Here is a 72,089-nt window from a genome sequence, read left to right as displayed (position 1 = left end):
ACGGCAGACAATTTGATATTGAGATATGTAACAATATATCAAGAGTATTTTGGTATGCACGTAATGACATATAATATACACTTATTATTACATATGGTGAAAAGTGTACGACAGTTAGGGCCTTTGCGACATCATAATACATTCATTTTCGAAAATGAAAATCATTTTCTAATGAAATTGCAAAAGAGTCCTAATAATATTATTATTCAGATCGCCAGGCGTTATTTGTTTCAAAAAGCATTATCACCATTAAAAAATAAAATTCATACAAGTGAAGAGTTTTTACAATTCTGTGAAAAAAATTTGACAGGGCGCTTGAAAAATACTTTTGAAGTCGATGGCTGTGTACTAGTCGGAAAGGGTAAAGAATATTATTTGAATGACAATGAGCGAAAACTTTTGAACAGAATAGATAAATGTAAATCTTTTAATAGATTTATCCTCGACAGCAAAAGATATACATCAAAAAGTTATCGCTCTTGTGAAAAAATAGATGACTCCGTAATATTATTAAAAAATGGTCAGATTGGCGTAATAAAAAACATTTGTTACTTCAATTTACATGAAAATGAGAAAAATATATACATTTTTTATGAAGAAGTAATAAGATTGAGGAGATATTTTCATTCTTCAAGAAATGTAACTGTTCATAATATTGAAGAATGCTTGATCAAAAAAAATTTACAATTTTGTGAAGCGAAAATGATATTACAACCGTGTATGTTAACTACTATAGGGAATAAGCAGTATGGGATTTTTATACCAACAGGATGCTATGGCGATTAAAGGATAAAATGTATGAGTTTATTGGCAAGTTTAAATTCTCCAAATTATCATTAACAGACCTGTTTTAGTAATTATTTATTGTAATTTTTAAAATGTTTTTTGTTATGCTTGAAATTTTAGAATTTTTAAATGGAAAAAATTAAAATTTTTGAATCTAAAAAACAAATTTGGTGTTCTACAAAAAAGGTCAGATTACAAATTTATGTCAGTCAAGTCGTTTCTATAGTAGCATGACTTAAACCTTGATCTATTCTGCATACTTTGTCAAATGTTTCTCAAACATTTCGTATAAATTTGACTTTAACCTTACATCATTACATAGAGTACATTCATCAAAAAATATCGAGATAAATTCATTACAGGAAATTTTAATTCCTTCAAAAATATTGATTTTTCATTTCAAAATATTATTTCCTTCAAAAATATTTATTTTTCATTTCAAAATATTGTTTCCTTCAGTAATTACTACTTTAAAATTATGGAGTTCAGGAGGTTCCCCTGTGTGAGGGTCTGTTTTACAAGCGTTTTTTGGGAATTTTTTTCGATGACCAGTGGAAAGATAGAATTTTTAGTTTTTTTATCATTTATTTATTAATATTTCGAGAGTATGTAATACAAATTTCGAATTGAAACCTTCATTACAACGTTAATTTTACCGCTTTAAAGACTCCTGCCTCGAAAAAAGCACGCTCCTTTCCTCTAAGATTCCGGCTCATTACCTTATCTGAAAAAAAAAAAAAACAACAGGGTTTGAATCTGTAAGCCTAAATGCATTGAGTGAACTAAAATCGTTTGCAAATATTAAAAATTCGATTTTATAGCGGACTTTTGAAAAATAAGTTTTAAACTTCGTGATAATTTTGTTATTTTTCCGTTAAGAAAAGAACAGTAATACTGTGAATTTTTGCATGATTCTACTTCACTCGATGCATCTAGGCTAACAGATTAAAACGACGTTTTTTTTTTTCACATAAGCTGATGAGCCGGAATCGTGGAAGAAGTGAATGTACTTTTTTTCGAGGCGGGTATCTACACAGCGGTACCATTTACGTTGTAATTAAGATTTTTATAGGAAATCTGTTTAATATACTCTAGAAATATTAATAAACAAATGATAAAAAGCACTCAAAGTTCTGTCTTCTCATTGGTTGTTGAAAAAAATTTCACAAGAAACGCTCAAAAAACAGACCCTCACAAGGAGGAACCCCCTTAAACAATAAAAATTACATGAATTTTTAAGTCATGACATGGGAACGACTAGACAATGTTGTGCAAAGTTAAATAATGTCCTTTTACAATCGAAAATTTACATATAAGTCTTTTAAAAGATACTTATCATGATTCCAACTCTTTGCCTAATTAAATATCAGAAACCAAATTGGTTACTAATATAATATTAATCATATGTAAAAAATTATTCTTAGTAAAATGTTAATTAACTGTATATTTAAAATGTATAAAAGAAGATATTTTAAGTTAAATTTAAAAAGTTATTCTTATAAGTAAAAAAATTCAAATGATTCATGAGAAATAGAATCAGGCAATATATAAATATGTAGCAATTAAAAATTATTGTCTTAGGGACATTCTCAGACAGTGGCCCCCACTTTTTAAAAATATGCAATGATTTTCAACTGTCAAAACCATATTAAAATTTGATTAATTAATTAAAAAAAAATTAAAACCTTAATTGAAAAAAGGACAACTTTGTCGTAATTTCGTTGAGATATAAAATTAAAAAAAAATTACTTACAATTAATATCAATTGAGAGTTAAGCGAAATTTGTTGAATAAATTTTAGCCAACAAAATTGAAAAATTCGAATCATAAAATTGACATTACGATTTTAGTGAAATTTATTTGACGAATTTTGTTCAACTCCTAATTGACATCATGTGTAAATAATTGTTTTTTAAATCTATATATCGTCAAAATTACAACTACATTGTTCTTTTTTCAATTAATGCTTTAATTTTTTTTTATTTAATTGATAAAAATTTGATATGCTTAGGACAGTTGAAAGTCTTTGAACATTTTTAAAAAGTGGGGGGGGGGCACTGTCTGAGAATGGCCTTAAATGCTATTAATAGCTGGCAGCTAATTTTTCGTAATTATCAACATTAAGGTTTTGTAATGTGTACTAAACATCATCGTCTTTGTACTTAGAGACTGCAAATATTTTCCATACACAATAAATTCTTTTAAAATTATTAATAATTACTGGAAAAGTACTTGTATAGATCGTATTACGTACGAAAATTTTTTCTCATTATATATTGAAATTGAATATCTACGAAATTATTATATATTTAAATGGAAAACATTTAAGGAGATAATTTAAAACATAAATAAGCAAACAAATTGTATGATGTGACGTTCGATACCATTGATTTGATAGCGATTTATTGTACAGATCTTAATTTCATTGAGACTAATAAGTTCTATAAATGTATATAAATAAAATTTTGAGGTCAAAGTGTTCGGGAGTTCACGTACTAGTAACTTAGAGAGCCTTCCAAGGTTAAAAATGAAGTTGTGATACAATAAACGGTTTCTTTAAGTTAAAAAAAAATAACTTTGTTATAAATGGTATGTTTATCAAGAAATTCCAAGATTATTTTTAAGAAACTTTAACTTCGAAATAACAAAATAAAATTTACCACTTTTTCAAAATTGAAATATTTATTTAGATATTTTTTACCAATTACTCAATCATTATTACTCAATAAGTCTTATAAATCCTTAAAAACTCTTATAAACCCTGTTTTCTTGTTTCCGTTTCATTTTTATAACACTCTGAATAAGTCTTATCAACTCTGAAAAACTCTTATAAACTCTGTCTTCTTGTTTCCATTTTATTTTGATAACACTCTGAATAAGTCTTATCAACTCTGAAAAACTCTTTGAGAAAGTCCGAATTTTCAGGGAATATTTCACTTACTCAGAGTTTTTCAGAGTTATTGAGACTTATTGCTACTTTTCTTCACTTCATCAGGAAAAATAAGGCTTTCAGAAAGACTTATACAGACTTCTGAAGAGTCTTTTCAGTCAAAAATTTCCACAAGGGTGGTCACAGAAATTGAGGGATAGAAAAAAAATCCGAAATTTTTAGGTGATTTTCAACATGCTGTAACTCGGTGAAAAATGGTCGTATAAAAAAAATAAGAAAAGCAAATTGTAGCCTCAAGTTTCTAGTTTTCAGATCTGGACCTCAAAATTTTTTATCATGTACGGTTCCGGAGTAATCATAAGAAAACCAACGAAAAAAAAAATTTCAAAATTTTTGCTGGTCTATCAATACCTCTATGGGCGACAATAAATTTTTTTGAATAATCCGACTGTCTGACTTTTCTCGGAAATTTTATGCCCTTTAATTTGGTGGCCTTAAAAAGTCTCTACGACGATTTGGCGCCGAGTTATCATTGATCAAAGCAAAAAAGTCCATTTTGGCTTTGATAATCAATAACTCCGGATGTATTGGTCGTACAGAGAATGGAAGCAGGGTTTTGAAAACTGGAAAACATTCTCTATAAGGCAAAATTAGTGGCATTTGATAGGAAAATTTTTTTTAAAGCGATATTGTTTGGTAAAAAACAGGTCAAAATTCACAAATTTAAGGATATTCGGAAATCTTGCTATAACTTTGGATATAACGGATAAACAAAGGATATCTTCGACTTTTATTTAACCTCAAAGTGTCCTGAAAAAACCCTGTAAATTTCAAATCGCTGCGATTTTTCTTTCTTAGTGCCCCGAAGCTTTAAATTTATCGATTTTGTCAAAAATCACCATAATTGGTAGTTTCTCGGTTTTTGTTCATTTTTTCGATTTGAAATTTTTTTTTTTACCGATAATCTTCATTTCTTTGATCAAAAAGATCGATTATCGAAGAAAATTGAAAAAAAAAATTTTTCAAAAAATTTTTTTTTTTTTTCAAAATTTTTTTTTTCAAAATTATTTTTTTTCAAAATATTTTTTTTTTGTTGTATCTGCAATGATTGATCATTGTCAAAAAAAATTCCTAAAATTTTTTTTGACCGCCGGCATTAGAGTTACCCAAAGCGTATGTTTGTTAAGTTGACATTTAAAGCAGATGCAGTTACAGCGGTAACAAAAATTTTAGGAATTTTTTTTGACAGTGATAAATCATTGCAGATACAACAAAAAAAAAAAAATTTTGAAAAAAATAAAAAAATTTTTGAAAATTTTTTTTTTTTCAATTTTTTTCGATAATCGATTTTTTTGATCAAAGAAATGAAGATTATCGGTAAAAAAAAAATTTTCAAATCGAAAAAATGAACAAAAACCGAGAAACTACCAATTATGGTGATTTTTGACAAAATCGATAAATTTAAAGCTTCGGGGCACTAAGAAAGAAAAATCGCAGCGATTTGAAATTTTCAGGGTTTTTTCAGGACACTTTGAGGTCGAAAAAAAGTCGAAGATATCCTTTGTTTATCCGTTATATCCAAAGTTATAGCAAGATTTCCGAATATCCTTAAATTTGTGAATTTTGACCTGTTTTTTACCAAACAATATCGCTTTAAAAAAAATTTTTCTATTAAATGCCACTAATTTTGCCTTATAGAGAATGTTTTCCAGTTTTCAAAACCCTGCTTCTATTCTCTGTACGACCAATACATCCGCAGTTATTGATTATCAAAGCCAAAATGGACTTTTTTGCTTTGATCAATGATAACTCGGCGCCAAATCGTCGTAGAGACTTTTTAAGGCTACCAAATTAAAGGGCATAAAATTTCCGAGAAAAGTCAGACAGTCGGATTATTCAAAAAAATTTATTGTCGCCCATAGAGGTATTGAGAGACCAGCAAAAATTTTGAAAATTTTTTTTTCGTTGGTTTTCTTATGATTACTCCGGAACCGTACATGATAAAAAATTTTGAGGTCCAGATCTGAAAACTAGAAACTTGAGGCTACAATTTGCTTCTTTTACTTTTTTTATATGACCATTTTTCACCGAGTTACAGCATGTTGACAATCACCTAAAAATTTCGAATTTTTTTTCTATCCCTTAATTTCTGTGACCAGTGTATATATGTCGGAGATAAAATAATACTTGGGTTTTTCCTGAGACTTGGGAAAGTCCCAACTATATTGAGTTCGTTTTTAGACAATAAAAACTTAGTAAAAATATTTTACAATTTAATCCGCTTAAGATTTTGTTAGTTTTCATATTTACGTTTATGACGGTAGACTTAAGTCGAAGGAGCCCGTCTGGGCATCCAACGTAGACACGATCAAGAGATAACAATATTTTCGGTATAATGAGTTTTCAAACATATGGAAGTAATTGTACAAATTTGTAAAAATTACCTGAGATATAGTTTTGGTCGATTCGGGGACTCAAGAATATTGGGTACAGAGAGTTAGTTCTAATTGAGCAAAGGAACGGACGACATTGCTATCCGACCGATCGTGTATTCGTTTCGATTTTAACGTTACCACCGCGCACATTTCACCACAGTAACTAGAATATTGTCAATAGTTGTTATTCTCTACTATACTAGTTGCTTGTAATAATTTGTGTATTTAATATTGTGTAATATTTGATAGTTTTGTAATCTTTAATATTTTCTTGGATACTTTGATATTGTGTAGTCGTCCGATACTGATATTATTGCTTGTAATCTTATTGTTTAGTGTATACGATATTTGTGAGTAGTAATTACCTGTGTGTGTTCGTTAATTTGTTTAATAAATAAGATGAGTGGCAAAGATAACAACGTAGACCCAAGTCTCATTAGTACCTCAACTGGTAATTCGACCTATATATATATATATATATATATATATATATATATATATATATATATATATATATATATATATATATATATATATATATATATATATATATATATTAGGGTGGTCCGTTTGGAACGACTATTTTTTTTTTTTCGCTCCCACTGAAAAATATTGTTGTAGACATTGAAAAAAAAATTCTCAGAAAGTTTTAGCTCTTAATTTTAATTTTAAGTACTTTACATTTGATTTTGAAATTTTCCCATTTAAAATACATGGAAAAGTTAGGATTTTTTTTTTAATTCTCTATAGCTCAGCGGCGTTTTACGTTACGCTTATGTCCATAGGTGGGATTTGTAGGTATTTAGTTGCTCTTTCAGAGCTTTTAAGAAATTTTACCCCAACTTGTATATTTTGAGGTGGGGTCTCGGTAGAAGTTATTTTTTAAATAAAAATCGCTGTTTTTTGCATTCTATCGAGAAACCGTCAAAGTTACGGCTCAGATTTGATAAGTCACTTTTAGGAAATTTGATGCTCTACAAAAAAAGTCCTGTGATAAAATTTGTTAAAGTCGATAGGTAAAAAGTTATGAGGCTTTTAAAATTAAAAAAAAATAAATATTAACAATTTGGTATATTTAGCGTAAGTTAGACACAAAAATATTTATTTATAGCTCTTTTTTTTCTTTTTTAAGCTAAACACAACGTATAATTTACAACATAATTTAAAAAAAAAAGTAAATAAATTGTATATCATTAATTAATTAATTTGCATCAATTCGTAGGAAATTGAATACTCTTATTTTGATATTTTTAATTTTTTTTTTTTTTTTTTTTATTTTCATTTCTCTGAATATACTCTTTTTTAGTAGGTACTATATTCCTTGACCTTCAATTGGATTTAATTCCAAAACCTACTTTGATTATTATCTGATTATCAAGTTTTTTTTTTTTTCCTATTTCGCGTTTCTCAGAATGCATTCTTTTATAGTCGGTGCACTACTTAGCAACTTTGAACTAGCTTTTTTGATTAACACCACGAGCGCTGTACATGAATTAATATATATCTACTCAATTTTTTCAAAGTTATAACTCTTTTGCTCTCCATTGTAATGAAGACAAGTGTCTGAGTACGTGAAATTTTTTAATTTGTTCTTCATTCGCTCAAGTATTATTTATTAAATCTTACGTAAGATTGTATTTTTTTTCTTTTAAAGTAATTGTTCTGTGTAATTTTATTATTGTTTTTTCGATATCGATTACATTCATGTAATATTTAATTAAACTAAAACACGCAGTGAAATTAATCAAAAGGAAAAAAATGTCAGAAAAAATTGGATCCAAAACATTCAATTATTTAATTGGCTATGAGTGTAATAAAATCAACGAACATATGTTACCTCTATATCGTGATGCAATTAATTTATTTATGTACAAACATCAAGTTTTAAAATTGACGGTTCGGCAAAGTTCAAGTGATGTTATTAAAGAAATAAATAGCATTTGGGATAAATTTTGCATTCCAACAAGTCGATTGCAGCATAATATTACAAAATTAGAAAAGTTTTACGATCAATATAAAAAATTAAAACTCCGTCGAGATATAGAAAAAAAATCGCCAACACAACAAAAGCATGTACAAAATTTTTGTGCTAAGCTTGATCAATTATTCGACATCGTTAAAAATGACGAAATTCAAAATTTACCAGATAATCTTCGAATATATTTAATGGAATGTCGTGCAAAAGGTAATAATAATAAATGTGTGCCATTGATATTAGAAAATCCCCTGAATATCGAAAATCAACAACTTGAAGAGTTGAATAATGATGAAGATAATATTAATATTAATGGTGATGAAAGTGGTAAGTATTGATTTTATTCGAAATAAACAACAGAGATAATAATTAAGAAAAGAAATTATTTTTACCAATAAGAATGTTAGTGAAAAATTAATTTTTTTTTGTCAACCTCAACCAGATTACGCTTTATCAACAGTTTTATCTAAAGAAATACAAATATTTTTAATTTATTAGATTTTGTCAGTAAGATTATTACTAAAGTTATGAATTCAACAAACAGTTAATCAATCATTAGCATAATCTTTTTTAAATTAATTCATCTAGTGATTCAGTTTTATTTCTCTATGATTTATTATTTATTTAGTTTATTTATTTTTATAGATTTAAGTCAAAAATTGTCTCAGGGCTCGGCAATCAGTCAATCATCCAATGACAATGATCTCAAGCGTGCTCATTCCGAATTCGAAATTGAAATCCCTCCGGCAAAAATAAAAAAAGTCAGTATTATGACGCCTGATATTGTGTCAACGTTAGATCGTACGCAAATAAGCGATAGACAGGCAATGTATATTTTTTCTTCAGTACTCCGCAGCCTTGGATTGGATGTAAATAAATTTAATTTGAGCCGTACAACTATACATAATGCTCGTATAAAATTTAGAAAAGAAATTATAGAAACGTTAAAAAATGGTCTTGATATTGCTCAATGTCTGGTTATTCATTGGGACGGAAAATCTCTCCCTACAGGTTTAACAAAAAAAAAAGTAGAGCGACTTCCGATAGTTATTTCAGGTTTAGATACCGAGCAACTCCTTGGTGTCCCAATGCTTGAGAAAGCAACAGGACTTAATCAAGCTGAGATTATTTTCGAAGTGGTGAATGAGTGGAATATTGCTGATAGAATTAAAGCAATGTCTTTTGACACAACCAGTGTCAACACTGGTAAATTTTTCATAAATTACTTTTTTTATAGAAAATAATTCCGTTTGAATTTATTATTGATTCATTCATTTATATAATGAATTATTGTTATAATTACCATAATTGCAGGTTATTTAAATGGCACATGCACTTTGTTAGCTCAAAAATTAAAAAAAGATGTACTATATCTAGCCTGTCGTCACCACATATATGAAATAATTCTACGAAATGTGGTAGAAGTTGCATGGCCAGTAACAACAGGACCAAATGTGCCGATCTTCAAAAGATTTCAAGATTATTGGGATAAAATTGATTTATCTAAATATGACATTGGGATTAATGATAAAAATATAGTACATGTATTAAATGAATCTAGGAGTGAAAAAATCAGTTTTATCGAAAATCAATTAGAGGTAATAATTACAGAATCAGCTGATATTTATTATTTAAATTTTTTAAAATTATATTTGAGCTATTATTTAGTATATCTTAAATATTCAAAGAGTAATTTTTTCATCTATTTTTTAATGTACTAAATGTACTTTTATTGTGCTTGGAAATTTAAATATAATTTATTTGTTAATCTTCTTTTAATTGTCAAGTAAGGAAAAAAGTCAAAGGAACAATATTTCCACTTTGATACATTATTTAATAACTCATAAAATATTATTTTTAACTCAGTTATTTTTATGATTTTGTATTTATAAGCAATTAATTTCAATAAGATATTGTATGATAAATAGTTAAATCCATAATTAATTTTTGACAATTTACTATTATGAATTCTATACTTAGCAACATATTTGTGATATACACTCTAAAACCAAATGTGTTACAAGTGTGTTATTTTAACACACACCGAATGTGTTTCATGTTTAAGGCCATAAACAAAACTCTTTTTTGTAGTCACTTAAAACACATTTCACGGTGTGTTAAATATCTATAGATTGCTTATGGCCTTTCAATGTTATTTGGCAAGTGTGTTAATTCTGACAACACTTAAAAATACCGATTACACCGAAAAATACCGATTAATTAATTTGAGTTGTAATCGAATAGTAATAATATACTTTTTCCTACTAGAATCATCAACCAAGAGATGATTATCGAGAATTCTTGATATTAAGTTATATTTTTTTGGGTGGTATTCCAAAAAATGGCGTCAAGTTCAGAGCTCCCGGTGCGATGCATCATGCAAGATGGCTCGCTAAAGCAATATATTGTTTAAAAATCTATATGTTTAGAAAACAATTCTTAATAAGCGATCATGATGTCAAAGCTTTACGAGAAATCTGCATTTTCCTGGTTTTATTTTATCTAGAAGCGTGGTTTGTTGCTACAGACGCGATAAAAGCTCCTAATTTTGATTTAAAATTGTTTCAAAATTTACTGATTTTTAAAAACATATATCCGAAAATTGGTGAAGCTGCTCTTGTAAAATTGTCTGGGCATCTATGGTATCTGCATGAGCAACTTGCTATTTTGGCACTCTTTGATCCAACAGTATCACGTCAACAAAAAATCAAAATGGCTGCCGCAATTAAAAATGAAAAATCGCAAATGACTAGAGAAGGAAAACGCCTGACGGTAAAAAAAAGTCAATTTCATTTATTGACAAAAAAAGAAATTAGTGATTTTGTAAATATTAGATCTCTTTTTATATTTAAACAATTTAATTTAGCATATGATTTTCTTGAAAAAGACCCTGAGCTTTGGAACTCAGATATTAATTATAAAAAATGTCTTGAAATATTTAAAAGTTTGATGGTCGTGAATGATACCGCAGAAAGAGGAGTCACTCTAATCGAAAAATATAATAATTGTCTAACGCAAGATGAAGAACAGAGGCAATTGATTTGGCAAGTTGTTCAAGATCACCGTAAAAATTACTCATCTTGCGACAAAAAAAATTTCGTCTTATCTACTTTATAAATTGTTTAATTGATGCTGAAGTAATTAATTAATGATATACAATTTATTTATTTTTTTTTTAAATTATGTTGTAAATTATACGTTGTGTTTAGCTTAAAAAAGAAAAAAAAGAGCTATAAATAAATATTTTTGTGTCTAACTTACGCTAAATATACCAAATTGTTAATATTTATTTTTTTTTAATTTTAAAAGCCTCATAACTTTTTACCTATCGACTTTAACAAATTTTATCACAGGACTTTTTTTGTAGAGCATCAAATTTCCTAAAAGTGACTTATCAAATCTGAGCCGTAACTTTGACGGTTTCTCGATAGAATGCAAAAAACAGCGATTTTTATTTAAAAAATAACTTCTACCGAGACCCCACCTCAAAATATACAAGTTAGGGTAAAATTTCTTAAAAGCTCTGAAAGAGCAACTAAATACCTACAAATCCCACCTATGGACATAAGCGTAACGTAAAACGCCGCTGAGCTATAGAGAATTAAAAAAAAAATCCTAACTTTTCCATGTATTTTAAATGGGAAAATTTCAAAATCAAATGTAAAGTACTTAAAATTAAAATTAAGAGCTAAAACTTTCTGAGAATTTTTTTTTAATGTCTACAACAATATTTTTCAGTGGGAGCGAAAAAAAAAAAATAGTCGTTCCAAACGGACCACCCTAATATATATGTATAATAGGGTGATTCAAAAAACAAACAAATTTTCTTTTTTTTCTTCCAAACAGGTTTAAAAGTTTCGTTTAGATAAAAAAAGATGTCTGTGAAAATTAGAGCTCTTAATATTAATATTAACATTGTCCGCATTGCATTTTTTTATTTCCCATAAGAATAACATGAGAAAAATTTTTTTTATGTCTTCTGATTTTTATAAGTAGCTAACGATGCGTCATAGGAATAATTGGCAGGCATATCTTTGTAGGAAATTGAATGCTCTACAAAAAAAGATTCTTATCATTTTTTGCGGAATCTATTTGTTCAAAAGTTATTTGAGGTTGAAGTCGAATTCATATTAAATTTTGAGTTTTTCTTACTTTTCCGGCGAAACTATCAGACCTATTACAAAATATTATGGGACCTTCTTTGTAGACAATTTTATTCCCTAGAAGTTATACTGAATAAAGTTTTTCCGAATTCCGCATTGTTTTCTAGTTATTTTCATTTTAATGTCATGCTCATAAAAAAATAGTCTTCTGATCGATTTTGAGAGCTTGACATTAAAATGAAAATAACTAGAAAACAATGTGGAATTCGAAAAAACTTTATTCGGTATAACTTCTAGGGAATAAAATTGTCTACAAAAAAGGTCTCAAAATATTTTGTAATAGGTCTGATAGTTTCGCCGGAAAAGTAAGAAAAACTCAAAATTTAATATGAATTCGACTTCAACCTCAAATAACTTTTGAACAAATAGATTCCGCAAAAAATGATAAGAATCTTTTTTTGTAGAGCATTCAATTTCCTACAAAAATATGCCTGCTAATTATTCCTATGACGCATCGTTAGCTACTTATAAAAATCAGAAGACATAAAAAAAATTTTTCCCATGTTATTCTTATGGGAAATAAAAAAATGCAACGCGGACAATGTTAATATTAATATTAAGAGCTCTAATTTTCACAGGCATCTTTTTTTATCTAAACGAAACTTTTAAACCTGTTTGGAAGAAAAAAAAAAATTTGTTTGTTTTTTGAATCACCCTAATATATATATATATATATATATATATATATATATATATATATATATATATATATATATATATATAGTACAAAAATTGAATCGTTTTGATTTACTTTGAATCTTTCCAATCGTGTTGAATCGTTTCTTTCAATCGGGGGATCTATGATCTTAATGTACCTGTGAAAAAATTTCCTGATAAGCCCGATATGGCCATGTATGAACCGTTTCGACAAATTTATTTGACTAAATTAACGTTTTTATAAATTTTTCAGATAATTAAGTTTTCACAATAATATCCATATTAGGGTGATTCATTTCCGCAAAAGTTTTTTTTATTTCAAGTCCTCAAGCAAAATCTCAATCTACATTGAAAAAAAAAAAAAAAATAATCACCAAATATGAGCTCTTAATTCCAATGCTAAGTACTTGCCATTTGATTTCAAAGATTTCCCATTTAAAATACACGTAAATTAAATTACTTTTTTTTAACTTTCTAATACTCAGCTGCATTTCATGATATCAAGGCAGTTTTGGTCGCACATTGTAGGGCATTCAGTGTTCTTCAAAAGTGCTCATAGTTACTTAGCTGTAATTCCAGCTGTTTCACTTGTGTCCGTTGTGGAACTCATTTTTCCTATGGAATTGACGTTTATTGGCTTGCAGAACATAAACCGATGAAAATACATCAAAAAGGTTTATTAAAATTTTGTTGGAAATTTGATTCCCTTTGAAAAAAGTCTTATGAGTCAAGTCGCTAAAGTCCATAGTTTCCGAGTTATAATCATTTTAATATTTTGAAAAATATAATATAAAAAAAAAATTATAATTGATATTTTATTTTTCAAATTATTAAAATGGTTATAACTCGGAAACTATGGACTTTAGCGACTCTACTCATAGGACTTTTTTCGAAGAGAATAAAATTTCCTATAAAATTGTACTAATCATTTTTGATGTTTCTTCATCGGTTTATGTTCTGCAAGCCAATAAACGTCAATTCCATAGGAAAAATGAGTTCCACAACGGACACAAGTGAAACAGCTGGAATTACAGCTAAGTAACTATGAGCACTTTTGAAGAACACTAAATGTCCTACAATGTACGATCAAAACTGCCTTGATATCATGAAATGCAGCTGAGTATTAGAAAGTTAAAAAAAAAGTAATTTAATTTACGTGTATTTTAAATGGGAAATCTTTGAAATCAAATGGCAAGTACTTAGCATTGGAATTAAGAGCTCATATTTGGTGAGAATTTTTTATTTTCAATGTAGATTGAGATTTTGCTTGAAAACCTAAAAAAAAAAAATTTTGCGAAAATGAATAACCCTAATCCATATAAGATCACACCAGATCATATTAAACCTTTCTGAAACATATGTCTTGGCAGGTATCTATAATATCTGGCCTGATATGATCGTATATGACTCGATATAACCCGATGTGGTTTGATATGTCTTCATAAGACTTTTTACATTCCAGTAACATAATTTCTGGTGTAGACATATATGAGAAAATCAAGGCACATATGTCCATATCAGGGCATAAATATCTATATTAGAGACCATATTAGAAAATTTTATAAAAATGTATCAAGCCATATCTAGCCAGATATGACCTTATGTAAACCTACATAATGTTTCGATCTACTAGTATGTGGGCATATCAAAAACCATATAACATATTTCTTTTCAGGTATCTATTGTTATATCTGGCCTGATATGACTTGATCTAACCTAATATGGTTCGATATATCCACATATGATTTTGTCAATTACGGTAAAATATTCTCTGACGTAATATAAGCCCATATATGCGTTGACATGGACATTTATGAACATATCGAAAAAGTATACATAAAGTATTTTTTCGTAAAATTGACAAGCATAAATATGATTGAACTAATAAGCGTTAGATGAATCTTTTAACGCCACCGTCCATCTTACGGATTTAAATAATTACATGAATAATGAAAAATCCATTCCGGCTGCCGAATGGCTTTTTTTTTTTTCATAGAAAAATGATTAAAAATAATCCGAAAATGTCAAAATTTCTAATGATTCCGAATACTTTTTAATTATAAAAATATGATTAAAAGTGATCAAGAAGGATAAAAAATCTTTGATCATTTCGAATACTTTTTAATCATAAAAATATTATTAAAGATGATTTGACAGTTTAAAAAATTTTTTTTTGTCATATCAACCGCAAAAGTTGAATTTTCAAGCAACATGCAGAGGGCGCAAACTATACGATTTCTGGCAATCTATAGTTTGGTGAACTTTTATCGAAAAGTAACCTTTCTCTCTATCTGTCTCTACATTCCTACACGACTTGAAACATTTTTGACTGTTTCTCTCTCAAATTCAACTTCCGCCGTTGATTTGACAATAAATTTTGTTGGATCCTTTATGCTCAAAGGTAGGAACCCTGACAGACTTAAAGTGCAGGCACGCGTTTGAGGCTATGAATACATTCTCATCAAGACCTCGTACTTTATCCGGTCGAGCGAAGCGATAACTAACTCGGTCTTGATAAGAAAGCGCCCATAGCCTCAAACTCGTGACGTCACTTTAAGCCATCAGAATCCCTACCGTTCCGCATACGTATCGAAAACAACTAAATAATTTCAAACCATTTTGTTTAATCAGGGAAGTGAATAGACAACAAAGTTTCCCAATTATAATGAAACTCTTTTAGCTTAACAATTGCAATTAATTAAATTATAATAAAAAAAAAAATTTTCAGACTAAAATTCTAATAATGTGAGTAATATAATTAATTTTTAATAATTTTAAAATTATGATTATCTGAGAAAATTTTCAATTAAATGCAGATAACTTACGAAAAAAAAAAAAAATCGAAAATTTTTGTACATATAAGTTATAGAAACTGAAATGTTCTACAATAGTTGTCCTATAATATTTCCCCATAAAGTTGATGGTTGCGTCGAAACATTAGAAAAATGTAAAAGTTTATCATCAATCCAAGTTTTACTTTAAATTACTTTTGAAGAAACAAAAATATCGAAAATCTGTAAGGGACCTTTTTTGTAGAGCGTCAAACTTTCCTAGAGACCAGATCTTGAACATTTAAAAGTTATGACCCCACTGTGAACTATAAAATTCAAAAGCTTAAAAAATTTTTTTTCCATGGTATTAAAACGAGGAATAGAAAATTGCGATGCGGCAGTTGTTAATTTTCATATTAAGAGCTCAATTTCAGAATATATTGCAATATATTCAATGATTTATTTTGTCAAAAAACTCAATTGTAACTAGATATAAGATTAAGCCGATGTATCGAATAAAAAACGTTAAATTTACGATTTAAATTCGACCATTTGTGTTAGCAATTCCCATTAAAATTATCAACAAAAATTCGAGAAATTGTATTTTAGAAAATCGTTTGTCTTATAATCATGAAAGGGTTTTGCAGGAAAGTTTAATCGAGTTTCTAAAGCTGCTTTCAAATTTATCGAAGCGTTAATTAACTAGTTTTGTTATGTTCTAAATCCAGTAAGAATTAGTCAATTTTGAAATTATGAGTTTCTTTTTTTAAATATATATTGCTTCTAATCCCAATTTTTATTTAATATGTATTGCATTGTTTATGTAGGCAATGTTAAGGAAAACTACACATCAGCGACAATCAATGAAACGAAATCACGTCTACGAAAGTAATATGTCAGCCATGATGAGATCAGAGGAGTATGTACCAATTAAGAACTTACTGATAAGCGACAATGGAGTCACTAAGGAAATGAAAAACAGTATGGGTCAACTTATTAGCGGTGAACCTTATGCTCATGCAGAATCATTAGGATACAGTTCGAAGAAAATATTTTCGATACCAGACAAGTATACGACACTTAATCCAATAGAGACTCAATCGGAAACACTAACTCGAAATATGAATGGATATGAACGAATTACTGATAATTTACTTAATAAAAGAGCTGCTTTTAATAGTGAAACAAAAGTCACTCATACAGGACTAAACAGTTTATCTTCGGTTGAACTAGCTCCAGGTGTTACTGTAAAAGGCTACTGTACCGAATTTTGATTTATTTTTTTATCTCATAAATAATACAGGTGGAATAAAAAAGAATTTGCACTAAATAAACAAGTATCTGCTAGACAAATTATAATATTGTTGAAATTCTCAATACACTTATTGACAATCACAAAACAATTGGCTCCTTATTTTTCTTTAGTTTCATTCTTCCATTTTCAAAAAGCACGTTAGTACGTATTATAGTAAAATAAGTTTGCATAATAAATCAATGCCACCCAGTTGCCAGAGATTGAGACAAGTATTTTAAAGTATTTTCATCTTATCAAAAGTGAAGTTTCAGTTACGAAATATCTAAAATTACTACTTTTTTGGGAAGAGTAAAGTAATGGAAGGTTTTTTGAATTTTAGCCTTCAAATTTAATGAGTTCAAATTTCAGAATAATTTTTTCAGATTTTATGAAAACTGTACGAGAAGCGTAAAGCCTCTATCATCGACGAATTTATGATTCTGACGAAATTGTTTACTAAGGATGGCTTTTTACTATTTATCGAGACCTGACAAGACCTGGCTATTTTAAAATAAACTTAGACAACTCACGACCATGAGAAAGTCCATCAAATGAATATTGAGTACTATTAGGGATAGATAGTAAGAATACCCTTTGTAAATAGGATTCGATTTTTATTATATAGGCTATGAAAGAATAGATATGCAATTGATCATTATAATCATATTCGAAACAATCGAGTCAATGTTGGTTATTTGATTGTATAAGCTGAAGTAAGAAGTTCAATTTAAATACGTAGATCAGTATGAAACTGTCCATATGAACTGTGGGTTTAAATCAATTTTTGGCATCAATGTCTTAAGTCTAACAGATTATTCAAAACTGAAAACCAGTAATCGGTTTTTTGCTGTTTGTTATTAAAGTGAGTATTCTTAAATCCATACATTTTGATATTAAGTAATTTTAGCAGATTAGGTGATAGACTCAAATTCACACGAGCCACAATATCCTTACGGACTTTTTCTTGCAATTATTGAATTTCGATATAAGTCTAGAAAACACTTTCTTCGAATGTAACTTTTACCTATTGTGTTACATCAACAAGAACTTTCAACGATAGCATTCGAAGTAGGCACAGTATACAGCTACATTAAACTTAGCAAAGTTATTACAGTTTTTGTGTCCAACAGAATCGCGATCATTGGAAACTTTAGCGTAAAAGTCAACTGAAGTAATACGACTAAACCATTATGTATCCGCTTCATTATTCTAAAAACCGACTTTATCCCCTAACGGTCACACGGGCTAACTAATTACCCCAGGCTTAGAAAAAGTGAAATTAGAAGTCCAAATCATTTGAAAATCATACCAGTAACGACATCTGCTAATAGGAGACAGGTGTGAGATGTGACTCCATTACATAGGAAGCCAAAAAAAGGCGTGGTGGTGCTTTGAACGTTCGCTGTATCAGCGTTAGGTAACCAGTAACCGCATATGGCCGCAATCGTTGCTCAACGTAGTTTTTTTGTAATCGATTTGTTTGTGACATGAACGGACGAAATGAACCCTGGTAGAAACATTTCTCTTGAAGAACTCAGAAAACGATTTGTAATATTTAGAATAAGACTTTTAAAAATCTGATTTTCTGAGAAAATCTCTGAAAGAGTATAAAAAATGCAAATAAATATTCTATAAGTGTTTTAAAGACCAAAAACCGAGTGATATTTAGAGTCTGCCAGAAGCGTTATCAAGAGTTTTTATAAAAAAATTCCAGAGACATAGTAAAAAAAAATATAATGGTTTTTTTGAGATAATCACATATTTGAAAAGATTTTTGTTATGTCTTAAAAATGATTATTCTGACTTTTTTAGAGGTATAAAGCATATTTTAAGTGATTTTTTGGTTTCTCTTTTAATTCATTATTCCGAGTTTCTTCGAGATTTGAAAGATATTTTTCGCGGTTATTGCGTTCTCTTGAAAATAATTTTATCGACTTTTTCAGAGTTTCTTAGCTCATTTCAAGAAACAATAAAACTCGAAGATAGACTTAGTTTGAATTTTTTGGAAATAATAAAATATGGAATAGGAGCATTTAAAAGAAAGAAAAGACAAATATTTATAAGGTATACATTAAATTAATTATTTGAGCACATTTTTTATTTGTTTAATTTATTTAAAAAAATAACAGTAGTTTCAACAAGGCAGAAAATATGAAGTTTATTAAAATATATATTCATTAAAAATATAAATTATAGATAACTAATTTTTCATCGATCATACAATTATATTTATCTTTCTTTTTACTATATTTTTTATTAAATCCATTAGATATTAATAAAGCATAGAAATTATCAAGAAAATTTCAAATTTACTTTATTATAGTCTTCAAATCAATAAATAAATAAATTATGACTATGGAAATCATCCTAGTATGAAATAAGATTAATTTACGTTATAATCTAAAAGAACATCTTAAATATTAGCTTAATAAAGAAAAATAGCACGGTTTTTTCTTTAGTATTTTTTTTCATATTTTTTCTTGCAATCACTCCATTTTGAGATAACGATAGTAGGCGTTTTAGAATTCACATTTATTAATAACAACAAATGTACTAGCCTAGAGAAAATTTCTGATTAAGTGTGTACAAAAAAAAGATTTGTTAACACAAAAGATTTTTACTCGACTCAAGAAAATTTTTCACGTGTCCCAAGAACTATACTTATTATAAATTAAAAACGTGAGGTCAATAGGGTGAGCTATACTGGTGTGGTTATCTTTTTTGTGTGTTCTGTGAATTGGCTTTATAGTTGTGAAAATTAGCCACGTAAAAAGTGGAAAGTGATCTTATTCTATAGTAAAAAATTCTGTCTATTTTTTGTGTTATCATTCACTCTTTTACGCTTAGCAGTACGGCAAATCTAAGCCGATTACGACAGCTACCGCCTACGAGGTTAGGTTTTATCTTTCATGGAAATTAATGAGATAATTGTAGTGATTTCTGGCACCGACTCAACCGAAGTTGCAGCGCCCTTACAAACTCCAACTATAGATAGCACCATCGTGACTGCAAAACCACTCAGCAGTTCACCTACTGAATCTTCTAACTTATACACTCGTACATTTAACGTACGTACTAATCTAAATGCGCTAGCTCACGAATTTGTTCCCTATTTACATGGATTAACCGCAAAAGGAGTAGCACACCAAGACTGTAGTTCTCCAACTTCAGGTAAACGCAAAAGAGGACGTCCAACGAACCTGGCAACGCTGAAAGCAGGCGCTAGTTCCACCAGTCTAATTACTGATTATCTCCGTAAAATCATTCCCACAGCAAATAACCCCGCTAGCTCTGCATCTGTCTCACCAACAGCAACTTCTCCTCCGTCTAAAATCCTCCGCTCATCGTCTCCATCTCCACCCTATTGTCAAAAAATTGCTAATTCTTCAATATCAGACTTAATACACACGCCAGAAATGACGCATACTGCTCCCGTTTGGCTATCAGATGTTCTGGCAACCTTAGAGAGATGGAGATCAGAAGATAACGCAGAACAGGAAAAAAATGAAAGGGGAATTGTTGGTTGAAATCTCTTCGGCACGTACGGAGCATTCCCGTCTTCTAAACGAGCAAACCTCGAAACTTCAAGAAGAGAACGCTGCTCTCAGACATCAAGTGATGGATCTTAATGCCCGAGTCTCAGCACTCGAACTAAGAGACTAATCTAAGATACTTTGTTAATTTCTCCGGAGACGCGCTTTGTATATCAGAAACCTGGGCATCCTCTACCAGTACAATCCTACTCTCTAGCTTTAATACTTGGAACAAAACCTCATCGCCAGCCATTAAGAACAATGCTGTCGGTCGCAGTAGCGGGGGCTTGCTCACTCTTGTATATAGTAGTAACCTAGCAGTTTTAGTAATTACCAATGACTGGATTTTTCAGAAATGCTTACTAAATGGACTCACACTCATTATTGGCTCTATAAACCTTAGACCGGAAATAAAGGACCTTGAAGTGCACTTGCAGCAACTACAACTATCCATAAACAATTTTCTATCGCTTAAATATGATGCTATAGTTATCGGAGGGGACTTTAACGCCAGAATAAGCAACTTGCTACCAGAAGATGATACGCTGTTTGAAGCCACCAATTTAAAACCCGTCAGAGCCATCTGTGACGTCGTTACGAACCGTCAAGGCACCTTAATAATGGACTTCATGAATAGCAATGGATTCATTCTTCTCAACGGTCACACATCAGGCGATTACCCAGGTGAGTTTACCTTCGGAAACGCCTTGGGCAAAAGCACGGTAGACAAAAGCAGGGTCAATTCACTTGGTATCAATCTGGTTAACGACATAAAGATTGAGTACATACTCACCAACTCCGACCATTTACCGGTTTCGGTCAGTTAAACCTCAAATGCATCCAGAACACACTACGAACCAAATGTAATGCCGCCCCCGACCACTCAATTAGCATGGAACTCAGCTCTTACCGATTGCTATCGGGAAAAAACTACGTTGGTCTCCCCTTGTAGCATAAGATTTTGTAATGTCCTCAACTGATTCCTTGTATCGAAACTTTTGTAACGCTGTTACCAGTGCAACCCGGGAGCTAAAAATGGTCAAACGCTTTACCCACAAAACTCCATCCAGTATGTATGTATCCAAACCCTGGTATGACATGGACTGTAAATGCATGAAGAAAGCAACCACTCTACTGCTGCTGCGTTTTAAGGATGAGGGTCTTTCAAGCTGATCTCTCAAATTGTTTCAATAACTCAAGGAAGCCGTCAGATTTTTTGAGAGCAGTCAAGCTGGCAAAGGGTAATCCTGCATTAGTTAACGAGCTGTCCTTGGACACCTGGTACGAGTTCTTTATTAATGTATATCCCCTTAAAAGTATTAGTTGTCTCGACCTACCTCAAGAATACCATTGTACCTTAGACTGTGAACTCACAGTGGCTGAACTGATGAAAAGTATGAATAAATGCAAAAGAGGCAAGTCACCAGGTTTAGATACTGTTAGCAATGATTTCATCAAGGAGCTGCCAGAAAACTGGCTTTGTTATCTTTTGGTTTTATTCAATAAAATACTTGATACAGAGGATTTTCCCGATGATTGGTCGAAAGTTATAATGTTTATGCTCTTCAAGAAAGGTGACAACTCGTCACCAGGCAATTATAGAGGCATTGCCTTAATCAACTCGATAACCAAGATCTTTACCTAAATTCTACATGATCGTCTTAGGCAGTGGGCGGTAAGTCAAAACCTTATCCCGAAAGAGCAAGCCGGGTTCTGTGCAGGCAAAGGGTGCGCAGACAAAGTCTTTTTGCTGCTTTCGCTGTTGTATATGCAGTTACGCTTTCCGAATACCTCAGCTTACGTACTCTTTGTAGATTTTAAGCGAGCTTTTGACACTGTGCCTCACGATAAACTGTGGGCTAAACAAAAGCTCCTGGGAATCAGCAACAAATTTATCCGTTTGTTGAAAAATTTCTACGATAAAACTCTAATGCTCATAAGGAAAGGCGTCTCTTTATCCAAACCTATTAAGGTTACTGAAGGAAAAGGGAAAGGGGAAATTCTCAGCCCTCTTTTATTCATACTGTATATCTCGGACATCATATACTTTTTTAAATCTGGGGACGCAGAGGGCCTCAGTCTGGACGGTTTCCTACAAATCTTGATGTTACTTTTCGCTGATGACATTGCAATACTAGCTCACTCCACGGTCAAACTCAGATTGGTGCTAAAAATACTGGAAGAATATCGCGATTTAAACGGCCTCATCGTCAATATCAATAAAGCTAAAATCTTGGCATGTAGAGCTTCAGGCAGAAAGAAAAAGTGTGACAGAAATTTCTGGTATAAGGGAGAAGATTTCGAGGTGGTTGGCTCTTACACTTACTTAGGTGTACCATTCTCTAGTAACTTGCAAGGCGTGCTGGCATCTACAGAAGCATCGAGAAAAGGCAAACAAGCAGCCAGAACACTTTATTCCATATTTGCGCGCCTAAGCGCGCAATCGTGGGCTGGTAAGGTGAAGCTTTACGACAGTGTGGCAAAATCAACGCTTTTGTACCTTGCTCATCTTTGGGGCTTTAGAATGGAAGCTTATGGAAGCTTAGGCCTACCAATTAGCAAAAAACAAACAGCTGTTTTAGGACGGTAATGCGCAAGCGCCCCTGGTGGAATAAATGTACGTATAATGAATAGATATATCACCATCCATGTTAATTTTACATAGATATATATAGATATAGTTTTACAGCCTTTTTGATTCTTTTATTAATTGTAATTAAACGACACTGAGTTACCTAGTCATTCGCAATAGGGGACCTACAAATCGTTCAAAGAATTTAAAAAAAAAAAAATTTGAGTGAATTACTGGATTTTTTCGCAAGTTATCATGTATACGGGATCCGTACTTGACGGACAGGAAATTTTTTGAAAATATTTTGATGTTTTTTTCTGTTTTTATTGAACTAAATAAATTTTTAAAAAGTATGGAACTAATCTCCATTAAATTATTTTTAAAGTAGTATGCAAAATATCTTTATTCCGTGAACTAACAAGGGTAAAATAACTGAAATAGTCGCCGAAGTGAGGCGATAATAATTTTTCGATCGTAAAGCACGAGTCGTGCAATGAAAAAAAATTCCGTAATAATTTAAATGCTATAATTGGTTTATAATCCGAATAGATGAAATAATAAACTAAACATTACTCATAATTTCACCATTCGAAATGCGAAGTAGAAAATAATTTAGTAATTCGATTAATCGAGGTAAAGGTTGACAAATCGCTGGTAAATTTAATGTCTCGCGGTCAAATGTATTTTAAAAAAAAAATTTTGAATTCTTTACATAAACATTCGTGATTAAAAATAAGTTTTCTTATTATTAATCTACATTTATTTTATTTGCAAATACAAATTTACATCTTGAGCATGGATGTTAATCGATTTATGTATGTATATATAATACAACATTTTGATACCTCATCCAGATGCCGTGTCTTATTTGTTGCTGTCTCGTCATTAACTTCTATATGAGTCTCGACATCATTTAGCTTTGAATTATCTTTACCAATATTATTATTATTATTACTTGCCGAACTTTCAGGTGAAATACTACTCATTTCTTGAAATTCTGTTTCACGTTGTAATTGATAAGTTTTTAATATATCTTCACTCATTAACTTCTTGACCTCGTTTTCGTTAATCTGCGAGCTTTGTAAAAATTGAAATTTCATCAGAAAAATTGGAATTTGATAAGAATATAATATTTCTTTGATCCAATTAGTAATAATTACTTTCCTTTTCTTTTTGGCCGAAAGTAATGGGTCTATCTGCTCGTCTTTTTCACAAGAAGAATCTGCTGACGATGGATTGTAATGGGACGGCGGATCCTTCCCGTACTTTCAGATAGTTCTTTCTCGGTGTCTAAAATTGAATGAACTGATAAAATTACTATCCTGTACGAATTCTTATTTTCTTGCTTCTAATATACGTTCATCAAAGAGTTTTTTCTTGTTGAATGAGATCTAACGATGTTCAATTATTCATTTAATGAGTGCTTTATTTTATTCATTTTATATTTATTTATAGTTTATCAAAATTACTTAGACTATAATACACAAATAAATTGCGTAATAGGTACAATGAGGACATAAAAAAAATTTTTTTTTTTAAGTATGAAAAGTTTTTTTTTGGATTCTGCTTTTAAAAATATTTTTTTATATTTACATAATTGTATTACGTTTGTATTTTAAATATATTGTTCATATATACTTTTGATATCATCATACCGATATTTTTTTATGATTTTCATAATATATGTAAAATATAATTTGTTTATTTTTATGCATGAAATTTTTATTTGTCACGATCGAAGAGAGAATGTGACAGTTAAAAGACGTGGTTTGTACATATGTGAGGTCTTATGGTGATAGTAGAGGAGGAAACCAAAGGGTTGTATGAAAACATAGCAAAAGGGACGAGCTTGTCCCTATCTTCATATTTTTGTCCGTAGTGCTTAATAAATTCAGTAAGAACGATATGACTACTTTCAAGGGAACTGTTAGTTTGCGGATGGTAACCCGAAGTTGTGACTTGTTTTATCTTAAATATTTTTGCGAGATAGTGGAATATCTTACCAAAAAAAGATCGTCCCTGATCACTTAGGATTATTCGCGGTGTTCCGAATTGAATTATTACGTTGCGAGCCAAGGCATTGGTAATTGTTCCTGCTTCAATGTTTGGAATCGGTACTGCTATACAGTTGTTCGAATCTCCCGCGCTTGCGTTTCACGTCGCTACTCTGAGGCTGGTTAATTAGAGTTGCGTCGGCGCGTTATCATGCGCAGGCGGCTCCACCGGTTCCATTCTCATCTCAAGCTCCGCCCACTGATCCAAGTGGGGATGAAGATGAAGGCGAAGCCATCATTGTTGAAAACTCACTGACGCTATAAGCCACGTGTTTTTTTGTGTTAATTTATAATCTTTTGCAATCTCATTTATCATCTCCAATTTAATTTCAATTTAAAGTGAATTCATCTCACCGCGTGGTTGTTGGTTTGCCGCCAACCGCCATCTTTATATCACCTCACCGCGTGTTACCATGTTAAAATACTTTTGTCAGCAGTATACAAACATTACCAGTGCAGTGTAAATAGTGTATATAATTATCATAAATAAGTAATTAATTAATATAATAAAATTAAAATCAGTGTTAAAAAATATTTATTTTAACACCATATCATCAACACCTCAAACCCGCCAATTAAGCATCCCAGCATCTCACCTCCTCACTTAAATTTAATTTTAAATATTTAAGTGAAATAAACAACAGTATTTAGTTAGATTGTCATGTACGGTCAGAATGTGTAAATTTCCGGAAGGGGTTAGTGGTAATGGACCCACCGTATTGATAGAAATTCTATCGAAAGGTTCTGCAGGTGTGTCGGTAATTATCATGGGTTCTCGAGTTTTTATTCTTACCAATTTTTGTTCTTGACAACTTTTACACGTTTTGATGAATTCTATTATTTCGTCTCTCATATTAGGCCAGTGAAAGCGTTCTCGGATACGTCGGTATGTTTTTGTTATGCCCTTGTGTCCGCCGGTCAAGCTATCGTGATATTCCGCGATTATGTCGTTTCTTATTCTCTTTCTGGTATTGTTACGTTGCCATGACAAATAGTCAGTGAACAATCACATTCGCTCAAACTTTCCTTGAGAATATTGGTTATGACTGATTTAAAGTTTGTTTTTTGAAATTCTCAAAGTTTTTGTATTGTATTGCTTGATTGTATTTTTAAATGTAGTCAAAACATTCTTAAGATCTTGTATTGAGAATGTGTCATAACGACTGTTTTTTAATACTGCACTAAGTACTCGGTGCTTACCCTTTTGAGTGATGAGGACTTGCTTGAGTTTCGGCTTCTTTAGTTTTAAATCTTGTAGATCTATTTTATCCGTATCAATCAATAATCGTGAAATCATGGTGGTAAACTCGCAATCAGCGGAAATGAAATGTAGATAGTTGTCTCTAAAATAAGTCAGATTATTATTTGTTGTATGTAGGGTTAGTTTATTTTTCGTGTTTTCGATGCCTGGGTAATATAGATCACATGGTATCGTAGAAGAGAGTGGTTGGAATAGGCTGTCTTGGTGCTTCTTCCACTGGGGCTATTTCATCTTCGGTGTTTTCATCGTCTTCTTGAATTACATCTGGGAAATTAATGTGTCACCTGATGGGTTGTATTATTATGACTTCGCCATTGCAAGTTTCTAAGTCTTCTGACGCAGTGTAAGGAGTTGATCTCCCATTAAGATGTTGAAAAGTGATAGCTGATGATTTCCTTGTTCTTTGCCCTTCGAATTCACTTATCTGAGGTAATTCGTATTCCGGATTTTCTGCACGTTGATCCCAATGATATTCATCTGTGTCAGATGATGGACCTGCGGATATCTCGACAATGTTGGATCTAGGTTTTACGGATGAAATAGCTGGGTGAGGTGAGTCATCTTCAGTACCTGTATTGAATGCAAATTGGAGTGCGTTTGTGCGATTTTTCGGTGTTTTATCGGGCGGTTCTGGATCTTTATTTCTAGGTGAAGTGCGTTTAATAATGAGACTTGGAACAGCGCTTTTTCTTCCACGGGCCACTGGTGGTACTTTTGATGTAATTTGCGTTGATGGTTGGGCCTTAGGTGGGCGTCCTGGTTTTCGTTTTTCTGTAAATTCTGTGGGAACGCTTCGGGATATTGATGGTAATACCTCGGGAATTCGAGTGGCTAATCGACGCATTCTTACTCGTATAACGGTGGGCCCTGGCTACTGCGTGTCCAGATAGCCAAGAACCACAGTTAAATAAATTTCCCGAAAAATTGTAAATTAAATTACTAATTAATTTCTCCTTAAATTTAAGTCGATTGTCGTTACCGCAAACTTCGGGAAACTAGTGTATCTCAGTAATGGGTCGGCTCGTTCTGACCGGACACGCGGCTGAAAATAAACTTAAAACAAAGGACTCTGGTGATGATTGAGATTGAATGCTTGAAATAAATTTAATTTACATATTTTATTTAACCAAATCCCTTGTTATGTACAATTTTCCCCTTAAACTATCTTAACTTTATATATATATAATTTTTACAAATAATTTGGAGAAATTCGTTGACTCGAAACGCGCGGGAATAAAATAATAACGAGTGAGAATAAATGGTAGGTAATATATCGCGTTGAAGAGAGAAAGAAATCGTATGAGTATAATAATATAAATTATATATGGGTGGCGACCAAAAGCATTAAAACTTACAGCCGGTACTGGTCGTCGGTTCATCCTCCTGGTATCCACTGCAAATGTCCTTGGAGTTGATGGAAGACGTGGTTGGTCCTTCAGGTGGCGAAAACAGTTCACGAAACCACAACCCAACACTGGCGTAATTTATTATCGGCTATGAGTTTACTCACTCACTATTTTATCTATATAAACTTGCTCGGAAAAATATTCAACAAATTTAGTAGAGCGGAAAAGAAAACTGATCAGTTCAAGCTCTAGAACTCAAGTGTCGTCCTTTGATGAATCATCTTGGGTCAACACCTCGTGTTGACCCCTCCAAATTATGCACAGTGACCGATTTGCGGTCACCTGCTGCGCTAGAACTGCCGCCAAGACTTAGCCGAACTCGCAAATGAGAAAATTATACGAGAGAGAGAGAGAGAACAAATGGAAGCGAGAGAGCCGCACTCTCACGTCTTAAAATCGCTGCTGCACGGTTACACTCGTTCACCAATTGTATCTGCATTTCTTGCTGTTGTTGTTGGAGTTGTCTTGAGTCTTTTTAAATGTGTAGCGATGGAACTAGCTTGTCTTGCTGTTATATTTGTATTTCTTTTATTTGTAGCTGATGATATTGGTAAAACTACTGGGTTTCGTGATAATGCGTCTGCGTTTACATTAAGTCTCCCTGGTTTATATTGAAACACGTACTCATATTCTCTTAGTCTTGTTCTCCAACGAGTTGGACTCTGTACATAAGGTTTCACTGAATCGATCCACTTTAGCGGTTCATGATCGCAAACGAGAGTGAATCGTCTGCCGTACAAGAATGGTCGAAAATGTAGTATATCATAAATTACGACTAAGCATTCCTTTTCAGTAGTGTTGTAGTTGCGTTCAGCAGGTTTCAATAATCTTGAGAGGTATGTGATAGGTCTATCTTCACCTATTTTACCTTGACTTAAAACTGCACCAATGGCTTGTTCTGAGACGTCTGTTGTAAGTAGAAATGGTTCATCAAAGTTTGGATATTGTAATACGGGAGCAGTACATAAGGCTTTCCTTGGATCATCGAAACTTTCCAGTTGGGCGGTTGTCTTGTTATGGCCCCGAGAAAATTTTCAGTAATTTATTGTGTTTGTATTTTGATTTTTAGAAATCTATAGATTTCTTGGAATAACTTGTTTCGGGAGATTCACGGGGAAACATGGATGTGAAATTTTACAATAATAGATTTTATTTCGTGATTTTAAAAATTATTTAATCACACATACAATTATTAAATACCAAATGAAAATTAACAAATTTAAAATTATTTAAATCCACAAGAAATTACTATTTAAATTTATATTTCAGTTATTTAATATAACTTGTTCACGAATTATGTATAAATATTCTAAATTAACAAATTAATATTATTTGAATAACTATACTATTTTAAATTCAAAATCATTATTTAAATTCGTATTTGTGTTAATATTTTGACAGTTTCTTTAAATTCATATTACAATTAATCTTCTATAGTATAGTATTGTTTCATAATATAAAATAATTTTTAAATTCCCAACTTAAAATTATTTATTTAGATTATTATTTGAATAATATTGATTCATAATTCACAAATTGAATTGTTGTTTAAGTAAATATTTAAATTATTATTAAAAACATTAGTGTTTCACAGATTAAATTATTATTTAGATTATTATTTGAATTTTTATTGTTTTATAATTCACACATTAGAAAGTGTTATTCGAATTCATAATATTTCGTAAAGTACCAATAAATTTATAATTGAAAAGTTATTTGAATCAACATTTAAATTATTGTTGAAACACAAATGAAATTAATATTGAAATCAATATTCTAATTATCATAGTTTCATAGTTCACAAATTAAAATCAAATTCGTAAAATAACACTTTTGCAATGTAGTCAAAGTTCACAAATTAAAACGTGTTGTTTAGTTTAACAAAATTCATAAATGGAAAATTATTATTCATAGGAAAATGCTAATAATAAAATAATTCACGTTTAATAAAAATTAATAGATAAAATGATAAAAAAATATGATGCAAATATATTTCTCAAAATTTAATAAAATTTATTCGAAAATCACTTTCGTTAAAAAAAGTGATAAAATTAAATTATTTAAGTATATCTTATGTTTAAACTTCAATAAAAATTATTTGAAAATCACATTTCATTGAATAAAGTGATTGAAATAGAATGTTTAAATATAATTTCTATTTAAATGAAAAATATAGATATTGTTAAATGTCTCGGAGTAACAAAAGAAAAAACATTATTTGCAATACTCATCATTTGAGTAAATTCCCATTTGTTATCGGTCGGAAACTTGAATGAAAGAGAACATACGTCCAAAACGCAAATTACACAATTATGTTTTAATTCACAAAATTTTATAGATTTTCACGAATGCTTTTTCTAATCTTTGTTATTTTAATTGCCCATAAATTTCACTACACAAATAAATAAAAGTCACTGCACCCTTTTAATTTTAACGCAGGGGATGAGTTGAAATTTATTGAGATTCTTGAATTGAAGTTTGTAGTTGTAAAAATCGAAATATCCTTGAAAATTGAATGAATGACGAAATTGAAATATCCTTGTACACTGTTAAAAATTTCTATTGTAATTTTACAAAAAATGTATTGGAAGCTGATAGGCGAAACATTTAGCCATAATTCAAAGTAGGTATTGTAATTTTACAAAACGTTTCCTACTGTATTTGCTTTGGAATATTATAAAGTAATTATAGTAATATTACAAAACTTTTTTTGAGAGTTAGTCTTCTAATTTTACATTGTAAGTTTTGTAATTTTACAAAACATATGAAGCTCTGTTAGATTAATGATATTGTAAAACGGTTTTGTAATTTTATAAACGTTTTTCGATCAGCCAGGTCTGAAAAATTATAACATCTCTCTTTAATTTTACAATACATCTAAATGCTTTCTTTTAAGTAATTTTACAATATCATTTAGTAATTTTATACACATTTTTCAATCAGCCAGGTTTGTAAAATCACAATATCTCTCTTTAATTTTACAAAACATCTAAATGCTTTCTTTGAAGTAATTTTACAATATAATATTGTAATTTTACAAACATTGAATATGACCAGATTTTATTTAATTAAAAAATAAAAAGCAGATTGATTTATTTTTTTAATTTTTTGTTTAACCATTTTGGCGATGCTGGGATTATTAGGTATGCGAATAATTGAATTTCTAATTGCATTAGAAATTTTTAATTAAGAGAAAAAACGCTAAACTTATCAATGAACGCACACAAATTATTGGGATTCGAACCCGGGACCCTACGTACGAAAGACCGACGCTTTAACGACTAGGCTACGCAACCGACAGTGACTACTGAGTTTAGTGATACACTACATAAGACTTTTTTTATTTTTTTAGAAGTGTTTATTAACAGGGATTCATACTTCTCTCTCTATTACAATCAAGTCCACGAACGGTACTATCTTTGTTGCACTGTGCAGTAAATGGAAACTTTGGCCGAGTTTTTCTCTTAAACAAACGAATATTAATATACAATCGTAAGAAGGACACTTTAATATATTTCACTTGCTAGTAGATAGAAACAAATATTTATTTAACAATTAAACATTATTAAACCTGACAACTAATCGTATAATATGGACGGTAAACAATAAGTAATATAATTAGAGGAAGGGACAGAGTAGCTAAATGACGTCACGTTGGGTCCTCTTGGAGGGCCCCGTGGGAATGCCTCTTCTTCGTCAGCCTCAATGTCCATCTCACCCTTCTCTAGTGGAGGTGAGCCTGCCACAGGCTAAGGGTAGCTCCTGACGTCAGAGGCTACAGGCCTCAAGATACCTATCGAGCAAAAGGCTCGACATTCAGGAACGAGTAGCTTACACAATTGTCAATCAATTTAAGCGCACTTCGCTAGATTAGGCAGTAGTGCATCAATGTGCGGTCTGTATTTTCTATTAAAAGATTTTGTTTCCGCAAAAAATTCAGCCGAAAATATCTGATAATCCCGGTTAACAATTTTTATTTCAAAATGTAATATGAGTCAACAAGAAAAACATTTAAATACGATTCAATGGAACTAATTGTAGAGAAAAGAATTATTATTACTAAATGTATTCGAAAAAACTTGAATATCACATTTTTATGTTTGTAATTCTTTAATTATTATTATTATTGTTTTTATAATTATTATTATCTATGTTTATTTTTATTTACCTACTTATTAACATATTTTTCTTTATTCATCATAAAAAAAAGTTTATATAAAAACAATTCGCATGCATTGATACTCAGTCTTCAAAGTATGTAGCTATCATAAATTTCTTTATTCATCAATAATTTAAATATAAACCAATTTAGCGTCTGTAATAGAATTTATTGAGGGTCACTTTTATTTGTAAAATATCGAAGATGAGTTGATTCAATAAAACAAAGCAGACTGGATTGTATTGTAATGAAGTAAATGAACGCAGACTATCGGCATCCCATACCAAAAAAATGTAAGTCTATTTTGGATATATCCGCATATATAAACGCGTTTGTTCTTAGAGGACCCGATTTGCCCCTACCCTTTTGGCCTATTGAAGCGAGGCACAAGAAAAAGTGCAAAAGTTTTTGTCACTTATGTACACAGTATATTTATGAGTGCTGTTTTATTGCTTTGAGAAAAAAAAAACATGTAGGTCTACTATTTTCTTTCTTCCTTTTTTTTTTGTTGAACTCAATACGATACTAGGATGAAATCGTAAAAATATTTACCTTAAAATTTCTTTCGTTTTTGTACACTTCGAACGGTCCTTTTTTTAACCATCCGTATCGTATAGTAACATTACAACTCGATCGTGTTCAACAAATGAAAATTTATGGTAAAATTACAAACCACTGTAATTCTACAATATAATTTGTAAGAAAGAAATTATGGTTTGTAAAATTTTAATGATTCATTGTAATATAGATCGCAATAGTTCTTTGTGGTTTTACAAAAAATTATGGCAAATTGAATTACAAACATCTTTTGTAAACTTTAGACGCTTTTCATTCCAAATTAACGTACTGTTTTGTAAAATTACAACTCGTGTCTAATAAATAAAAATGTATGGTAAAATTACAATACACTCTGTAATTTTAAAACTGATTTTATACGAAAAAATTGAGGTTTGTAAAATTTGAGTGATACTATTGTAGTATAGATCGCAGTATTTTTTTGTGATTTTACAAAAAATTATAACAAATTAAATTACAAACATAGATCGTAAACTTTGTAGGTGTTCTCTTTAAAATCGACATGCTGTTTTGTAAAATTACAACTCGTGTACAATAAATATACATTTATGGCAAAATTACAATATACCCTGTACTTCTATGATAAAATTTGTAAAAAAAATTGAGGTTTGTAAATTTTCAATGATTTCATTGTAATATTAGTTACAATATTTTGTTGTAATTCTACTGAAAATCGTAGGAAATTGAATTACAAATATCTTTTGTAAATTCTAAACGCATTTCATTTAAAATCAATGTACTGTTTTGTAAAATTACAACTCTTGTACGATTTATACACAACGATGGTAAAATTACAACTCATCTAGTAGTTTTCCTAATGCATGATGGAAAATTACCCAAATTGTGTTATAATCTTGTATTGACATACATTGATTTGTATTTTTACCACACCACTGCTTTGTAAAAATATTGTAATTTTACAAAATTTTTTAACAGTGTAATCAATAAGTAATAATAATGATCTATATTTTTAATTATGTAAGTTAATAATATGATTCGCGAATGACTGTGCGTAATTCCACGGGATATTTAATAAGATTCGAGTGGGGAATAAATAAGAGAAGGAATGTAAGTATAAGAAAGAGATTCGTCCTATGCTGAGAAACACTGAAATAAAGGGAAGTAAAGAACTATATTATTGTAAAAGAAAATTTATTAAGAAGATAGATGTAAAGGTAGAGTAAAGATTACAGGAAATAATAATGGTAGTGGTAGTAACGATATTAACGAATTAGCTGTCATACAACTATTGTGGATGGTTGCAATTTTATCTTTGCACTGTTAAAAAATTTTGTAAAATTACAATATTTTTACAAAGCAGTGGTGTGGTAAAAATACAAATCAATGTATGTCAATACAAGATTATAACACAATTTGGGTAATTTTCCATCATGCATTAGGAAAACTACTAGATGAGTTGTAATTTTACCATCGTTGTGTATAAATCGTACAAGAGTTGTAATTTTACAAAACAGTACATTGATTTTAAATGAAATGCGTTTAGAATTTACAAAAGATATTTGTAATTCAATTTCCTACGATTTTCAGTAGAATTACAACAAAATATTGTAACTAATATTACAATGAAATCATTGAAAATTTACAAACCTCAATTTTTTTTACAAATTTTATCATAGAAGTACAGGGTATATTGTAATTTTGCCATAAATGTATATTTATTGTACACGAGTTGTAATTTTACAAAACAGCATGTCGATTTTAAAGAGAACACCTACAAAGTTTACGATCTATGTTTGTAATTTAATTTGTTATAATTTTTTGTAAAATCACAAAAAAATACTGCGATCTATACTACAATAGTATCACTCAAATTTTACAAACCTCAATTTTTTCGTATAAAATCAGTTTTAAAATTACAGAGTGTATTGTAATTTTACCATACATTTTTATTTATTAGACACGAGTTGTAATTTTACAAAACAGTACGTTAATTTGGAATGAAAAGCGTCTAAAGTTTACAAAAGATGTTTGTAATTCAATTTGCCATAATTTTTTGTAAAACCACAAAGAACTATTGCGATCTATATTACAATGAATCATTAAAATTTTACAAACCATAATTTCTTTCTTACAAATTATATTGTAGAATTACAGTGGTTTGTAATTTTACCATAAATTTTCATTTGTTGAACACGATCGAGTTGTAATGTTACTATACGATACGGATGGTTAAAAAAAGGACCGTTCGAAGTGTACAAAAACGAAAGAAATTTTAAGGTAAATATTTTTACGATTTCATCCTAGTATCGTATTGAGTTCAACAAAAAAAAAAGGAAGAAAGAAAATAGTAGACCTACATGTTTTTTTTTTCTCAAAGCAATAAAACAGCACTCATAAATATACTGTGTACATAAGTGACAAAAACTTTTGCACTTTTTCTTGTGCCTCGCTTCAATAGGCCAAAAGGGTAGGGGCAAATCGGGTCCTCTAAGAACAAACGCGTTTATATATGCGGATATATCCAAAATAGACTTACATTTTTTTGGTATGGGATGCCGATAGTCTGCGTTCATTTACTTCATTACAATACAATCCAGTCTGCTTTGTTTTATTGAATCAACTCATCTTCGATATTTTACAAATAAAAGTGACCCTCAATAAATTCTATTACAGACGCTAAATTGGTTTATATTTAAATTATTGATGAATAAAGAAATTTATGATAGCTACATACTTTGAAGACTGAGTATCAATGCATGCGAATTGTTTTTATATAAACTTTTTTTTATGATGAATAAAGAAAAATATGTTAATAAGTAGGTAAATAAAAATAAACATAGATAATAATAATTATAAAAACAATAATAATAATAATTAAAGAATTACAAACATAAAAATGTGATATTCAAGTTTTTTCGAATACATTTAGTAATAATAATTCTTTTCTCTACAATTAGTTCCATTGAATCGTATTTAAATGTTTTTCTTGTTGACTCATATTACATTTTGAAATAAAAATTGTTAACCGGGATTATCAGATATTTTCGGCTGAATTTTTTGCGGAAACAAAATCTTTTAATAGAAAATACAGACCGCACATTGATGCACTACTGCCTAATCTAGCGAAGTGCGCTTAAATTGATTGACAATTGTGTAAGCTACTCGTTCCTGAATGTCGAGCCTTTTGCTCGATAGGTATCTTGAGGCCTGTAGCCTCTGACGTCAGGAGCTACCCTTAGCCTGTGGCAGGCTCACCTCCACTAGAGAAGGGTGAGATGGACATTGAGGCTGACGAAGAAGAGGCATTCCCACGGGGCCCTCCAAGAGGACCCAACGTGACGTCATTTAGCTACTCTGTCCCTTCCTCTAATTATATTACTTATTGTTTACCGTCCATATTATACGATTAGTTGTCAGGTTTAATAATGTTTAATTGTTAAATAAATATTTGTTTCTATCTACTAGCAAGTGAAATATATTAAAGTGTCCTTCTTACGATTGTATATTAATATTCGTTTGTTTAAGAGAAAAACTCGGCCAAAGTTTCCATTTACTGCACAGTGCAACAAAGATAGTACCGTTCGTGGACTTGATTGTAATAGAGAGAGAAGTATGAATCCCTGTTAATAAACACTTCTAAAAAAATAAAAAAAGTCTTATGTAGTGTATCACTAAACTCAGTAGTCACTGTCGGTTGCGTAGCCTAGTCGTTAAAGCGTCGGTCTTTCGTACGTAGGGTCCCGGGTTCGAATCCCAATAATTTGTGTGCGTTCATTGATAAGTTTAGCGTTTTTTCTCTTAATTAAAAATTTCTAATGCAATTAGAAATTCAATTATTCGCATACCTAATAATCCCAGCATCGCCAAAATGGTTAAACAAAAAATTAAAAAAATAAATCAATCTGCTTTTTATTTTTTAATTAAATAAAATCTGGTCATATTCAATGTTTGTAAAATTACAATATTATATTGTAAAATTACTTCAAAGAAAGCATTTAGATGTTTTGTAAAATTAAAGAGAGATATTGTGATTTTACAAACCTGGCTGATTGAAAAATGTGTATAAAATTACTAAATGATATTGTAAAATTACTTAAAAGAAAGCATTTAGATGTATTGTAAAATTAAAGAGAGATGTTATAATTTTTCAGACCTGGCTGATCGAAAAACGTTTATAAAATTACAAAACCGTTTTACAATATCATTAATCTAACAGAGCTTCATATGTTTTGTAAAATTACAAAACTTACAATGTAAAATTAGAAGACTAACTCTCAAAAAAAGTTTTGTAATATTACTATAATTACTTTATAATATTCCAAAGCAAATACAGTAGGAAACGTTTTGTAAAATTACAATACCTACTTTGAATTATGGCTAAATGTTTCGCCTATCAGCTTCCAATACATTTTTTGTAAAATTACAATAGAAATTTTTAACAGTGTAATTTATCGAGTCGGAGAAAGAATTTATCAGAGTTTCAATTATATGATCTGAAGCCATGCAATAGGAAGCAGCAGAAAGTTAAGGTGAAAAATAGTTTACCGGTACCGGGTTTTCATGCAGTGAAATATTAAAATTCTTTCTCCCACTCCTTTATTCTAACTCTATTTCCGTTACTATTATTATACAAAAATCAGAGGGTGAAATTCGAGTTAATTATTTCTTTATTGATTTCGTACGTAACTATTGATCCATTCAATAATCATATTCCATTATTATATATATATATCTATATATATTTGCTAATTCACGTATTAACAACTGTTTCTTTTATTTTCACTTTTCTTTCCACATTTATAATTATTGGGCCGTGTGTGTCATTTTGATGAGCTCTTTATGATTGATATTACTAATGATTTTGTCCAACACATACTTTGGCATTTTGCTGTTTCTTGTCGCATTATTTAATACCCGAATAGCCCGTTCGATAAGTTTTTCCCTGTATCTTGCTGCCACTTTTTCCAACATTTCATTCCCATAGAGGCCGATCTTTTCTGGTTGAATATTGCATACAAAATCCTTATGTCTTATAAATCACCTCATACTTTCCATTGATGCCGTCCACACATCAATAGGTGTCACTTCTCTATCCCTTTGACGTGTTAACACAATTTTCTTCATTTCTTCCACTTCCCTTCTACATATTACTTCACACTCCTCTTCATTTTGCTTCAAGTACAATAATTCCAGCTCAAAATCCTGGTTGATCGGGTCAACCATGACTCTTTCGTGATGAGGAACGGCCTGATTATTAAATGCGTTCAACTGACGTGTTCCTCAGTGACCGACCATACTTCATACAGGTCTTTTTCGCATCCTGCAGGCAAACCATCATCTTGCCGCGCATATCTGCAATATTGCACCACGTATCTTCCTCTTTTACCTTTTAAATTAATATCCGCTCTATTTTCTAGCAGCATTGTTACAATCTCATCATATCCCCTTGCTCCTGCTAGATGCAATGTTACGCCTCATTAGTCGTCGATTGATTGACATTGGCTCCAAATCTTATTAGCATTTCCGTTATTTCCATCTTCCTTATGTGATCCGGACTATACAAATCTTCTCCTTCATAGCGGCGGGACGAAATTTTCTTAAATATCATGAACAGCGGTGTCATTTCAAGGCAATCTCTACAATTCCCTCTTAGCCCCTTGTTTTAATAATGAGTTTACTTTTTCCGATTGTCCATATTCCACCGCCTAGAATAATGGTGTTCTTCCTTTTTCGTCCTCAATGTACATATTCACATCGTGTTTAATAAACAAATCAAATATTCCCATGTACCTTTGTCGTACATCTAGATGCGCAGCTGTTACTCCTTCACGATTTCTTGCCTCTATTTTGACTCCATTTTGTAGCATATATTCCATTATCTCTGCTAGCCTTGTGCTGTTCGCTCCTGCTTCCTGTCCAACAGCGATCACAAGTTGATGTATCGGTCGATTTTCACGTCATCATTATTTGCATTGATATTTGCACCTCGAGCTATGAGTAACTATGCTAATCCCGGGTTTGAATATTTCAAAATTCTGCATAATGGGACTATGGAGTTTGCGTGATTTGGTCCATTTATATTTGCATTATGTATAATGAGAGCCTCCACCACCTCTTCCTTTTTTCGTAGCAGTGCCCTTATAATTAACGCGTATCCTTCCCTCCATTCTGGTACAAATGACAACCCATATCGTCATATCACTGCCACCATGTCGTCACTTCCATTTATCTCTATTGCTTCATTTAGTCCAGTCGGCAAGTGATTTAAATGGCGGTCCTAGTAGATTAAGCGAGGCGGAGACCGATTTTGACGATTTTTTTTTTGATTCCGCAATAAAAAAGGATTTCCAAAAAAGTTGAACAGGTTTCCCGTGTTGCTTTTGATTATTTAAATATTTAAAAATTAGTACATAGTTAACTTTTAAATATCTCGGAAACTATAGGGAAATCGGGAAAAAAAACAAAGGATAAAATGTAGAGAAAGAATCAAAGAAAAAAATGAGACCAATCCGAAGTCTATACGACTAATAGTTTACGAGATATGATTTTTTTAATGCAAATTAATTTTTCGCCGCGCGCGCGGGAGTAAACAATTACCTGGAACTTTTTGAAAAATGCATAAATTAATAAAAATTTTTTTCTAATTCGTAGTTCTTACAATTCAAGCCGATAAACGAAAAGTTTCAAATCGAAAAAATAATTGTATTTGCATCAAAAAAATTTTTTTGGTAATTTTGATTTTTTAAATCCAAAAAACCAAAAAATGGTATTTTTGATGTAAAAAATCGAAAAAATTATTTTTTCGATTTGAAACTTTTCGTTTATTGGCTTGAATTGTAAGAACTACGAATTAGAAAAAAATTTTTATTAATTTATGCATTTTTCAAAAAGTTCCAAGTAATTGTTTACTCCCGCGCGCGCGGCGAAAAATTAATTTGCATTAAAAAAATCATATCTCGTAAACTATTAGTCGTATAGACTTCGGATTGGTCTCATTTTTTTCTTTGATTATTTCTCTACATTTTATTCTTGGTTTTTTTTCCCGATTTCCCTATAGTTTCCGAGATATTTAAAAGTTAACTATGTACTAATTTTTAAATATTTAAATAATCAAAAGCAACACGGGAAACCTGTTCAACTTTTTTGGAAATCCTTTTTTAGTGCGGAATCAAAAAAAAAATCGTCAAAATCGGTCTCCGCCTCGCTTAATCTACTAGGACCGCCATTTAAATCACTTGCCGACTGGACTAATTCATCAGCTGTTTCACCTTTTCTTGCTCCATGTTTCTTCTTCTTTATTTATCTGCCAACTGAGTAAATTTTATCTACCATTTTTTTCCTTTCACATTCACGTTTTTTTCCTTTTACACTTAACTCGACATTCTTGTTGTCCAATACTCTGATTATCTCGTACGGGCCGTCATAATGATCCTTCGTTTTATCCGTCCTTGGCTCTTTTAGTAGCCACACCCAGTTACCGACCTCTAAAACTCTTTCTTTCGCATTTTTGTCATAATATTTTTTTTTGATCTTCCTTTCGCTTTTTCCAAGTTTTCTTTCGCTAGTCTACAAGTTGTCTCCAGCGTGTCAACCAACTCATCCAAGTAATCATGGTACGATCTACCGCCTGCCGCTCTTTCTCGTGAAAAATCAGATGACACTAGTGCGGGTCTCCCGAAAACGAGCTCTTGCGGGGTATAATTTGTCACCTCATGCACCCCCGTGTTATATGAAAACATTGCAAAATCAAGCAATTCATCCTATTCTCGATATTTGTCTATAAAAGTTTTTATAGACTCCAATCTTTAGTTCCATCAGCTTTTGGTTTCTTGGGAACGATCCATACGCGTGAACTGTACGCAGAATCCGATGGTTCAATTATATCAGCATCAATAATTCCTTGTATTTGTTCTTTTCATACGTCTTTCAAATGATGTGGCATGCGATACTGTTTGATATTAATTGGGTTATCATCTTTTGTTCTTATCCGATGAGGTGGAACATTCGCTGCATTCAGTCGTTCACCTGGTAATATGTAAACTCTTGGCTCGTATTCAATGTTCTGCCGCACTGTATTTAGTTCTTCTTCGTCCAGATGTGTTACTGATATTAAATTTAGTACTCGCTCTGCTCGTTCTGCTGTATTTTCTTGCTCCGTTTTTTCAGTGAACCGTGCCTTTGCCTCTGCTATTATTTCCTCAAAATATTCAACTTCAACTTACGGTATCGCAAAATCATGTTCTTTTTCCGTAGTGTTGAATGCGTACATTTTCGCTGCGCCTTGGTGGACTGATACGATGGCTTCTCCCAAATATATTCCTAGTGCAATATCACACCGTGGAATATATCCTTCCGAAACGTTATTTATAACTCTTACCTCTATCATTTTTACATACCTTCTCGGAATTCTTATAATATCCTCCAAAAAGTCATATTTCTTATTATTAATTGAAACAGTTTTATTACCAAAATCAATTTGCGAATTTTGTGCTGAAAAAAACGGCTGTATCGTAGTTATACCTTTCATCAGCGTTCCTTTTGTACTATCAATTTTTGATCTTAATTCCAGTGAGTCTCGTCGTATTAAATTTATTTCTGCGCCCGTGTCAACAAAGAAGATACCTGTTCCTCCAAGTACTTGATCAGCTCTCAATTTTACATATATATGTGCAGCACCCACTGATGTAATAGATTTTACTTCTTTTTCTTCATTTATCCGCTCCTTATTCGTTTCTGAGTTGGCCGTTTCGACGGAGCGTGTCATCGCACCGACCCTTTCTAGTTTAAAGGCCGTGCGTTTGGACCCCTGTTAGACATTTGACTTCCCCGGTTCTGCTGATTAGCTCTACGTGATCCATCCCATCTATTGTCGTAATTACCAGGCAAACTGTTCATAAGCCGCTGCGTTTCGAACGCGTTCGTCACCATTGCACCTGAGTTACCATAATTATTGTATCGCCTGTTAAGATTGCCTTGAACTTCTTGACCTCTGCCTCTGCCGTAGTAGCAATTATTTCCATAATTTCCCCATTGATTTCCATAATTATTTCCATTTCGATACCCATTATAATTGTTGCCATTTTGTCCATTTTCATAATTACCATTATTACCGCTTCCTCCATAATTATACATCCCATTTTCTCTGTATCTATCGTTTTGCAGATAATACCGCTCCTGTTGCTGTGGAACTCTTCCCCGGAATTCCTGCTGATTCATTGGTGCCCAAGAATTTCGTTTCCTTTGTATATGAATTGGGCAATTCCGTCCCAAATGCCTAACTTGCCCGCATGTAAAACAACTTCGCTTGACTCCATTGTCCGCAATCCTCTCATTAGTAACTGTATACGTAAATTCTGCACTGGGTCTCGGTTTATGAATATATTCTGTGCCTTCTTGTTTACCTTCTTCTTTCACCTCTTCTTCAAGCGTTAGCTGTCTTATCCTCGCATGCTCCCTCTCCTTAAATCTAAGTTTTCTCGAACTTATAGAGCCCGAGGGGGAGTCACTTGGATTGTCTAACTTCCAGTTAGTCCAATACTCCCGTCGATCCGAATTACTACTATCGTTAAAGGATTCAATTTTTACTACTTACATAGACACCACGATGAATAATGCTACTGCTATCAGCATCCCTGTCTGTTGACTTTGATTTCCTCTTAGACTGCTGCCGTATCCGATTCCTTGCAATGGCTTCTTCTCTTAGGGGCACTACAGATCACTATTTTCCCCTTCTTTTTTTTTTTTTTTTTCGTTCACTATCCTGTTATTACTTATTTCACTTTTTATTTCTCTTTTTTTTTCTCACTTACTTATCTTATTCTCACTTATCACTAGCGGGGCGACCTTGACATATAATTTTCACACTCAAACCGGCTTCACTAATTCAGAGGATTTTACAAATCATTCGGCAATTTCCCAGTAATCTCTAATATTTTGCACTCAATTAAACAACTCTTTACAAATCTTCATTATTTCTCAGTTTTTCAAAATTCAATTCAATAATCTTCAATATTTCTTCAATAATTCACAATTTAATTCAATAATCTTCAATAATTCACAATTAAATTCAATATTCTTCAGTATTTCTTCAATAATTCACAATTCAATAATCTTCAATATTTCTCCAATAATTCACAATTCAATTCAATATTCTTCAGTATTTCTTCGATAATTCACAATACGATTCAATATTCTTCCATAATTCACAATTCAATTCAATATTCTTCAATAATTCACAATTCAATTCAATAATCTTCAGTATTTCTTCAATAATTCGCAAGTCAAGTCAATATTCTTTAGTAATTCACAATCCAATTCACTTATTTTTCCATATTTCCATTTAAATTCAATATTCATTCATAATTCTTCAATATTTCACAGTATAATCCAATAATTCTTTATTATTTCTCAATTCAATTCACTTTTCTTCAATATTTCACAATTCAATTCACTTACTCTTCCATATTTTCATTTCATTTCAATATTTATCTATAAATCTTCATTATTTCACAGTATAATTCAATAATTCTTCAATATTTCTCAATTCAATTCACTTTTCTTCAATATTTCACAATTCAATTCACTTATATTTCCACATTTTCATTTCAATTCAATATTCATCCATAAATCTTCGATATTTCACGGTATAATTCAATAATTCTTCAATATTTCTCAATTCAATTTTCTTTTCTTCAATATTCCACAATTCAATTCACTTATTTTTCCATATTTTCATTTCAATTCAATATTTATTTATAAATCTTCATTATTTCACAGTATAATTCAATAATTCTTCAATATTTCTCACTTCGCTGGGCGAAAACTACGTTGGGCGCCAAAATTTCTGTTACGGGTGAGCTTACACCTTAATGTTCTTACTGCGTAACCGATCTTACCGTGCCTAGCTCAACGTCTCTAGAAATTTAATAGGATGTTATAAAGGGTGTGGGTCGCTCAGTGAAGGAATGACAATATGTGAATTTAATAAATATTTGTTTATTGGGCGTCTCCAAAATATGGGAGTACCCAGAAAAGGCCCTTAGAGTCTCTTTTACAAATCTAAGATAGCATAAATGAATCGGATACTAATACAATATTTTCATTCAACAATAGCGGCATTAAACGTATTCTCATAGTGATCTGTAATAAAAGCGGTAAAATAAGAGAGATATAATATTTATGCGCGAGCAGACGACTATTCGAATCAGCTTAACTATGGTAATTAACTCTTCTTCCGCAATTGCATCCTCTGCTTCCAAAATATCACTCTGCCGTTTCCCATAAGAACTCTTTTCGTGCTGCATAAGAAAATATCCCTTCGCCGTCTCCAACGGAACTCTTTTCTTTCCACAGTCAAAACTGCTGACCACGCGAAACGTCTGCTCATCGCATTGTCTTTATAAAAGTAAGACTTTATACAACGAATGTAATGCGATATTTATGTGCAGCTGTATAGCGCCTAATGAAAGTACAATAATGTATTGCTTTCTGAACTAAAATATATCTATCTATTATTTGTTAATTATTATTAGACGGATGGGGGTCAGCTCACCCGTCACAGAGATTTTAAAATATTTATTAAAAAGAATGTACTTTTGTATAAAAAAAGTATGTATGCTTTCCAGCCAATAAATCACATATTAATATCTCTTGTATTTTTTTTTTATGAATTTTTTTTTTTTAATATAGCAATTACAATTTCTAGCGCATAAAAGTGCTTTATACAATTTAATAGACAATAATGTCACTTAGAGGTCACTGTTATATAACCTCAACGTAAAATTTGTATTTATTCATGACTTCTATGTTACGTAAATATGATATTCAAATAACATCTCAGTTATGTCACCAATGTAACATGTACGTCACATTAACATTACATTTACGTCCACCATGTTACGTAACAATGTTACGTAAATGAGTGTGAAATTGTGATATACATGTTATGAAGATGTGATGTACATGTGACTTACGATTTTACGTCACCGGAAGTTTTCGTTCTATAAATGTGACATCCCTGTTACGTTGATGTGTTCACTGGGTCACTGCAGGATGCTGGTACATATAATTAAAGTAATGTGATTATTCATTGTCTTTGAAATTTTTTGTTTAAATATGTTCAATATTTATGAATTTTCGAGACTCGTTTCTCTTTTTTCACCGAGTAAATAGCTAGATATCATTATAAATAATCTTGAAAGTCAATATTGTTGTTGAAAATTCATTTTAATTATCCTTTACGTTTAGGGTAATTGAATGCAATTATCGAAAAAATATTAATCCGAGAAATCCCATTTTATGTAAGGGACAGGGAATTTTACGTCGGGACAATAATTTTACGGAAACAAAACTACATAACCATTCCCCAAATTCAGATTTATCTGGCAAAGAACAACTTCGGAAAGAATTGAAGGAAGCAGTTGCGTCCTCCAATGAAAGCCTTAGAAAAATTTTTGATGACGTTATGTCCAGGTAAGTCCTTTCATCTCATTCACATTTTACATTCCAATAACTGTAAACTTAAACTTTGTTTCTTCAATTCCTATATCTCAGAGGCAATTTATGCTATCCATACGTTTAGGCTCGGATTTTACAGAGTATTGAATGATCGTCAGAATCTACAGCAGTGTAACTGCACAGAAACAAATAATCGGTACCAATTACCGATTGGAAATTGGTACCAGCTACCAATTCATTTACTGTAACAGCTTCGTAAATGGTAGCTGCTACCGATTTCTATCGTGACGTCATAATAAAAATTGAAGAATTTAAAAAAATTACTTATAAGGATCTTAAATTTTTCTATTATCTGAAAAATGGTCCTCAATGATTTAATATAAAAATAAATTAATTAAAATAACGTAAATAAAAAAAAATATTAATTAAATTTTGTTTAATAACTTTCATATATATATTAATATTGATTAGAAATACTTTTAAAACAACTTTTTATTATTATTATTTCAAATCAAATGCCTAGTGGCTACAAAATGTTGTTTTTTTTAAGATCACTAAATTAGGCAATAAGTTTTTGTTTTTAAGGTTAAATACATAAAAAAAAATACAGAATCGCTGTTTCCGTATTTAGTAAGTTAAATCAATTTCTGTTATCGGAATGTATTTTAATTTACAACACTGATCAAAAAGTTGAATTGATTCAAGAGCGAAAATCTTGTACCAAGAATAGCATTTTGAAGAAAATGATTCTATTGAGTTAAGAGAAAAAATTCTTGAACTAAGAGATATTTACTTGAACCAAGAATAATTTCTCGGCTCAAGAACTTATTCAATCAGTGGGATACTTGAGACTGTTTATGCAGTGAATATTCACTGATTTGCAGCACTTTTCACTAATTCATTTTAAGAGAGTATTATGTTAACACAAGAATAATTCCTATGTATATAAAATTTTACAAATGATTATTTACTTATATCCTTACATATAAATCAGCTTGCTTACTACAAAAAAACGTGGGATTTATAGCTGTACGTGTACTTCGTAAAACCAATGTGACTTATAGAAATATTATTTTTTAAAGATAAACTCAACTTTGACTTATAAATGATTAGCGCAAGTCAAATCATCACTTATTTGAATTAACTAACTAAATCACTACATATTATTGTAATATATAAACAATTAATTTTGTAATAGTTAGTATAATCCAAAAAAATTTAGGTCCTTCTTCTGAAGGCTTCATTAAAACTAAACCGGATTAATAAAATTAATGGTTCAATTTAACGCGTTCAAATTGGTGAACGTCTTAGCCATACCAGCTTTGTCTGAATTTGAATTATTGAAAGGAAAAAAATTTCATCCTTTCATAATTTTTTTAACACAAGAAATTTTCCTATGTTATCATAGTAATAATTCCTATGTTTGACATAGGAAAAATTCCTATGCTACAGAGAAAAAATTACTCTGGTAACATAGGAATAATTCCTATGCTGATCTAGATTGTTTCCTATGTTGATACAGTAACTTGTACTATGTTAACATAGGAACTTTTTCTATGCATTATAGGAAAAGTTTCTTTATAACATAGCACATTTTCTTATATTTTCATAGGGACTTTCCCTATGTTTACATCGGGAAAATCCCTATGTTTACATCGGGAAAATCCCTATGTCCACGTAGTCATCGTTACTATGCCAACATAGGAAAAATTACTGTTTTTTTTCTCTGTGTAGTATTGTATGATTATAATTATATAATTTAACTAGCCGTTGAAGGCCCGCTTCGCTGGGCTTAAATGAAAATGATTTTTCATTTATTTTCTACATATTGTGGGAAACCTATTATAATTATTCTTTTGAATGCATTATTTTTAAAATTCATCAATTTATTAAATAAAATTACGTATAATTGAATAAGAAGATTATGACAATGCTTCTTTGTAAACTAAATTACGGGTCGTACCGTCTTCTGGTGCATAAATAAATAAACTCGAAGAATCACTCACTCTAGAGCATCCAACATAGAATTGTCCATGAGAAAAACAATCAGAAGATAAATCTAATCCAGCTATCTTCAAGGTTTGACCTTGAGACTTGTTTATTGTCATAACAAAACACAATTTGATTGGGTATTGAATACGCTTAAATTCAAAATTATAATCTGCAGAAATAATTGGTATTCGGGGGATAAATACTGTTTCTCCAATTCCGCAACCTGTCAAAATCTTAGCTTCAATAATATTTCGCTGTAATGAAATAATTTGAAGTCGTGTTCCATTGCATAATTGAGGAGGGTTTAGATTCCTGATGAGTATAATTGGAGCACCTACTTTGAGCACCAATTTATGACTGGACATGCCTGGTGGATTCAGCGTATTTAAAAATTCTGTAGGAAAATTTACAATATCATCATCCACTACTACACTATCTATCGATGAATACGTTACTTCCTCTCCTTCTAACATGTCTAATATTTTTATGTTAATAATTGAAGCTTTCTCGTTCGTCGTTGTTAGAATTGCTCTTTCACTGAGCCACTCACTCGAAAGCTCTTTGGAATTTTTGATGTCAGAATAAATACTTTCAGTCAGCTCATCTAAATTTGAAACTAATGTACCGATGTTCTCAGGTATTACTATACGATTGTCTAATTCCGGAATCCTTCCATTTCCGATGTCCAATAATATCTTAGAAAAATCTTCAACATCTTTTTTTCCGTGTAAGTAAGCTCTCATATTTTTTGTTAACGATAATTTAAAAATTTTAGACCAAATAGATGATGATTTTAAACATGCTTTAATTTCATCAGCCCTCGTACCTCTTTTAACGACTGGTAATGTTTGACGAAAATCACCAGCAAGTAATACTGTCACACCACCCATCAATTTATTGTTATTTCTTAGATCCTTCATTTACCGATCGACTGCTTCAAATGCTTTTTTGTTAGCCATTGTACATTCATCCCACACGATAATATCACATTCTTTCATAACTATCGCTAATTCACTTTGTTTACTGATGTTACAAACTGGAAACTCATCTCGATTTAGATCTAATGGTAGCTTGAATAATGAATGAGCTGTTTTCCCACCAAGTAATAATGTTGCTGCAATTCCTGAAGATGCTACGGCCAATGCGATTTTTCCATCAGCGCGAATTTTTGCTAATATTAAATTTAATAAGTAGGTTTTCCCTGTTCCTCCAGGTGCATCTAAAAATATTAATTGACCTAATTTTTTAATTATACTATTTATAACGGTTTCATATACATTTCTTTGTTCATCTGTTAAATTTTTTTCGTTTTGGTTTACATGCAATAATAACGCATCAATATTGTAACTTGTTTCTTTCATATAAACACCTCGTAATGGATGGTTCCTCGTCGGTGATTCAAAATTAAAATCTTTCGAAGTTTTTCCTGCAACCAAATTTAATAAATCTTCAATTAAAATTAATGCATCATTATAAATTCCATCATTGAAGTCAAGTTCAGAATTATTATTCTTTTCCCTAAGAGAATGCAATAAATCTTCTGACATTTCATTTCGAAATTTTAACCACAATTCAGTCGGATCTGAGACATGACAAAATACTAATATTATGACAAATAAGTTTCTTAATTTGAAAGGTGATTCGGAAATGGCTGCATCTTGCATTGTGTACTCCCAATGTTTGTCATCTTCTAATAAACCAAATGCTTTACATGCAGCGTGGAATGTCTCATGCTGGATATTATCAACAACTTTGAGTGATTGAAAGGACGTAGGACCGCGAATTTGATGAAGTAACATTCTAAGACAGTAGCATTCAAAATTATTTGGGTGTACCGTATAGACTCTTTCTAAAGCGTCTGTTTTTTTAATATCCGAGTAATTAGGAACATCGTTTCCTCTCTTCCTACGATGAAATTTGTTTTCACTCCACGTATAATATGCTGGAATTTCACAGTACAATAAAGTTTTTGCAAAATTGTCAGTTTGACACAATTCAAAAAAAGCTGTTAAAGTAGTTTTAGGAGGTGCTAGCACTCGATCAAGACAGTTTCGTTCATTGAAATATACGCGTTGTCTGTTTTCTAGATGTACTGCTAAGTGAGTTACTGTAGGATGTCTTTCATGGATTGGAAAAGATAGAATCCTCCACGCAGCTTCTGCAGAACTGATGTATCTACCTGACTGGAAAATTTCAACTTCATCGTTTTCATTTTTAATGGAAAAAGTCGCTTGATCACTTCCTTTATTAATGTATTTACAGATATATTTAATTGATTTTATTGAATTACAATACTCTACGTTAATATGGGCATTGAATATCTTGCTTAACAACGGATTGTATGGTACGACCCAACGATTATCTACTTGTATTTCACCTCGGAAAGTATTCATCGTTGCTGTAAAACCTCCATCTGCTGGACTTCTTCTCTGATATTTAGGGTAACTATCATTTCCTGTTTCAGTTTCAGATACGAATTGTTTCGGAAATTTTTTACTGCATTTACCGTCTTGCATACATGGACTTTTATGATTTATTTGACCGCATGGTCCATGAACCATGTGTTTCTTCATAATTTCGAATAAGGTAGGATCTTTTTGAGGATCTGGAAATTCTGCCTTAATAATATCGTCAATTTGTTCCGGTGTTATTTTATTTTTTAACCACAGTAAAAGGTGAATATGTGGAAGACCGCGTTTCTGCCACTCCACAGTATACATATAACAGGAAACTTCACCAAATATGTGAGCTTTAGTTATTGAATTCATTAATTTGACTACTTTCAAGCGAAAAACTCTACTAATAATATCGTGGCGATCGGCTGGAGTCTGCCGAGAAAATAAATTATCACTAATTTCTTTCCATTTTGGATTGCAAGTGAACGTTATAAAAAGATCTGGTGTTTTATGATTCCTAACGTACGTCATACCGTCCTGAACCCGTTCATGCATGTATCGCGCGCTACCAGTAAATGAAGAAGGAAGGATAACTGACTTTCCTGTTTCCATCAAGTTTACATCTTTACTGATAGCATCTTGTAAATGTATATAATTTTCGGCTCTTAAATGTGCTTGGTGTGTTTTGATGTAAACTAATCGTTCAGACTCAATTTTCGCGTACATGTCCACTAAGTACTGGCTAAAAAGAGAACGATAGTAATGTAGATGGTTGTGATTATTTTTTCTAATCATAATTCTAAATGCATAGAAACACATAGCGGATACAGTTTTCAAATCTGATGCTTCGTTAGATGCAGGATCAATTTTTGGTATACAAATTGAGTATCCATCTTCACCACGACTAAATATCAAGGGGTATTGCAGAGAATCATAAGAGTAATGTAATTCATTAATCCGGCGAATAACATTATCACGTCCGTGAATGACAATATCTCGATGACTAAATTCTTCTCCTGAGATCAAAATTGCTATTTCCGGTGATTGTGGTGAATTATATCGCCCTTTGTGGTCACCAGCGGGAATTCTATCGGATCGGATAACAATTTGAAATTTATCATCATTACTTGATACGCTATTTATTACGGATTGAAACTTTTTAACGTAAATATTGTTTTCTCTGAGAAGTAACTGTAAGTCCATTGCTAAATTCTTATCTATTTGACTATCACAATTAATATTCTTACAACGCTGTTTTAATTGAGTATCGTGATTGTCAATAAAATATACTTGCAAAAATTTTTCCTGATTAGGCTCATGAGGATAAATACTACCGATACTGTGATGTACTTGGCCTTGAACAATAAAAGAATAATTGTATTTATCTTTATCTATTTGCTTAGCTCGAAACGAAGTCATTTGGAATAGGCTATTGTACTTCCTTATATTTTTCAAGAAACTTTCTGATTTTGAATGATCTCCATTTAAAAGACTCATCAATGGATCTGGTGGTGCAGTTATGGGCCATAATTTAATTTGTCCACTCAGACAACACATTCCTACTGATTCATCTTTCCATTTGAGCGCGCCGCAATATGAACATACATAATCCATTGAACCAATTTTCAAAATTTTATCCACGTCATAGATAATATCGCAGTCATAATTGAAGGCATCATTTTCGCGAAGAAAAGATTTGATTCTAAAAAAGTTTATTGATTATAAAATACTTTACTTCAGTAATTTCTATCAGCTATAGATCATTTAGGTTTAGGTATTTTATTAACCTTGGTTTCTTATTTTTATTATTTGCTCGATTAGCTTGTAGTCTTTTTGCATTAGCTGTTGAACGCCCTAATGCAGATTTTTTTTGTTTGGCATTTTAAAATAAGTTAAAATGACAGATAGATAGTTTTACTTTATTCATTTACATTTATTTATACACTTGAATGTAGAAGTGTCTCTTTTGTTTACTTAAAACAAATTAATTCATTAACTGTCATACAAAAAAAATAAATCTAATTACTAACTCTGCGTTAATTAAAATCATCATTCAATCGTTTAATCATTTAATCATTTAATAATGAATAAATCAAATTTAGATTTAGAAACTTTATGTATTTACGGAGATATGGCATTTGAAGCAAAAAATTGGTCTCATGAGTTGACCTCTCAAAATATTGGTGACAATTTATAAAAATTTATTCTGTTATCAATTTATTAATTACCCTTAATTTTGTTTACTATAATTAACATGAGAATTATCTATAATTTTTATTAAAGATTATGTTGAGAAAGAAAATGACATCAACATTGTGGGGTGTTCAACGTTTGTTAAGGTCATTCTATTTAATGGACAATGTCATCAAGTTGTGAGCTTTGAAGAATGTCGAAGTAAGTCAACGGCGGAAGCTTTTGAAGGAGCAAGAAATGTAACTACATGATCATTTTTCATGATCAAGCAAACTTGCAACTAATTTTTAAAGTTGAATAATTTTTTATTTATTATTTAATTTAATTATTAGGGATCATTTTTAAAAGCTCTTCATGATGCTTTACTAACGTTCGCACAGTTTCGGAAAGTTATAGAGAATATACTCGCTAAAAAGCTGATCAGGCTTAACAAACAGAAGCAGCTATCACTGGATTGGAAAAAAAATACTGATAAAAAATAAGTGGAGTTGATTGTTCATAATACGTACTGTTCTTTTAATCTTCTTTTCTTTTTCATGTGTTGAACTTGATTAATAAATGATGTCGGATCCTAATAATTCATTTCTTTTTATTTAATTTATATTTATATGTTAAGATTTGATCTTCAGGAAATTTTTAGTTGAATATTTTATTTTTAACAGAAAATAACTTAAATATAATTATTATTGATTATCAATAAGTAATTATAATAATTATAATAAATTAAATTAAAGGTTGTAATTAAATAATATGAATATTTAAACTCTAAAATTTATCAAGTCCGTCTTATTCATTATCATTTTCAAACTTCGTGATACATTTTTCCACCTGATACATCGGAAGACCATCAATAACACAATAATCGGAAAATTTAACTTGAGCAATATCATTGATTATAAATTTCCACTCTGTAACATCAGGGTCCTGAACGATTGGGAAGTCATCATTGTACGACATGGCATTCTAAACTGTGATAATCTTTGTAAATAATTAAAAATTATTGGTCTGTACTTACGAATGAATAATATATACATCAAATTTAATGATAAATAATATTTTTTACGTGATTAGTGTGAAATTTTAATGACTGCTCTTTGGTCAAGCGTGGAATGACAGAAGTTGAACTTCGCACTACTCCCTCCGATAGTGTAAAAACGAAATTCTCAACGCCGTTATGAGTTTGGAACCCGTATGTATTTACAATAAATCCTTTGAAACTTTTAGAAAATATCATCAATTGTATGAGTAAGTTATTTTTTTTAACTTTTTTTATTTTATCAATTTTTGAAATTAACTAAAATTACTTACTCATATAATCGATTCACCCTGATGTATTGATGACGAATAGCTATGATTTCACTCAAATGCATTATTAAAAATATTTTTCAACCTTTTTAGTTACTAAATATCAATTTGTGATTTTTTGATAAATATAACCATAGAAATTGAAATATTTATTTTTTTTTTTAACAAATGACAATCGAATTGAATAAATAAAAATTAATTTTTTCTAAATTAAAAAACTGGGTTCCGGATAAGTAATCGGCTATATATTATATACTAAAACCTTCGATACACGCTGCATCTTATGGTATAAATTTTTTTTCGATCGGTTCAGTAGTTCGCGAGTTATAAGCGGTCAAAAAAACCGGCTGTTCATTTATTAGTATAGATTCTCGTTTTAAAATTTTCTTTCAGACAAGCCAACATGGTCCGTCCATTTCTTTTTCAAGCGTATCTAGGACAATGAGTCTCGAGCGACAAAAAATAAATCCACGGACACCAGAATCATTTCGAGAATTTGATCAACTCTTGCAAGGATTAAAATGGGAAAAATTTTTGAAATATGATCAGGGTCAATTTACAGCTACTAATGTTAAAGCTTCTGATGGTTCTCTAATTCGATTGTGTTTTCTGATAGAAGTTTTATTTTGAACGTAATCAAGGATATGGATGATTATGCTGAGTTTTTTTTGGACGCTACCTTTGATGTTATTCCCGCTAAAATTAAATCTCGTCAATTTCTAAGTTTACAAATTTGCCGTTATAATTATGTAAGCTTTGTTAAACTATATATATTTATTTTTATTTGAAGCAATATAGGTGAGAGTTGCTACGACTGTAACAGAAAAATTTATTTTTTCTATTTCATATGTTTTTTCTCTAACATAGTTAACTTAAAAACGGTCATAAAGTTAGTTTATAGTATCTTTTATGTGACTGACTTAGTTAATTAGTAAAAAGTCAATGATAACTTATGAAATAATCAATTTATTCAACTAAAATTAGAGATCAAAATAGCGGCACGCATGGGTTTAAATTGTAACACAGTGCAGGCGCAATCGTAACACGGAACAAAATAGATATTTTTCACCAAATTTGTTATTTCATATAAGAAATTCCTAATACTACTAATTAAATAGTATAGGTGGTTAAATAAATACACTTTACATTTAGTTATGTTATAACAGAGTATTTCTCAACCTTGCCAAGTTTGGCCTCTTTATTAATTGATCTTAATAAGGGCGCCACTGGAAGATAAGACTCGGCCTTCCAGAACCGGAGATGTTAATATTATAAATCAGGGTCGTTGAAAATATATAAGAGTGAGGAGATTGAGGGATTAAATTAATGTTTACACACAATTTTAATCGATATAATTTTAAATTTTATTCACCAAATCACAATTTTGCCCACAGGGCTTTTCTTTTACTTATAACTATTTTTAACACCATTGTCCACCGGACTTTTATTCTTACCACTAACTAAATAAAATTTTGTCCACCGGACTTTTATTAATTTCACGAACGAGTCCCCTGGACTTCTACACGAAATGGCCACCGGCCTGATCCCCTGGATCTTTTATTAATTACGACGAACGAATGAGTCCCCTGGACTTTTATACGATATGGCCACCAGCCTGATCCCCTGGATCTTATTTAAATAAACGAGTCCCCTGGACTTTCATACGAAATGGCCACCGGCCTGATCCCCTGGATCAAATTGAAATAGTCCCCTGGACTTTATACGCAAATGGCCACCGGCCTGATTCCCTGGATCAAATTAAAATAGTCCCCTGGACTTTATACGCAAATGGCCACCGGCCTGATCCCCTGGATCTTTTAATTAAAACAATTTGGCAACTTGCCAGATCCCCTGGATCTATTATTTTAAAACGTTTCCACAGGAAACTTAATTTCTCTCTTCACACACACACACACGTTTTACATTCTAGTCCCCAGAACTTATTCACACTTACACACACGTTTACAATTTATAATTTTGCCGATTAATTTCACGCACAATGTTATTTAATCTCAATTTTAATTGTGTGTCCACTGGACTAAATTTCTATCCGTAAATTTTAATTTATACATTTAATGATTCTACGATTTTATAACGACACTTTATCAACACGACAATTTTATATACTTTCAGTTTTTCGAGTATCGGGTTATTGAGTGAACAATTTACTGACACCGAAAAACTGTTACACACGACTGACGCTATCTCTCTCTAAATTAATTACTAGTCTTCACGTTAATACCTAAATTTCATATCAAGAACTGACTCCATTTATATTAATTTTAATTTATTATAGTTTTATCGTTATCACTATTTTCACAGCACTTTTACTTTTCTTTCAATTTTCAATATTTTAAATTTTGTATTTTATATTTTTCTTATTAAATAAAATTATTAATTTACTAATTATATTTTCTTATTAACTAGATTTTATTATTAAAAATTTCTGGCCCTCCTGCCGAGAAAATTGACTTTTTGATTTAATTTTAATTGTTAATAAATTCTGGCTTTCTTGCCGAGAATTTTATCCGACGGACCGCGTGTACATTAATTCAAAATTTCTGGTCTTCCTGCCGAGAATTCGTAATTTATTTTAATCAGATCGGAAATGGCGACTGCCCACGAATTATTTAATTATTAATTAATTAATTAATAAATTGTGGCAACCGGCCGACAATTTATTTACCTCTCTGTAATTTTTCTTTCCAACTGTTCGTGGCGTCCTTTGTCTCTCCAGCCTTCCTGCCGATTTCCGCTGACACGTTCTTTTTCAATAAATTTTCTCCAACACTTATTTGGCTCAATTTGTATATAGATATCTGTGGATAGTTCAATACAAGTAAGTAATTATAATTGCAGTGCATCGGCTACCAGCCGGATACACGATTTATCAAATTAATTAAATTATTGCTTCTAGAATATTTGTACTTTGGATTCGCGTCTAACCGCAACGCCGGTCCGTCCAACTGTGTGTGTTTTCACCTCGTGCACGCACTAATAAAAGTGTCAGTTCGTGACCTTTCGGCAATTATCGGGTGTATCCCCAATTGATTAATTCTAATTGGTTCTGGAGGACGAGCCTCCAAAATTGGCGCTCCCGGTGACAAGTCGATAAACTAGGTCACGGGGTTTATGGTTATTGGGTCATTGACCAACCGCGGGAAATTTATTCAAACTTAAATTTCAAATTATTGTAATTTATTTAATTCACCCCGTTACAATGTTTACGTATATTGTTACAGCATAAAGTTTGACAGATGGATTCACGAACTCCTCTCTCTTACGTGACAAAAGTTAGAGTGTTATACAAAAATTATAAGTGATAACTTGCCCTTAACGGATGTATAGGAGGGATTGAAATTTAGCTAATTGATCGGAATTAAAATGGTAGGGTTTAAGCACCACCTTTTTGAGGACTAAGAGTGAGGGCAAGTTACTCGAGAAATTTATCTAAAACTAAATTTACAAAAATATGACAAAATATATAAGTATACTACAAGGACACTAAATCGAATTTCTAACTAGTCATAAATCTAAGGATTAACAAACCCTTCAGGCAACTCACATCTGTTTGTTGTAAAATTTGAGATTAAAATTTCCCTCGAACTTATTTTTATGCGTTTATGACTACCATGTTAAACCAAAAAACAGATGTAATTTATGACACCAAAAAAAAACTTAGCTCTCGAGAAACTAAAGATTTTAACTGAATATTATTCTCCAGGTATTTACGATTTCTTGATAATTTAAGTAAACACTAAATATTTAAATTGAACATACTCCCCCCGTTGAGAGGGTATTCCTGATTAACTATTAATAGAAATTCTTTAATATTTATAATACTTAATGTCTCTATTGATCTCGTCGTCTGTTTTACTGTTTTCGTTTACCGACAGTGGAGCCAGCTTTTTCACACTTCTGTCTAGAACACTAGTGGATGTCTTTACTGAAGCCACTCTGTTTACACCATCCTTGCCTGGATGTAATTTGATGACTTGACCCATAGCCCAGTGAAGCGGAGGCAAATTATCCTCCTTTATCAAAACTATTGAACCTTCTTGGATCTTAGGTTGCCCTTTGGTCCATTTATGTCTTATTGTTAATTCGTTTATATATTCCTGATGCCAACGAGACCAAAAATGTTGTTTGACTTTCTGAATGTGTTCCCAAGCGGAAAGTCTATTGTCTGGAACGTCTCGGTAATCCTGTTCAGGTAGACTTATTAATGAGTCGCCAATTGAAAAATGTCCAGGGGTCAATACAAGATGGTCATTAGGATCGGAAGAAATAGGAGTAATGGGACGGGAATTTAATACCGCTTCGATTTCGACCGCGAAAGTATTGAGTTCTTCGAAAGTAAATAACTGATCACCTACTACTCGTTTGAAATGATGTTTAAATGATTTTACAGCCGCTTCCCACAGTCCTCCAAAGTTAGAGGCTCTAGCAGGAATGAAATGCCATTTTATTTCTCTTTTTGTTAGAAACATTGATACCTCTTGTTGATGCTGAGGCGAATTAAATAGTGTTGCTAGCTCTGCTAGTTCTCGGTCTGCTCCAACTAAATTAGTACCATTATCTGTATAAATATCAGTGCATAGACCCCGACGTCCAACAAATCTCTTCAGCGCTGCTATAAATGCTACTGTCGTAAGATCACTGACCACCTCTAAGTGTACTGCCTTTACAGCCAGACATACAAATACGGCGATATAAACCTTGATCCGTTTTTGGTTTCTGAACTTCTTTTCCTTTATATAAAATGGGCCACAGTAGTCGATGCCGACCTTGCTGGACGGTCTTGACTGAGTTACTCGTGCTTTGGGTAAATCGCCCATTATGTATTCTATTGTAGGTGGATTCATTCTTCTGCAAGTTATACATGACCGTACAACCTTCCGTACTCTACTTCTACCGTCAATAATCCAATACCTGCGTCGTAATGCGTAGAGAGTCGCTTGGGTACCTGCATGCTGATGTGTACGATGCGCATTTTCTATTATTAAGCGAGTCACGTGGTGAGACTTAGGTAATAATATTAGATGCTTCTGTTTGAATGGTAAATTTGAGTTTGTTAAGCGACCACCGACTCGTAAAACTTCATCCTCATCTAAGAATGGATTAAGCGGTGATAATTTACTCGTTTACCTCAATGTTTTTTGCCTTGTAAAGTTTTCTATGTCCTGTTGAAAAAATGACTGTTGATGAATTTTAATGATCGTAGTTGTAGCTGCTAGTATTTCCGGAACTGTTACTAATTTTTTATATACGTTGTTTCTTTTCAACCTTTTACATAGAGCTACAATCCTAAGTAACTTATGAATGGAAGAAAATTTGGATAAAATTTCGGTGTCTACTATTGTCGACTTGAAACAGAATATTTTTCTTTTATTTAAGTTTTCATCACTTACTGTGGGGAGATCCATGATTGGCCGAACTGACTGCTCATGTGACAACCAATAAGGCCCGCTGCGCCAAATTGTCGCTCGTTTAAACTGCGCTGGAAACAAGCCTCGAGATAAGACGTCAGCTGGATTGTCATAGCTTCTTACGAGATACCAATCCTCTGTGTTGGTCGTAGCTTGTATTTTTTAAACTCGATTTGCTTCAAAAACCTTTAACTGATGCGTAGGTGTCTGCAACCAATGTAATACAATAGTAGAGTCACTCCAAAGGTAAATAGAGTTGACCTGCAGCTTCAATGCCTCTCGTACTGTTTTCAATAAATCACTTAACAATGCCGCACCGCACAATTCTAGTTTAGGTATAGTAATACCCTTTAAAGGAGCTACACCGCAGTTGAACATGTATTTTCCCATCCTTGTCTACTGACCTCAAAAACAAGCAGGCTCCATATGCCTTTTCACTGGCATCACAAAATCCGTGTATTTGAATGTTAGCCGCCTCAGGTATAACAGCTAGTCGATGAAATGATAACTGATCTAATTCGTTGAATTGTTTACAGTATGTTGTCCACTCGGTGTGGAGGTCGGCTTTGAGCGATTCATCCCAATGAAGTTTTGCACTCCATAAGCGTTGAATAAATATTTTTCAGGAGGGTCATAAATCTTTGCAATTTGTGAGAGAACTGCTCGTTTTGTTATTTTTGGAGGGGTCGGATCAAATTTCATAAAATTCATAGTATAAACTATAGTGTCATTCATGGAGTCCCAGAGTAGTCCAAGTGTTTTCAGTGGCGAATCATCTCCCTGCTGTAATTTTTCGTTAATGAGTTCTCTAGGTAAATCTCGTACTATTTCTGGGTCATTAGAGGCCCATTGTCGTATATTTAAGCATGCTGACTTAAATATTGCAATGATTTGATCTCGTAAGTGTATGGCTTCATTTATTGTATTGACTCCAGTCAATATATTATCCACATATGTATCTTGAATTATTATTTTTGCGGCCTCAGGATATCTGTGCTGCTCGTCTTCCGCAAGTTGATGTAAACAACGAACTGAAAGAAAGGATGACGGGCTTAATCCGAAAGCGACAGTATTTAGAACAAACGTTTTTATTGTTTCTCCTAGTTTTACCCATAAGACTCGTAAATATTGTCGATCTTCTGGTCTGACTAAAAATTGACGGAACATTTTTTCAAGATCGGCTGTAATTACGTAAGTATATATTCTAAATCTTAATAGTAATGACAAAAGATCCGCCCCTAATGTCCGACCCACTCTTAATGCATTATTCAAAGATATACTTGTACTCGTCTTTGCTGACCCATCAAATACTATTCGAATTTTAGTTGTAAGACTATCCAGTTTATGTACAGCATGATGCGGCAGGTAGAAACCTTTTTCTTCTAGTTGCTCCTCTGCTATCTCTGTCATGTGTCCTAAGTTTATATACTCTTGCATTATCTCGTTGTATGTCTTCTCTAATGTTGGATCCTTTTATAGTTTACGTTGCATACCCTGTAGGCGTCTCATTGCCATTGTCTTTGATTCTCCTAATTTTGATTTTAGATGATTAAATGGAAGTGCAACCATGTATCTTCCATTCTCGTCTCGCATCACATTCTCCTTAAAATGATTCTCACACTCAATATCTTCTTGGCTTGTTTGTTTTAGCACTGATGCTTTTTCAATTTCCCAAAATTTTGTAAGTTGTTTATCTAAATTTATAGAAGTCACGTGGCACGAATGTTTCTTAGATACTTGTTTTGTCGGTTGGCTCCCTCCGATCAGCCATCCCAGTCGGGTCTTTTGCAGGTAAAGTTCACCTTGTAATGAGCTTGACAAATTTATTTGACCTACACACAAAATAGAGAGCGCCGTACCTGAGCCCAACAACAAATCCACATTACTCGGGATATGGAATTCTGGATCTGCTAGAGGTATGTTCTTAGGAATTTTTATTGCTGTTCTATCGATTGGTTAATCAGGTATCATTGACGATATTTGTGTTACGGTAAGGAATGTTAATTTTCTCGTGTAACTCTTATCTCGTGATTGTATTGTTGCCTCTATTAAGTTTTTTTGTGATTGTAGTTAATGACTCCATCTCGCCAAAACTTGAAATATATTTTCTCTTGGGTAAACCTAATTTGTTGGATAATTCTTCTGCTAGAAATTTGTCGTTGAGCACGTATCAATTAATATTCTACATATGATTGGACTGTTAAGCTTATCGAGAATGTATAGTTTTGCTGTTACTAGTAGTTCATTTGTTGCATGATTAACTATGAAGCTCTTTTGTCGTAAGTGTGGACTAGCTAAAGAATCGCATAGTCACATACCTTGTTGTACATTTTTTTCATTATTGACGGGTTGTGTAGTTTTGTCCGACGGCACATTTACAACCTTTTCAATATTTTGTGACCTGTGTATAAGAGTATTATGTTTCTTGCTGCATTTATGGCACTTACCTGCTGTGCATTTGCTAGCAGTGTGACCTATGTGAAGACAAGTAAAGCATAGTCCTTTCCTTTGTACTGCCTGAATTCTTTGTTCTACCGGCAGTCCGAAGAAAGTCAAGCAATGATAAATTTTATGATTTTGTTTACATATTTTGCATAAGGGAAAGTTCATAGTTGTAAATGCTTGACGATGAGGTGTAAAGTTTTTATCTCTCTTATAGTTATTGCTGAACTTATTGTCTAGCTTATTTATGTTTGAATTATTCGATGATGTAGCTGATGGTGAATCGGAACAACTCGCCTTTTTCTCTAAATAATCAAGAAGACCTTTGTAAGAAGGAACCCTTTGATCTTTTAAAGTTAGTTCCCAATTCAAAACAGGTTCTACACTGATTTTCGTAATTATTAAGTCGATTGAAGGTGTATTCCATTTATCTATTGGTTCACCCAAGTTTCTCATTGACCGTAAATGTTGATTAAACGCGTCAACTAGTTCTCCTAATGCTTCGAGAGTATCTTTATGTAATCGCGGTAATTCTCTCAGGGCCGCCCAATGACGGCGAACGATTTTACGAGTGCATTCGTAATTAGCATTTGTAGTTTTTAGAGACTGAATGGCTCTTGCTGCTCGCCCTTGTAAGGCTGATCTTAGGTATTGTAATTTTTGAGATGGTGAGATCGAAGGATTATTATGTACTAGTGAGGTAAAGTTATTAAAGAAAGATGACCACTCTTCATACGCACCCGAGAAAGAAATTAACTGGATCTGCGGTAACTTTACTGACATTGTCTGTATCAAGTTCTGTATGTTCTCTGTTGTAGTATTCACCGCGACGACTGTACCCTTTTTGATGAGTTTCTTTGCCCGACTTATTGCTGTGTAAAATTTTAATTCTCACTCATCTCGTTTTAATTGCTCGGTCTCTTCACCGTCTTTCTCTGTACTTTCAAGTTGCAATTGAATATTGTCAAATTTCGACCACGACTTTACGACACCTTGAAGCGCTGTATCGATAAGTTCTATATTTGCCGTTTCTGCTGCTGTTTCTTCATCTAATATTTTTTCAAACGTAGTTATTCGACGTTGAATAACACCCCGTTTTCTGTGTAACGTGTCTATATCCGCGGCGGTTAGTGTCATGATCGAATCGGTTGGGAAAAGAAAGTATTGACCGGAAGTTTAGCGACTCAAAAAATAAAGCCTACCTTTATTGACGTTTGATTGGCGTTGCATTGTGGTTGTTACTGTTACTCTTACAGTATCTCGTTCTGCTCGTTGATTGATAACACGATGATCTCTTGATTGAAATCTTGGTTAGTTGATTCACACACTACATTGCACAATTTCACTGACTCTAACACTCAATGTTTGTGAAATTCGCGAATCCAGCTCGAAGGATCAAATGTTATTTCATATAAGAAATTCCTAATACTACTAATTAAAGAGTATAGGTGGTTAAATAAATACACTTTACATTCAGTTATGTTTACGTATAGTGTTACAGCATAAAGTTTGACAGATGGATTCACGAACTCCTCTCTCTTACGTGACAAAAGTTAGAGTGTTATACAAAAATTATAAGTGATAACTTGCCTTTAACGGATGTGTAGGAGGAATAGAAATTTAGCTAATTCGTCGGAATTAAAATGGTAGGGTTTAAGCACCACCTTTTTGAGGACTAAGAGTGAGGGCAAGTTACTTGAGAAATTTGTCTGAAACTAAATTGACAAAAATATGAGAAAATATATAAGTACACTACAAGGACACTAAATTGAATTTCTAACTAGTCATAAATCTAAGGATTAACAAACCCTTTAGGCAACTCACATCTGTTCGTTGTAAAATTTGAGATTATAATTTCCCTCCAACTTATTTTTATGCGTTTATAACTACCATGTTAAACCAAAAAACAGATGTAATTTATGACACCAAAAAAAAACTTAGCTTTCGAGAAACTAGAGATTTTAACTGAATATTATTTTCCAGGTATTTACGATTTCTTGATAATTTAAATAAACACTAAATATTCAAAAAATTGAACAATATTGTTTTTATTATTCAGTCTTAATACATACTACACTAATGCAAAAAATTAAAGGAGCAAAAAAATTTTATAAATTTTTTAGTGATTTTTGGAAGGCTGTAACTTGGTGAAAAATGATCGTATCGAGATTCAAAAAAAAGCATTTTATAGCTTGAAATCTCTAGTTTTGATGCATTTTTTTCAAAATCTTTTAAAAGCTCCGGTTATTGCGCAAACATGAGAAGTACCGCGAGACAAAAAATTTCTAAATTTTTTTTTTTTTTCGAAGAGCCCACGGACCGCGAAAAAATTCTTTCAACTAAACGAATGCATAGTTCGTTTAGCAAATTTATTCAGCATCAATTTGGTTTTTTTTAACCTTGTAAGATGAGCGAATGTACTTTGGGATTCTGGTGTAGGTGTGGTTAATTCAATAACTAACAATTAACACAAAATTACAGATAATAGAATAGATCTTTATTTAACAATATGTACACTAAAACTATGAGAAAAATAGCGAATGCAACTACAAGATACGCGATAGCGAAGGCGACTGTAAAAGAATACGCGTATAAATTCGACACGTGGTCGGTAGCGGTTAATGACGCGATAATTAATTTATAATTAATAAGACGCGAGCAACAATTCAATATATACTCAATAATAAGTAGCCTTGATATACTAGCTAATTATTGAGAATATTTAAGCAGAGATGTAGCGGAGCGGTTCAGACTTATATCACACTAGAGATATACTATTTTGAGCGAAGCGGTTGGATGGATAGCTGTATTCGTACTGATCGATGTAGATTAGAAAAATAGACGTCATCTTCTTCCTTCGTGGCTGCTCGGTGGTGACATGGCAGCATGGCTGCAGTAACGAATTTTCCCATTGGCTTAGAATCGCGCCAACAGGAAATAGTTAGCCGCCAATTTTTCTAAATGGCCGGCTGGTAGCGGGTTCTCATGCCGACGTGGCACGGTCGTGAGTAAGAAATTGCAGGTGTCGGGCCCAGACAGCGAGTGACCCGGCACTATTCTGACATTCAAGTCAGTAGCGAGTTCGGCTGCTCCCGTACGTAGCGAAAGTACACGAAGCTTTTCAAAATTATTAAGCTCGTGACTGAACAAACCTTGTAGGACGATTTGTCGCAGAGATATTAGCCTTCAAACAGAAAATGATCCTTTTGGCTTTGATCATCGATATTTCAGGTACCAATGATCACACAGAAAGTTGAAGGGCGGCGTTGAAAACTTGAATAAATTCCCTACAAGACCCTGTCATCATTTTTTGAAAAAAAAAAATTTTTTTATTTTTAACATCCATTAGAAGTAAGCACAAAAAAATGACTTTTTTTGGTTTTTTAGTAAATCAACCGCTACTCTGCAAATATCGATAAAAAAAATAATGTTGCCGGGGACTTTTTTAGCTTAATGTACCCCCAAGACCCCTGTAAATTTTTAAATTGATCCATCTAACAGTTTTTTGGGAATCATCGATCAAATTTTTGCTAAACAATTAAAGGAGCAAGTTTTGTCCCTTTAATTGTGTAATCGTAACTAAAATGATAAAATTTTTTTTTTCGACTTTTCTCAAATTTTTGCGTTGGTGACTCAGCAAATGCAAGGAAATGGCAAAAAAAAAAAAATAAGTTTCCAAAAAATGTCAAAAACAAAATTTAGAACACAAAAAAAAAGTTTCAATTTTTTTTTCTTCGATTGTTTTTGACATTTTTTGGAAATTTTTTATTTTTTTTTTGTCATTTCCTTGCATTTGCTAAGTCACCAACGCAAAAATTTGAGAAAAGTCGAAAAAAAAAATTTTTTCATTTTGGTTATGATTACACAATTAAAGGAACAAAACTTGCTCCTTTAATTGTTTAGCAAAAATTTGATCGATGATTCCCAAAAAACGGTTCGATGGATCAATTTAAAAATTTACAGGGGTCTTGGGGGTACATTGAACTAAAAAAGTCTCTGGCAACATTATTTTTTTTATCGATATTTGCAGAGTAGCGGTTGATTTACTAAAAAACCAAAAAAAGTCATTTTTTTGTGCTTACTTCTAATGGATGTTAAAAATAAAAAAATTTTTTTTTTTTCAAAAAATGGTGACAGGGTCGTGTAGGGAATTCATTCAAGTTTTCACCACCGCCCTTAAACTTTCTGTGCGATCATTGGTACCTGAAATATCGATGATCAAAGCCAAAAGGATCATTATCTGTTTGAAGGCTAATATCTCTGCGACAAATCGTCCTACAAGGTTAAAAAAAAACCAAATTGAAGCTGAATAAATTCGCTAAACGAACTATGCATTCGTTTAGTTGAAAGAATTTTTTCGCGGTCCGTGGGCTCTTCGGAAAAAAAAAAAATTTAGAAATTTTTTGTCTCGCGGCATTTCTCATGTTTGCGCAATAACCGGAGCTTTTAAAAAATTTTGAAAAAAATGCACTCAAACTAGAGATTTCAAGCTGTAAAATGCTTTTTTTTAAATCTCGATACGATCATTTTTCACCAAGTTACAGCCTTCCAAAAATCACTAAAAAATTTATAAAATTTTTCTGCTCCTTTAATTTTTTGCATTAGTGTATTATACTTTATTAGCTCTTAAAGTCAAGTATTTGAACTTATAGTATCACACATATAGAGATCTTTCATTTAAATTATTCAACATTTACACATATTCAAACAATAAAAAAATTACACTATCCCAGAGAGTGGCGCATCCAGTTTGCGCAGATCCCATACACGATTCTAAATGTTACAATTGCTACTCGTTCAAGTGCTGCAATTGACTCTCACTCTAGATTGTTAATAAAAATCTAATTACAACAACAAAAATCAGTAAACTGATGTGAAATTTGATTATACAATACTCTTGATATGTCTCTTAAAGTATACAAGTCACATCATAACATTAGAAAACAAATTTATTTTTAAAAAAATTGTGAAGCCTCCAAAAAAAAAGTCATCACACGTATTTTCAACAATTCTCAATATTTTAATATCGGAACAAAATTAATAACTGAAACTTTGATCTCATCAATAACTTACTAATTTGAATAAGTTAAGAAAAGAATAATAATAATTTTTTGGTTTGTTTAATAGTTTTTTATTGAGTGTTACAATTGCCCCTTATTACAATTGCAGCACCTCTCCCCTACACTAAAAAACTGTTGTTGCAACAGAGCTGGTCTTTTTGCAGCCACAGGAAAATCTTATTGCCAAAACAGGATTTTTCCTGTTGCTGCAATAGCACTAACTTAGTCCCTGTAGTTACCAGGCTACCCCGCTTGCAACATTATGTTTAAGTCTGATAGTTTCGCCAGAAAAATCAAATGATAGTAAAATTTATAATGAATTTAATTTTGAATAGTTCTTAAAGAATTAGATGTCTTAAGATGATAGAAAACCTTTTATGTAGAACGTTTAATTTCAAAAAAAATTATAACTAGTTCATTTTTCTGAACACTGATAAGTCGACTAGTTATAAAATTATAAATAAAAAAAAAAAAAATTCATATGTTTTTTGAACGAGCAATAACAAACATTAAATATCTGTGTCACAATTTGTTATTGACTTAAGATTATGTGTTCTTTCATCTTTATTTATAAACTATATATATATTAGGGTGGTCCTTATTTTGAACATATTTGAATTTTTATACTCCCAGAGACTTATGTGGTTCGAAATAAATAAAAAAAAATGTCCTCAAAGTTTCAGGTCTCTATCTCAATTTTAACCCGTGCCGCACAGCGATGTAAGTTTCCCATTTAAATAACACGGGGTTTTTGGCATTGAACAATTAATTTTTTATTCCGGTTAAAGTAATTGTTCGAAAAATTTGAAACTCTGTAGACTTTATCCTTATATTACTAGCTACTCCTCAGAATTTTTACAGATTTTCAGCTACTATAAATTTGGGGGTAGAGCATGATGAAAAAAAAGAAAAAAATGATTTTTTTTATTTTCAGCTAAAATTTTTTCAAATAACATATGAAATCACTCGGCATCCTTATCAGAAGTTCTTACTTCTTTTCATTCTCGCACCTAAGAGGGTGAACGGTATATCTTTGTTGCACTAATACAGTAATCAGGAGCTTTGGACGAGTTTTTCTTATGACCAAACGAATATTTTCAAAAAATTAAAGCGTAATTCGCTAAATAAGACAATAGTGCGTTGATGAGCAGTAGAGTGTATCTTAAAAGGATTTTTTGAATTTATTACGATTACCTCTCGAAATAGTTTCAATTACAACAGGAAAATTTCCCTTGAAGTCTAAGCTCTTAATTCTAACGGGAAGAGTTGTCGCAAAATTTTTTTTGTGATTTTTTCAAAATTTTTTATTTTTTATGTTATTTGACTTTGTGTCTTTTTCATAAATACATAATGCATTCAATTGATATCTGAGATCGGTATATCAATGCCACTAATCATATTATGCCTTAGTTGAACATTCAATAAATATTATTAATAAATTAAATTTCTTTCAATATTTGCTTAAATAAGCTGCTCACCTTTAAGTTTATTATTTGTTTTGAGCTATAAATAATCAACAAAAGGTTGATAGTTTTGTGTATTATAATATCGAAATAATTATTTATTTACAATTTTCTAACTATAATAAATTATTAATAAAATAGATTTCTTCTATCAATAAATATAACAAACTTGAAAAATCACAAAAACAAAATTTGCGGCACGTGGTCCCGTTGGAATTAAGAGCTCAAAATTTTTAAGGTAATTGTTTTCTGCCGTAATTGAAGCCGTTTGTGAAGTGATCGTAATAAATTCAAAAAATCCTTCTAAGGAACACTTTACTGCACACTAATGCAAAGTTCCTGACTACTGTATTAGTGCAACAAAGATATACCGTTCACCCACTTAGGTGCGAGAATGAAAAGAAGTAAAAACTTCTGATAAGGATGCAGAGTGATTTCATATGTTATTTGAAAAAATTTTAGCTAAAAATAAAAAAAATCATTTTTTTCTTTTTTTTCATCATGCTCTACCCCCAAATTTATAGTAGCTGAAAATCTGTAAAAATTCTGAGGAGTAGCTAGTAATATAAGGATAAAGTCTACAGAGTTTCAAATTTTTCGAACAATTACTTTAGCCGGAGTAAAAAATTAATTGTTCAATGCCAAAAACCCCGTGTTATTTAAATGAGAAACTTACATCGCTGTACGGCACGGGTTAAAATTGAGATAGAGACCTAAAACTTTGAGGATATTTTTTTTTATTTATTTCGAACCACATAAGCCTCTGGGAGCATAAAAATTCAAATATGTCCAAAATAAGGACCACCCTAATATATATATATATATATGTGACCGGCTCTTTAATTCGCCTGGAATCCGTCAGGCGAACTAGTCCCCTCACAACTATTCGGCTTACCTGTTCGGGTTCTGTGGTTGTCGAGCGCCAGGTGAGTGCTACTCACCGAAGTTCTTGTTGATCGTAGACTCAGGGCGGTGGATCGGGGTAGGATAGGCACTAAGGTTCCGAACAAAATTACGTACGCCAAATTGTACGACAAGAATAATTCGTATATTAACAAAAAAAAAAACAAATAAATCAATCGGTGTTACAATAAGAGAAAAAAAAAACAAACGTTGTTCGTTTAATACACCAAACTTAATATTAATGCCGTTGTCGGCGTGTCTCGATATAAACAGTACCCAAGAAGCGCGGGATACGATACGCGGTAACTAAAATTAATACAGCACCGTAACTTGACGGCAAGGTGACGTCAATTTTCTTGACCTCCGATACAGTCGGTAACGTAACGGCCGTAATCGAATTACCGTCGGAATGTTAACCACACGCAAATTATTACAGTTAATAATCCGGGTTCAGAAGAAATGAACAATCAAGAAACCGAATAACGAGACCCGAATATGCAGTACTCTTAAGATCACTCAAAAAGGATAATAAAATAAAATAACAAAAAAAAAAAAAAAATAATAATAAAATAAAATACAAACAACATAAAAAAGAAAAAGTGTCGATCAGACGACCATCGTGACACAAAAGAAACGGTGACGAATCACCATACAATTCTAAATTCTACAGGTACCAGTGGAGATAAATTAATTGGACTCGCTCACCGGTCGACGATCTCGAAGGTTGATGGATCCGTCTCCACGTGGTCGATGATCCCAGTATGGGCTGGCCGGGGTCGGCGTAAGTCTTGTAGCACGTGCGTCGTGCCCACCAAAAGCTGAACAACGTAATCGGCCTGTCCGATCACGGTACTGTGGCGATGATCTCACGTACTTGACGTGAGGTCAATTAAATATCTCCGCACACGGAAAATCAGAACGACAGCCACCAGAATCTCGGCACAACTCGTCCTGATCGTTATTTTTAATTATTTTAAACTCGAATAAGCAGCAGTAATAAAACTTTCAATTTATAATAAGCAAACACGTGTACGTGTCAACAAGGTACGATCCAGAATGGCGTTGGTCGTTCCTTTTCCCTCCTCGTCGATCGTAGTTCAGGGCTTCCCCAGTTGGCGGCGCTTCGATCGCTACTAATGCAGAGCTCGGTCATGCGAGGCGCGGGCAATTGCTCCCCGACTCCCTCGATGTCGGTTCAGTTTCCCAAAATAAATCACTTGTGAAAGTATACCATATGTCGTATAAATCTTTGTTACGACTGTTCGTGGATATTGGCCCGTTCGTGCGGGTGTGTTAGTCGTCATACAGGCTAAATCACTAGACGATGTCAACTTCCAAAAACGTTCCGCTGGCGGACTTATTTACTCTCCGCACTTCGGGTATTGTCGGCCGTTGTCGTCGAGTCGGGCATGTGGAGCGTAGCCGAATCCTCTTGGGCTCTGGTGACCAGCAAACGAGTACCTAAATTTCGAAAAACGCCACGATACCAACTTAAGCTAACTTAATTACTAAGAACTTATTACTACTATTATTATTATTAAATAACTCGGGTCTCGGATCCTTCTCGTACCAAGCTGCCAACTGAACGAAACAAATTGTCATACGCGGGAAAAGTTGCTCAAAAAGTTATTCAAACTCGTGATCGGACAAGTCAATATACGGCAGCTGTCAAAATATATACAACCTTACATTATTAAATAATAGTCATGCACGGATTAATAACTAAATGACCACGTGTCGGCGTCGAATCAGAAGGTGAAATTTCAAAATGTCACAATATATATTGTAACGAATGTGAAACTGATCTTTTAAATATTTGAATAGCTAGAAAACAAATGCCTTTTTCTCTTGTTTTATAGATGCGCGATTAAAGTCAGTCAGTCTTATTTTGACAGTTTAACAGCAAACATTGTAACTCAATAAACTATATATTGCCCTTGCTTTCCTTTACTGCTGTTAATTGTGGTGTTATTATTTCTAATATAAGTGTGTTATCATTGTAGTGTATAAGTGATATTAATTTAAGATACGAACCACTGCAATTTGGTGTCAGAAGTGCGCGTAACCTTCGTGTGGATTTACAAATATAAAATAAAAATAGCTGTCAAAATATTGCGACGCGACGGGAAAGGCAAAGATTTGAAACGATCGTGTTTTTGATATTAAAAAAGACGTGAATTCAGTGATCAATTAAACGAGTTTAGTGAAAACATATTTTTTTTAAATTTGTGCTAAAGTGCGCGTGTGAATTTTAAATAAATTTAGTGATGAATTAAATAAGTTTTGTGAATATGTGTTATTATATTAAAGTGCGTGTAGTAAAATAAGTAAATTCGGTGATGAATTAAAAAAAAAAAAAAAAAGAAGTTCTGTGGATATGTGTTATAGTGTTAAAGTTCGCGTAGTAATATAAATAAATACGGTGATGAATTAATTAAAATTTTTGAATATATTTTATCATATAGATTCCAAGTGCGTGTAATAATTTAAACGAAGTCAGTGATTAAATAATTAAGTTTTGTGAAAATATTTTTCTTAATCGGTGTCAAAGTGCGTATTTGAATTTATTTGTGTGATATACTACATATAAAAAAAAAAAGTTCGGGATTAATGAATTAGTGTTGTAAAAATATTTCTATTAATTTGTGTTAAAGTGCGGGTATGAGTAATTACGTGTGATAAAAATATAAAATAAAAGTGATCGAAACATTAAACGACGGATAATCGTATGTTTTTAAAAATAGGAAGAAGTAAAGACGGCAAAAAATTTTCGTAGAATTGATTAAGAAGTTAAAATTGAACTTATGGACAAATTACAAATGGGAAAGGATAAATTTGGTGATGTATCATTATTTAATAATAATAGTAGTTAGGTAAAATTAAAAATAAAAGAAGCATCATTTTATTAAACATAAATTAACTAGAAATATCGTGACATTTAACCGCTCTTTTGTTTTGTAATCGATTGACGTAATTAATAAACCGGGTATATTTAATGATTTTGTGTTGAAGAACAAAAGATAACAAATTTTGTATAGATAGTCATTTTTGAAAATTTTTATCTGGGCTATGTAATACCTCAAGTACTTATCGAGTTAGTAAAAATAGTTTTATACAAATGAATAGGAAAGTTTTATGAAACTGTTGAGATTACTATCATGAGTTAAATTTAAAAAAAAAAAAAAAAAAAAGTCGATATTAACGGAAATAATTAAAATTTATTTACTTCAATGCGATTGGGAGGGTCCTTATGAAATTAAAAATAGGCTAAATAACGTAGTTTATAGAATCAGAAAAAACCCCAAAGGAAAATATAAAATTGTGCATGTAAACCGTCTTGCACCGTACTGTGATCAATAAGAAAAATAAAAGAGAAGTCCGGCTGGGACCCTGAACGATCTCAGTGTAGACGTTGTAAAGGGTTCCCGGGATTCTGTAGTCAATTAGTGAGTCTAGGATATCTTGCAAACTGATAGAATTGAAGATGTCTGAACGACTGCTAAAGACTGGTATAGTCCTTAGGAGAAGTCTGGCAGTGGACCCTGAATAACCACACTGTAGACGTTGTTGAAGAGTTCCCGAGATTCTGAAAGAAGTCTGGCTGAGGGCTCCGAACGATCTCGGTGGTAACGTTGTTCGAGGAATTCCCGAGATTCTATAAGGACTGGAATGTTCTAAGTTCGGTTATTAGCTGAGGGAAGTCCGTCTGAGGACCCTGAACGATTAGTCGTTGTAAGGGGTTCCCGGGATTCTTGGGCCTTTGATGAGAGACTGGATATTTCTTTTGGTTTGGGTGAGCTCAGCTCAAATCAAAAGTTTGAATTCTTACGACTTATCATTGGTCAACAGTATCCTGACTGGAGCTTTGGGATCCATCCGGAGTTGGCATAGTCAACATTTCTCTTAAGTAGTGCACGACTTCTGGGAGATAGGTGGATACCCTGGAGAGTTTCCGAG

General features: G+C 31.8%; 5 protein-coding genes across 6 annotated transcripts in view; 2 read left to right on the top strand and 3 right to left on the bottom strand.

Moving 5' to 3' along the window:
- The window catches only part of LOC130673548 (neither inactivation nor afterpotential protein C-like), a 1,009,353-nt gene extending 992,286 nt beyond the window's left edge, over positions 1-17,067 (top strand). For both annotated transcript variants that reach the window (XM_057478586.1, XM_057478585.1), the window contains exon 19: positions 16,505-17,067. In XM_057478586.1, the coding sequence (XP_057334569.1) occupies positions 16,505-16,951 (447 nt within the window). In that variant the 3' untranslated portion in view covers positions 16,952-17,067. The remainder of the gene's footprint in view (positions 1-16,504) is intronic.
- Positions 7,666-11,265, top strand: LOC130673551 (uncharacterized). Its single transcript, XM_057478590.1, has 4 exons — positions 7,666-8,413; positions 8,732-9,292; positions 9,401-9,684; positions 10,355-11,265. Exons 1-4 carry the CDS (start codon positions 7,870-7,872, stop codon positions 11,201-11,203), a joined length of 2,238 nt encoding a protein of 745 aa, XP_057334573.1. The 5' UTR covers positions 7,666-7,869; the 3' UTR covers positions 11,204-11,265.
- A 29,804-nt stretch (positions 17,068-46,871) lies between the features above and the next one.
- On the bottom strand, positions 46,872-47,861 carry LOC130673820 (ATP-dependent DNA helicase pif1-like). The gene is made up of 2 exons (XM_057479030.1): positions 47,768-47,861; positions 46,872-47,677 (listed from the first exon to the last, which is right to left on the bottom strand). The coding sequence occupies exons 1-2, from the start codon at positions 47,859-47,861 to the stop codon at positions 46,872-46,874; spliced, it is 900 nt and encodes a 299-aa protein (XP_057335013.1).
- LOC130673819 (uncharacterized) lies at positions 47,862-50,951 on the bottom strand. Its single transcript, XM_057479028.1, has one exon. It carries the CDS (start codon positions 50,949-50,951, stop codon positions 47,862-47,864), a length of 3,090 nt encoding a protein of 1,029 aa, XP_057335011.1.
- Positions 50,952-59,737: 8,786 nt separating this feature from the next.
- LOC130673818 (uncharacterized) lies at positions 59,738-61,843 on the bottom strand. The gene is made up of 3 exons (XM_057479027.1): positions 61,648-61,843; positions 60,583-61,578; positions 59,738-60,123 (listed from the first exon to the last, which is right to left on the bottom strand). Exons 1-3 carry the CDS (start codon positions 61,841-61,843, stop codon positions 59,738-59,740), a joined length of 1,578 nt encoding a protein of 525 aa, XP_057335010.1.
- Between the last annotated feature and the right edge of the window lie 10,246 nt (positions 61,844-72,089).

Source organism: Microplitis mediator, chromosome 8 (assembly GCF_029852145.1).
Source record: "Microplitis mediator isolate UGA2020A chromosome 8, iyMicMedi2.1, whole genome shotgun sequence".
NCBI classification, from domain to species: domain Eukaryota; kingdom Metazoa; phylum Arthropoda; class Insecta; order Hymenoptera; family Braconidae; genus Microplitis; species Microplitis mediator.
Note: the sequence above shows the minus strand (reverse complement) of the source record. Positions and strands in the feature narration are given on the sequence as shown.

Bases quoted from the DNA above. Each gene is read 5' to 3' on its own strand.
- LOC130673551 (XM_057478590.1), top strand. From the start codon at position 7,870: ATGTCAGAAAAAATTGGATCCAAAACATTCAATTATTTAATTGGCTAT. The intron at 8,414-8,731 runs GTAAGTATTGAT...TTATTTTTATAG, and splicing joins TATTAATGGTGATGAAAGTG to ATTTAAGTCAAAAATTGTCT. The intron at 9,293-9,400 runs GTAAATTTTTCA...CCATAATTGCAG, and splicing joins CACAACCAGTGTCAACACTG to GTTATTTAAATGGCACATGC.
- LOC130673820 (XM_057479030.1), bottom strand. From the start codon at position 47,861: ATGAAGGATCTAAGAAATAACAATAAATTGATGGGTGGTGTGACAGTA. The intron at 47,678-47,767 runs GTACGAGGGCTG...AAAATATGAGAG, and splicing joins ATTACCAGTCGTTAAAAGAG to CTTACTTACACGGAAAAAAA.
- LOC130673819 (XM_057479028.1), bottom strand. From the start codon at position 50,951: ATGGATTATGTATGTTCATATTGCGGCGCGCTCAAATGGAAAGATGAA.
- LOC130673818 (XM_057479027.1), bottom strand. From the start codon at position 61,843: ATGACACTAACCGCCGCGGATATAGACACGTTACACAGAAAACGGGGT. The intron at 61,579-61,647 runs GTACAGAGAAAG...AATTTTACACAG, and splicing joins TATTCAATTGCAACTTGAAA to CAATAAGTCGGGCAAAGAAA. The intron at 60,124-60,582 runs GTATGTGACTAT...TGTTGGGCTCAG, and splicing joins TGAAAAAAATGTACAACAAG to GTACGGCGCTCTCTATTTTG.